The 72,089-nt window shown below is 39.8% G+C and overlaps 2 protein-coding genes and 1 pseudogene across 2 annotated transcripts; 2 read left to right on the top strand and 1 right to left on the bottom strand.

Annotated features, from left to right (window-relative positions):
* The first annotated feature begins 1,750 nt into the window (after window positions 1-1,750).
* On the top strand, window positions 1,751-4,888 carry LOC121776738 (putative late blight resistance protein homolog R1A-3). The gene has a single exon (XM_042173910.1). The coding sequence runs from the start codon at window positions 1,751-1,753 to the stop codon at window positions 4,886-4,888; it is 3,138 nt and encodes a 1,045-aa protein (XP_042029844.1).
* Window positions 4,889-37,481: 32,593 nt separating this feature from the next.
* On the top strand, window positions 37,482-44,560 carry LOC121776487 (annotated as a pseudogene).
* An 18,451-nt stretch (window positions 44,561-63,011) lies between these two features.
* Window positions 63,012-64,170, bottom strand: LOC121776502 (kirola-like). Its single transcript, XM_042173674.1, has 2 exons — window positions 63,947-64,170; window positions 63,012-63,475 (listed from the first exon to the last, which is right to left on the bottom strand). Exons 1-2 carry the CDS (start codon window positions 64,134-64,136, stop codon window positions 63,213-63,215), a joined length of 453 nt encoding a protein of 150 aa, XP_042029608.1. The 5' UTR covers window positions 64,137-64,170; the 3' UTR covers window positions 63,012-63,212.
* Window positions 64,171-72,089: the final 7,919 nt, after the last annotated feature.

Below are 72,089 nucleotides of genomic sequence, written 5' to 3'. Positions count from 1 at the left end.
TTTCATTTTATATATTAAATATATAAATGATATATTAAGTTTTTATTAATATAATAATAGATAAATGAATTAGAAACTTCAAATTCACTAAAAAATATATTTAAATTTCTAAACATGCTTTAAACTTTCTTGATGTTTATGTTTTATTTTGCATAAATCTCAAATATTAGTATTTGATCATGTTTATGTTTGAGTTTAAGCATCTATCTCAAATTTATCATAATTAAATATTTTACATTTTATAAATATAACTAATTTTCACCATTATTTATTGGATTGATCGCATGTTAATTTTATCGGTAACAACCCGATTAACCCGATGAGCTAGCCCGAAACCCGAGCTTTTAGGGTTAGGGTTGAACATTTATAACCCGAAAAAATCACAACCCGATTAGCCCGCACTCGATTGACCCGCAACCCGGATAGGGTTGGCCTGAAACTCGGTGGGCCGGCCCGATTGACATCCCTACTCATAATTGCATCTACACACAATTATAGTTTGTCCATATTACAAATGTGGCGTTAGGAATTGTATTTTTGACAATTTCACATAAAAGTTCCCTACATTTATCATAAGATGTTGTCGACCAAGCGTTATATCGTAGTATAACATCTAAGGTTGTCATAAATATACTATATTGTCCCTCCCATTTTTCTTCACGCCCTATCAACTAAACTCCGGCGGGCGAGGCAACGAGCATGGCCCCACCAGGGTCCGGGTATATATATCAACACTCATCAAGATGGACATGAGAGATTATATCAGAGCGGATCACCTACTCCGCAAATGGTACACCATTCCTACCCCACACTCACAACAAAATAAAATAATCGTATAAACACGCACTATTTTAATAAGTGATGATGTATCCATTTTATTTTGTTGTGAGTGTGGAATAGGAACATGGATGAATCCAACTACTAGTTAGCATGTGCAAATGCCCCACTTCAAATTTCATCACATATACATAAATTATACATTATAAAATATATTTGTTTTAATTTCTCACTTATTGCCCCACTTAAATCTCTTAAATATTGTCTTTGTATATTTTTGCCCTCTTCATATAAATTCCTAAATATGTCCCTGAGTAAGAATGATGCATCATTTATGGAGTAGGTGATCCGCTCCGAGATTATATAGGTCATTTCTATACACAACTGACAACTCGGCCTACATATACACACGACATGTACTGATGCATCTAGCCATCGAAAAAAAACAAAGCACGTTGAACAAAAATCACAATTCAACTGGAACATTCTCAAGGCATGCAATGATCATCATAATATGCATATCCATGTATACTAGTTGAGTGAGATATAGCCCTTTGGTATCGGACTCTAAAATGTTTGGGCTTGATGGGAGTCGATATCCTGGCCCAATGGTCATGGCATCAATATTACTAATTCTTATCAATATAATTATAGCTGTCTCATCAGTCATCACAATTATTAAAACAATTTGTGTCCAATATAATTGAGCCAATACTTGGTATTATTCCTTTAATAAAAAGTTCAAAATTCTCCTAACTTTTAAAAATTGGTATGGCAAATTTTCTGATAAACACTAGTATAACTTTAAGATGGAAATAGCTAGGCAATTACATTGCACCTTCCAAGATGCCAAGTTGCTAACTGTTTAAGCATTTCAACAACCAATGTTAAATAATTCATGAGAGCCAGTTGACTTGAAGTCTTTCCTTCCTACTCTCTCTGCATTTCAGACAAACGATTATACCAGTCTGAGATGGCGGCTTATGCTTCTCTGCTTTCTATTATGCAGATCATCCATCAGATCGAGCACCATCCTTCCCCTCCGATTTCTATGGACGAAAAACAAGTTGAATCTCTCACTCATATCGTTATGTTCTTGCAGGAATTTCTTGAAGGCTACAAGTCTCCTTATGCAGACAGCGACGAAGCAGATCCGTTGGAGATGCGCATCGCTGATGCAGTTTATGTGGCTGAAGATGTCATCGAATCTCACATTGTGGATCGAATCCGTCCACCTGTCTTAGACTCGTACGAGTCTCTGTGGGATAAGATGGGAGATATGGATGCAATCATTACATTTGGAGGTATGCTGCTAGGACAAGTCTTACGCGGTTCCTCAACATTCGCAGACTTGTACGAAATGCTGGTGGATTTGATAGAATCGATGGGTTTGATAGAAGACGAGGCGATAAAAGAGATGAATTTGATCATTGCAATCAATGGTCAGCTGCCTAGTCAAGTCACGGCTTCTACAGACTTGTATAAGACGGTGGTGAAGGCGATGGAACACATGAATCTGATCAAAAAAGAAGTGACTGAGATTGTTGCAGCCAAAGGTCAGCTGCAAACACAAGCCTCGGAATATGCAGACATTTGTAAGAGTCTGGTGAAGGTGATAGAAGACATGGATTTGATCAGGAAAGAAGTGATAGATATCTTTGCACTGAAAGCTCAGCTGCAGATACAAGTCGCAGCAGCATCACTTGGTTCGTTTACATCTGCAGACTTGCATGAGAGTCTGCAGAAGGCGATAGAAGACATGGATTTGATCAAGAAAGAAGTGATGGAGATTGTTCCACTCACATCTAGTGGTTCGTCAACTTCTTCTAACATGTTGAGGAACAATTCTTCGAGCTCTTCTCTCTCTAGGCTGAACAGCGCAACCATGGCGGGATTTGATGATGTCGTGCTTCAACTGATGGATAAGCTCACTGACGGACGAGTCGGTCGCCATGTCATCCCAATCGTAGGGATGGGAGGAATTGGTAAGACCACTCTTGCCATAAATGTTTATGAAAAACCTCTTATTACTCACCATTTTGACATATGTGCTTGGGTTACAATTTCTCAACAAATTAGCACGAAAAAACTTCTTTGTGAAATTTTAATTCAAGCCAATAAAGAAGAGAACTTTGAACGGTTGAGTGAAATGATAGAAGATGAAATAGGACTTTCTCTCCACCAATATTTATCATATAGAAGGTTTCTTATTGTGTTGGATGATATGTGGAGTATTGAACCATGGGAGAAGATACAACTCTATTTTCCTGACAATAGTAATGGTAGTCGGATAATGGTGACAACTAGGCTATCGAATTTGGGATTTCAGTTGGATAGCAATTATGGCTTTCAAATGAAATTTATGGATGAGGAAACTAGTTGGAATATGTTCTGCAAAATTGTGTTTGGGGAGGAAAGTTGCCCTTTGAATTTGGAGGAAATTGGAAAGAAGATTGTTGAGAGTTGTAGAGGACTTCCACTATCAATTGTTGTGATAGGAGGTCTTTTGGAGAAAATGGAACAAACAAAAGAATATTGGGAATCTATTAGGAGAAGCATAAATTCATTAGCAAATTTAGAGAATGATAAGCATTGCTTAAAAATACTAAAGCTGAGCTACAACCATTTGCCAATTTATCTTAAGCCATGCTTTCTGTACATGGGAATATATGCGGAGGATCGTGTAATTCAAGTCTCGAGACTCATCAAGCTATGGGTTTCTGAGGGATTTCTAAAACCAATAAGTGGGAAGAGTTTGGAAACAATTGCAAAAGAGTACTTAGTTGAACTAGTTGACAGAAATCTAATCTTGGTTCACAAGTTGGGGTCAACTGGAAACATTAAGTGCTGTAAAATCCATGATCTGTTGAGAGACCTTTGCTTAAGAGAAGCTCAAAAGGAGAGGTTTTATGATGTGGTTGAGCAACATAGTCCTCAAGGCACGTGTAGCCAACGGCGTGTTGTTATTATGCGAAGCACTCCAATGGAGAAAGTTGTTGATGCCTTGAAATCTAGACCATATGCCCGTACCTGTATAAGTGATTGTACAAGATATGAACGGTTGCCCGATCCAAAACTGTTGAGGACATTGAAAGCATGGGATGAAGATAATGTTCTAGGGATGTGTGAGTGTTGTGTGGAAGAATTGTTTGAGTTGGTTAATTTGAGGTTTCTTGATGTTAAATCTGATATGTACCTCCACCTTCCTTCTTCAATCAATCTCCTTTGGAGTCTGCAGACATTAATTGTTGATTATCCTATAATAAAGGTTATACATGCACCGGTCGAAATTTGGAACATGTCTCAACTTAGGCATGTTCATTTCTGGAGCGGAGAAATTCATCTCCCAGATCCTCCGAGTGATAGCATTGCCGTCATGGAGAATCTACAAACCCTCCAAGGAGTAAAAAATTTCAAGTTCGATGAAAGGATGGTTCGGAGAATGCCCAATGTCAAGAAATTGGGACTAAAGTATGATGGAATCGAGTCTAGTGATGATGATTGTTGTGTCCACAACATCAAACATCTGCAGAAGCTGGAATCTCTTCGATGTTTTTGCTATCCCGAGGCTAATTTTTTGCAAAAGCTTACCTTTCTACACTCTGCTAAAATCAAGAGTCTATTTTTTCAAATACCACATGGTCGTAGAATGGAAGACATATTGGAAAAGGTTAGTACATTACCTCTTCTTCAAAAACTCATTTTAATTGGTGGAGATTTCACAACAGACAAATGGGAAACAGTTGAAGGCCAGTTCCTCAGTCTCAAATATTTGAACTTAATATGTGGTGATCTGGAATGTTGGACGATGGAAAGCTCTCATTTCCCGTGTCTCGAGCAACTATATCTTTTAGTCTCAAGTGATATGAAGGAGATCCCTGCAGAACTGGGTGAAATTTCGACACTCAAATCAGTGACTTTGTACAATTGCAGTGAATCGGCACTTAAGAGTGCAAAGAGAATGGTAGAGGAACAAGAGGACTTGCAAGGAGAAGAACAACTCACCTTTCGAGTCACGGTTCATCTCCACAACGATGAGGACAACGATGAGCTGTTGAAGTTGGCTACTCCCAACTTTAACGTTGTTAAGAAGAAGCGACTCGTGAGATAAACTTTGTTTGTTACTAATTTTTTTGTTTTCCATGTTGCTCAAAGTGTGCATTGAGACACAATTCTATATCTTTATTGCTAATGTGTTTTTAGGATTTATTTATTTATTTAATTAGGTTGATTTTTTCAATTATTGAGATTTTATAGTTATTTAATTATTGCTATTAAGTATAATTTCATTAGAGTTTACGTCTACATAGTCGCTGCCCTCTGAATCCGTTGGACGTCATCAAAGATGAAGAGGGTTCATCGGAAGCGAGGAAGGGCGAAGACAGCATGAAGGATATGGAGATCATGGTAGGGATAGATAGGATGAAGAGGAACAAGAGCCTAGACAAGATGATCTGGCCACAAGAATCGTCATGTATTTGGGGTGGAAATAAGAATGCACGTAACTCTTTCAATCTAAATTATTGGGAAGACGCACATAACTCTTTCGATCTAAATTATTGGGAAGACGCACATAACTCGGATCTGGCTACAACCGTTATTAAATACACACATAACTTTTTTTAATGTTCTAAACAAATGGACTCTAACTCTAATTCTTTACTCCCTCGTTCCCACAATAAGTGATTGATTTCCCCTTATAACAAAAACAAAAAAAATTTCCTCCCTTACTTTATTCCATCTATTTTATTTTATTCTATCTTTTTTGTAGTTTATTCTCTCCTTATCTCTGCTGCCTTTTCTTCTCTCATGCTTTATTATTTTTAATTAACTCATAAATATCTTTTCTTTAAATCCCGAGCCCTAAAGAAATTTACACTCGTGGTGCGATGGAAGGAATATTAGGATATGTGCAATTCACTACAGAAGTATAAATAATACTCCATTCATCCCACAATAAGAGTCATATTTTGCCATTTCGGCCCGTCCCACAATAAAAGTCACATTTCACTTTTTATCATAAATAATAAGTAGGTCTACATTCCACTAACTTACTTCACTTACATTTTATTATAAAACCAATATAAAAAAAGTGGATCCGATATTCCACTAACTTTTCCACCTCAGTTTTTTTTACTTTTCTTAAAACCCGTCCCCACAACAAAAGTGAGTCCTATTATGAGACGGATGGAGTACTAGAATGCTGTTGATGATGCAAGTTTTTATTGTGTGGTCACTGTAGTCTTAATGTACATACGCTGATCGCCAAAAATTAAATTCTACTTCACCATTAAAAGAAGAGTGAACTACAAAAATGGTCCATAGACTTTAAAAACATCTCCAGTAGTCCCTGGACTAAGGGTTTATTTCGAAATTGGTCCTTTTGGCTATTTTCCACCAGAAAATGCCCTTCTGGGCTGCTGGTCAATTTTGTCTTTTCACATTTTTTAATTTTTCAATCTGATATTATTTCAACGATGTTCTAAATCTGATATTATTTCAAAATTATCTTCTTTTTCCATTTTTCATATTCACTTTGTTTCTTTATTTCATTTTTCATATTCACTTTATTTTTTTATTTCAATATTAGATTTATGTTTATAAAATTAAATTAAAATTTAGATTTTTAAAAATCAATAAATTATTTTTATTTAAAATTATTAATTTATATATTCTATTATAAAAGAGTTTTGTGTGAGCTAGTTGCATAGTTTTATTTATATAGTCTAATAAGATTGTTGGGAAGACACAGATAACTCGGATCCGGCTACAACCGTTATTAAATATGCACATAACTCTCATTTCCCCATATCAATCATAGATGGGATACATGGGAAATTGTACTTATTAAATTGTATAATAGAATAGTAGATCCATGAATGGCGAAGAGCATGGTCTTGGTTGTGGGTATTGTGTTTTAATTAAAAGCATGGAATAAAATGTGGGTAAAAGTGGGGCCAGTGCTGGGGTTTGTATACTAAAAGATGCTTCGAGCATACATGCCTTTGTATAGTCAACTTGCTTGGACTGAAAAGCTGCGAAGGACCTTAACACACCCATATATATATATATATATATATATATATATATATATATATATATATATTAGTTTTATAATAAAATGTGAGTGAAATAAGTTAGTGGAAGCATTTATGGTAAAAGTGAAATAAGACTTTTATTGCGGGATGGACCGAAATGGCAAAATAGGAGAGTATTTCTTAATTTTTGTGTCAAAATGAAATACTGTAACACTAATGGAAAAGGAAAGGAACACTCTCTCCGTTCCTTTATAAATGAATCAGTTCTTTCTGTACTCATTTTGAAAAATGATTTACTAAAAAATATGAAATATTGAATGACGAGAGGAAAGTAGAGAAAATAATTTAAACTCTCTCTCTTGAGCTTCATCTTCTACCCAAATCTCATCTTCTTTATCAATATTTTCATCATAGAGAGAAATAGCATCCATACCCATATTCACTACCTCTCTCATATCTCCCTACATCAACATTTGGAGAAATAGCATCCATACCATCATATTCACTACCTCTCATCTCTCCCTACATCAACATGTAGAGAAATAACATCCAAACCATCATTCAAATCATTGATATTGAAGCCACTTCCGTTTGCCTCCGGCGTCGCTCCGAATACCGAAAAAATAGCCACGTCCGCACTAAATCAAACTGATACCTATATATTCCGCCCCCTCCGTTTTCGAATCCTAGATCCGCCACTGCTAACCGGCAAGAGCACACGCGCCCAGCTCGCGTGCGCGTCGTGGGCTGAGCATGACGCCCACTCGCTCCCCTTCCCTCGCGAGTGGGCATTGTTTTTATCCGTTTGATTAATTTTTATTACAAAATATTCATAAAACTCTAAAAAGTCAGAAAAAATAAAAAAATAATTTCCTATTCCAAAATATTTTCATTTTTTGTAATTGTTTTTTTTCAATTTATTTTACTCCTCCCGTCCCTGAATAGTATGCACTCTTTCCTTTTTCGTCCGTCCCCAAAGAGTATGAACATTTCAATTTCGGAAACTCTCTTCTCTCTAATGAGGTGAGACTCATTCTCCGCTAACAATACTTAAAAAACTTTCTCTCTCTATCTCTCTCTTACTTTACTAATAATGCATTAAAACTCGTGCCGAACCCAAAGTTCATACACTTTAGGAACGGAGGGAGTATGTTTTTTTTCAATTTTTTTAATCCGCAATTTATCTAAATCATCTATAAATACCCTCATTCATCATCCAATTTTTTTAGGCCAAACCAAACTATCTCTAACTCAATTTTCCCAGTTCAAGTATGTCTGGAGGAAGAGGACGAAACAGACCAAAACCAAGTGATAAGAAGGGACGAGACGTTCCAAACCAAGCAACCCCTAAACTTCTACAATTGTTTTATTCGGAATTTTATTTAAGTAATTCTTAATTTTTTAGGAATTTATAATGGCTTTCGGGTTTTAAGTGAAGTTTAATTATTAATGAAATATTTTAGAAATCGTAGTTATTAAATTGTATAATAGAATAGTGGATTCATGAATAGTGAAGAGCATGGTGTTGGTTGTGGGTATTGTGTTTTAACTAAAAGCATGAATAAAATGTGGGTAAAAGTGGGTCAGTGCTGGGGTTTGTACACTAAAAGATGTTTCGAGGGTACATGCCTTTGTACAATCAGCTTGTGCATGTATACGAGAAACGCCCCGTCCACTTGTTTACCTAATTATGAGAATAAATATTACTCTTCCATCCCAACTAAGTTGAGACAAAATTTTTGGGCACAAAGATTTAAAAATTGTGTTGAAAAATAGGAGATATGAATAAAGTAGGAAAGATAAAGAGAGTAAATTAGATGGTGGAATAAAATAAGAGTGATTGAATGTTTTGTTTTTTTGTTAAAAAATGAAATGACTCAAATTAGTTAGGACATCCTAAAGAGGAATACAACTCAACTTAGTTGGGACGGAGGGAGTATAATATAATGGTTTATTTATGGATATATAAATAAACAAGTCTAAGGCTTCTTACTAAGAAGGTTAAAGTAGTCCAGAGCCTTTGTCCTAGCGGCAAGGAGCTTAGACATTATTGTATGAGGTGCCGAGTTCGAGCCCTCTTGACATTACTAAGAAAGGTTAAAGTAGGGAGTCTAATGAATTCTCATGGGTTCTTAGGGGACTCGATCAGATCTAGTAAGAAGAAAAACGAGTTCACAACCTAGATAGGCCTTGGCTACCAATTGGTATGGTTGTGGTGTTTGTGATGATTTTCTCTTATCGAAGAAGAGATTAGTAACACTGATATGGTAGGGCACTAAAAGGATCAACCTGAAATATATTCTTTATTGCCATCTAGTAAAAGAATATACTTAAGAAAATTTAGTATTTCTTAGTCTATGCAAATAATATTGATATTGATTATTTAATCAGACGCCACATTGACTTATCAATATGTGAGAGTTTTTCGCAACTCAATCATGGTATCTTGGGTGGTAGTAATTGAATAACATGATTATATTAGAATATTATTTCATAGAATTCATGTGCCCATTGTGGTACGATTTTATCCCCAAGAGGTGTTTGAAAAATGAATTTATTATTCAAAAAAGTGCGCAGTTGGACATTTATTCCATGAATAATAAATAAAGTTTCAAACTAAACTATTCGGAGAATTAATCTAATTCAAGTCACATAGCAGACAAAGAATTAAATTAATGAATTAAAATGGAATTTAAGTTCTTCGTAACTTGGTGATTTAGATGAGAGTTCAATATTATTCTATAGTGGATAAAATAATATTCCATTAATAATATATTAAATCATGGGTTAATTGATTTAATAAGTTTATTGTCTATTGCGCTAGACCAACATCTAATCACTCCATGTATCCTCATTCTAGCCCAACAAGTCCATCTTATAAATACTGAAGAGATGTGGGAAACCCTAGCACAAAGTACACAACTCACTCCTCTCTAAACCCTAGCTTCCATTCACATGGCTTCTCTCTCCCTCTTACATCGATTTTCATGCCTTGCTCTAGGGAGATTAGGGTTTTGGATTTTGTTCTTGTTCTTTCCTAAGATCTCACTTCACTGTATTGATTCTTCAAGATCCGTCCACCCGGATGAACAGTCATGGACGTGAGAATAGAATGGAAGATTCGTGGTCAAGAAATCAAGGATTATCGGGAGATGCAGTGTAACACCCCACTTTTTGAACCCTAATCTTTGAACCCTAATCTTTGAACCCTCAAACATTTGCTTTTAATTCTTTTAATGTCGTGAAGTCTATGAATTAAATGTTGAGTGAAATTGTTATTTGATATTTTTGTGACCTAGTTTTGAGTTCGAGTTATGAATGTGTATCGACTGAGTCAACTCGTTGAATGTGTGACGTGGCTATTTTGAATAATTGACGTGGGGTGAATTTAATTGTTTTCGAATAATTGATAGTTTGTTATGTGAGCTCGATATTTGTGATGGTAAAATCACAATGCGAATTTAAATAATTCCTTTCTGTAAGGAATATTTATTGGACTCAATTCCGTATTGGATCCGATAAATTAAATAAATAATACAAAATCCAATTTTGTGGAAAATAAATTGTGGGCTATACAATTAAAATAAAATACAAGGATTTGAACCCCCAAATCTGTTTTATTAAATCCCTTTTTCTTGTCTTGGTCACCAAGACTTTCCTTGGTTACGCTAAAAATAAATAAAATAAATATTCTGCAGAGATCTCCCTCTTCTTCCCTTTCGCGTTTTTCCACTTCTCCCTTTTAATCTGCAAATGAAATCCCAAAGAAATAAAATTAGTCAATCCCAATTAATTTGTGAAATCAATTACCCATTATACACCTCCTTTTTCACTCTCATAAACTCTTGAAATCACTTCCAAAATTAAACCACAATCAACTCTCAATTATACTCCCACATTATGCAGTATATTAATCTCCATATCCTAATCTCTCATTCTCACACAAATTCTACCGTCACTCTCATTTCACTTTTGGATCACAAAAATTTCTTCTCAAAGCGGCGGAGGGAGCAATAGAAAGGAGTTCATCATTCTCCCCACCAAATCCTAATTTCACCATAGTAATCATCCTCCCATGTTCTTCCTCATAAGATGAATTCATGTTTACATCTAAAACCCTTTTCTGACAGGAATTAGGATCAAATTCAGAAGGGGGAGAGAACTAGAAGCATCGATCTTTTTGCCTAAGCCGATTTGTTCAGTGAAGGTATACAAATCTACCAACCAATTCTAATGTCATACTGATAAGACTAATTTCATGCATTGATTAATGGGTTAAATTCATGCATTTACGGGGTCTAACACATCTTTTTAAGCCAGGTGTGTAGAGAATTCGCCAGGTCCAGGAAAAAGAGAAGGACGTTTGCATGGCGCAAGGAAATGGTGATAAAAGTGGGCATTGTGGAAAAATGACCAGACAAAGGAGATCAAGAAGCTGAAGGGCAGAACAGAGATTTCTGCGAAAACTTCTAGAAGATCAAACTCGCACCTATATAAGGAGGAGAGCATGCATTTTTAAAGAGATAGAGAGTTATCGAGGGAGGAGACTTTAGACAGGGAGCTCTCGTCTCTCGGCACTGTTCGCTCTCCATCTCACTCGTCATACTCTACACACTTGTTTTATCGGGAACTTGAGGGGTTTTCGGGTTTCAATTGCTGTTACGTAGATGGGTAACACCGTCCTTGAAGAGGGCGAAGATACAATTTATTACTTTCATTTTAGTTTGTTATCGTGAATTTCACCGAGCTTCGCCGTTCGAAGCTCGGCTCTGTTTTCTGTTGAATTTCCGTTATCTATGCAATTTTTTGTTTCTGAATTTACTTTGCTGATGTTGATTTCGATCATGGATGCATTTGGTTTTGAGTTTGCCGTAGTTACTGTGATTTTTGCGTTGGTTTACTGAGTTTGCGCAGAATTGTTGAAAGTATGTGCTGATCGGGATAGATCGGTTGAATCAGAAGTTATGGAGTTGATTTTGTTGGTTGTTGGGTTCGGAATGCTTGGATCCGGAGTGGATTACGCATCCGAAGTTTGGATCTGAAACAGAGTGATCGGAGTTGATGCCTAGATTTCGTGTTTTCATTTCATTCCGTCTAGTACATGTAGATCTGTTTTATTTCCGGCTAATAGCAAGTTTCCGACGTCCGCACTTTTACATTCTGTTTGAATCTGGAAATGTGCTCTGTTTTCTTCATGTTCGCGTGTGATTCAGGTAATGAAATGCAGGTAGTTATTAGTTAAATCCTTAGTTTGTTATTTGCAGCTTTTATTCCGTACTTGCTGTTTCTGGACGATGGTCCCCGCTGTTTACTCACTTTCTGTCTAGCTAGATTAGGAAGCTATTTGCTCGGTCTAAGAAGTTAGTTTAATATCTCGCAGTTATGAGGAAGTTCAATGTCAGCATGATGTTTTCAGTTTCCTAGGTCTAGTGTTTAATTCGTTCCTAGGTCCAGTAGTAGTTTTACCTCAACCCAAAATTGCATGGCAGCAGCCATTCACCATTTCCTAGGTCTTCTAAATGCTTTCTTATGCGTCCATCTTCATGGGATCGATCCCTGCTTCCCTGTACTAATTCATGGTATAGCGGGTCGAGGGTTTTGAACGCGGAATCAGTGTGTCCAACGACTGAGATTTCTGATATCCTCTGAGTTCCTAGACCTCGTGATCTAGCAGATTCTCTGGATCTGAGAAGATTGATCTAGCATTAAAAGCACACACGTTTCCAAACCGAGTTTCAAATGGCGCCGTTGCCAGGGATGGATAGCGTAATTTGTGATTGTGTTTAGAGATTTTGGCGTACATAGTTTTAATTTGTTCTTTTCTTTCTTTTCAGATTCGGTTTATGAACGACAGCTCACGATTTGGATACTGGGGTAACTCATCTGAGTGGAGGAATGATCAGTTTATTTGGTAAGTCAAGGACACAACTTCTACGGTCACCACCAGATCGGGATTATATACGGGAGATCCATTTCCATTTGGTTCAGGAAGCGACGAAAGTTGGAGTTCGTCGGGAAGGGAGGATCCCGAGTCATCTTCAGAAACAAGTACAGAGGAGGCAGAAATCAGGGACATGGCACACGTAGTCGATCCAGATCCGGAGATCGGTTCGCTCACTGCCCATCTAGATGGTGAGCCGACCCAGGCTATAGTGATGAACCCGCATCAGAGAGCCATAGATATCAAAACGAATGTGTTAGGCATTCTACCGACATTCTCTGGACGAAGGAATGAGTGTACGTATGGGTTCTTAAATGAGTTCAGCAAGCTGTGCAATATTCAGAAAAGGCCTAACGACACAACAGAGGAGGATTACTGCCTACGTGCGATTCCATTCGCCTTGAAGGGAGAAGCTAAACATGGCTACTGAGGCTACCTCCAGATTCGATTCATACATGGAGAGATTTCAAGCTGGAATTTCTGGATTACTTTTTCCCATCGAACAAGACGAACGCCCTCAAGAAGGAGATAGTGGAGTGTAAGCAGGAGTATGATGAGTCTCTGAGTCAATATTGGTCGCGATTCAAGGGGTTGCTGGACGCTTGCCCAAATCATAGAATGATCAAAGCAGAGATTTATTATCTATTCTATGAAGGAGCAAACCCCGAGTCGAAGGATTTGATGAACTCCTCAAGCGGGAGAAATTTTACGAAGAAGGGAAGTGAAGCGAGAGAGATCTTGGGGAAGTTGATAGAGGCTAAGAAGGCGTACGATAGTCCAAGGAATATTATGAGAAGAGGGACAGCAAACGTTGTGAGAGAGCAAGATGACGGGAGAGTCGAGGCAAGAATATATAGACTTGAGAAAACACTCTTGAGTGCAATCGAGAAAACCACTGCACCAATCTCACAAGAGAAAAAGAAATCTCCGAGTCAAGGAGAAATCCTACCCCAGCAGTACTATGGTCCTCAAGAAGGAGATTATCAGGCCCAGGTGAATGCAATGGGAAGATGGAATCCATATGGGAGTTGGAACCCCGGGAAACAGAGGGACGCACCCTGGAGGAACCATCCCAATTTTAGATGGTCTGAAACGATCCGAACCAGCCACCCCCGCAACAGAACACCCAGTTGACACATCAACCAGAAAGACAGACTAATTGGTCTGGGAGAAATCAGGAGGGGCAGAACAGCTGGAACAACCGGAACCAGGGAGATCACTCTAATTGGGGGTACAAGAATCAGAATCAGGGGAACTCTTATATGCCCCCACACCAAAGGAACTACACCGGAAATTATCAGAATCCCCAACCTACTTACCAGGGGAATCAAGGGCTGGGAAATCAGTATAACAACAGTTCAGGAGGTCAAGGAAACTTTCGCCAGAATCAAGGAAGTGGTCCATATCTGGGTCCATGACCAAGTTCTGGCCGGTCTAGTTCTAAACCACCAAGGAATCTAGATGATATGGTACATGATTTAATCAGTTCTCAACAGCATATGCAGAACAACTTGCAGTCCAACAATGACGTGGTGCATAAGCTCCAGGATGCTCAATTGAAGCAGAAGGCAGCAATGGATATGTTAGCAAAACAAATGTCCCAGATCGCAACATACTTGAGCGAGATGCGAGGAAACAAATAGAAGATTCGTGCTTCAGTAAGGCCGCCAGACAGAGCTAACATCAGTCAAATCACTTTAAGATCTAGGCGAGGTTATGAAGGTCCAGCGATAAGGAATGAGGAAGAAACGCCTTCCGTGAAAGGCAATGAAAAGAAGGATCTAATTCCTGAGTCCAAGAATTCGGAAGCAGAGGGTTCTAGGAATAGAGATGACCTTCATGCAGGTGATCTGGGGAGACCTTTACCAAGTATGGCTGAACCATTTTTCCTAGACCTAGAGCCGAAAGTAGAAAATGAAGTACTGGGAAAGGAATCATGCAAACTTCCAGCTGAAGATTGTACGGGTGCAGGGATACAAGTGAAACCGTTCCCGCACCGAGGAGAGGCTAAGAAACAGAGGGATGAGCCTGTGGATTTTATGGACATTTTTGGGAAATTGGAGATCAACTTACCATTTATGCAAGCTTTCAAATTGCCGGTATTCAGTATGTTCATCAAGGAATTCATAGCTGGGAAGACCAGACCCAGTGGGAAGATTCTGATTGGAGAGAATGTGTCGGTAGTGATCCAAAAGCGAAGAATGCCCTTGAAATGCACTGATCCAGGTATGTTTACCTTACCTATTTCCATTGGTGATGTAAAAATTGAGCATGCCATGTGTGATCTAGGGGCATCGATAAATATTTTATCGCTTTCCATTTACAAAAAGCTGGTAGGAGTAGGGATGGTAGACACAAAGGTGGTAATCCAACTGGCGAATAGGTCGTGCATTTGTCCGGAAGGAGTTTTAGAAAATGTTATCGTCAAAGTACATGATTTTCTATATCCGACCGATTTCCATGTTATTAAAATGAGTGATAATGAATCTGCTGAGTCTAGCGGTGTGCTTCTAGGAAGACCTTTCCTCCGTACCGCTAAAACCATAATTGATGTTTTTGATGGGACCATATGCCTGGACTATAATGGGAAGAAATATACGTTTAGCATAGATGAGGCACTAAGGAAACCGCTAGATGTTGAAAATTTGCATGCTATCGATGTTATTAACCCCCTAGTCCAGGAATATCTCGAGACTGAGCTGATGCAGGAGCAGGTGGTTAATTCAGAATTAAGTCACTCTATTGACAGAGAGGTAGCTGGATGGTGCGAGGCAATGCACACAAGGGAATTATCGGATGAAGAGCTGGCCGAAGCTATTTTGGAGTTCTCCACGAATCCGGAGTCAGCTAGGTCAAGAGGATTAGCTCATGTGGCTAGTATGGAAAATTCTCTCAGGTCTGGGAAGGGAATGAAAACTGATGAAGGACATGATCCCTTGCCCCAGGAAACAAGCACTCCCAAGAAAGAATTGAAGACGCTTCCACCAGGACTCAAGTATGCTTATCTGGAAGACTTTCCCGGTCATCGTCAATAGCAACTTGACCGAGGAACAGGAAAGCGAGTTGCTTGAGGTAATCAGAAGGAATAAAAAGGCAATAGTATGGACTCTCTCAGACCTAGTAGGAATCAGTCCTGATCTTTGCATGCACCACATTAGGCTGGAGGAAGGTGCAAAAGCCTGTAGAGACCCCCAACGTAAGTTGAATCCGAACATGAGGGAGGAAATTTTGAAGGAAGTTTTGAAACTTCTTTCGCTGGGTTTCATTTACTCTATCCCAGATAGTGAATGGGTCAGCCCGGTTCATATGGTACCTAAAAAGTCAGGGATACAGGTAGTTAATAATGATAATAATGAATTGGTGCCCATTCGACTTGTCACTAGGTGGAGGATGTGCATCGATTATAGGAAACTGAATGAAGCAACCAAGAAAGATAATTTTCCATTACCTTTCATTGATCAGATGCTAGAGAGGTTGGTTGGAAAACAATATTTTTGTTTCCTTGACGGATATAGTGGATACCTCCAGGGTTTAGGGGACACACTATAGTGGAATGTCACCCTACAAGTTTCTTAGGGCTAGCATTTTTAACAGATACGGAGTGCCGCGTGCGATTATTTCTGACGGACGCACTTCCGTAACAGAACAATAGAAGCTCTAATGAGGAAATACGGGGTCCACCATAGGCTTTCTACCCCGTATCATCCTCAGTCTAATGGACAGGCCGAGATCTCCAACAGGGAGATAAAGGCGATATTGGAGAAGACGGTGAATCCGTCAAGGAAGGACTGGAGTAAGAGACTTGGAGATGCATTGTGGGCCTACCGCACAGCATACAAAACGCCTATTGGAATGTCACCCTACAGGTTGGTTTTTGGCAAGATGTGCCATCTGCCCGTAGGAGTGGAGCACAGAGCATACTGGGCGGTCAAGGAGATTAATATGAGACCCCAGTCTTGTGAGGAAGAGAGGAAATTGCAACTTCAAGAGCTGGAAGAGTTGAGACTGGAGTCATATGAGTCCGCGATGTGGTACAAAGAGAAGACAAGGCTCTGGCACGACAAAAACCTCCGGGTCAAGGAATTCCAAGTAGGGCAGAGGGTGCTCCTTTTCCAATCCAGGCTCAAGCTGATGCCTGGGAAGCTAAAGTCCAAATGGGTCGGGCCATACACTGTTGTTAGCCTTCGAGAAAACGGAGCTGTGGAGATTCAGGGCAGTGCCTCAAACTCTACTGCTTTCCTTGTGAATGGCCATCGGGTGAAGGTTTTTAGGGATAATTCTGAGTTGTGCGTAGTGGAGGAAGTGCCACTACGCCCACTCTCTGTTATCGCCTAATCGGTCTGATAAGTAAGTGCCTTTGACGAAGTCCTGGGTCAGGTAAATGAAAATGCATTTTCAACCTATACACTGACCCAGGGGATCTCGAGAGCACTCGTTTGAAAGTGTAAATAGTTTAATTGCTTTCCTAAATGAAAAAATGTCAAACAAAGACCAAAAAATTCTAATCTTTCAAAAAATATTTTCGAAACACCAGACTTCTGAGGGAAATTGTTTTGTCACATTTTGAATCCTTGACCTGGGAGTCTGGCGCTTCATTTTCGTTGTTTTTATCTAAGTATGGTGTTGCAGAGAAGAGCGTTTACATGGGGCAGAGAGTTTTAGTTTGGGAGGGAAGTGGTACAATTCGAATTTCAAAATTACACTTTATGGGAAGGTGTACGGTTCCTGACCTCATGCCTGCAACCCGTTCCTATCCCTACCTAAAACACCCATTTTCCCTCTTTATTCTTTATTTCTCAAACCAAACTCTCTCTCACTCTTAAAATCCACAAAATTTTCTCTCGCAATATTCATATTTTTTCTAACCCTAATCGGAGATTTTCTCTCAAGTTCTTGACAAGATTTTACAGATTCAGGCCATGGAGAATAAATCTGACGCAGGGAAACCCACCACATCTGCCGATTCCGGTGCGGCGATGTTCATGTCGGATTTGGTGCAGAAATTCGGTAGTACAGAAGAAGCAATGAAGGCCTTCGCCTTGTTCACGACGATGATGAAAGCAATACCTACCGCGTCGACAACCACCACACAACCACCACCAGAAGATTCGACGGTCCAACTCGCTGTTGTACATGCAGTAGCCGAACCGTCCACCAGTGCTTCCGAGAAAGACGCCGCAGTAGGTGAAGAACAGAGACAAGAGGCGGATCTGGTTGCGGGGTTGGAACAAATGGCGGTTGGTGATCAAAGGATAGCAAGTGTCGTTGAGGGGGAAGCCCCTGTTATTTCTGCAAGTGTTTGTGAGGGGGAAGCCCCTGTTATTTCTGCAAGTGTTTGTGAGGGGGAAGCCCCTGTTTCTGTTGATGGTGTGATTGAGAGGGAAACCCCTAATTCTTCTGATGGTGTTTCGGAGGGGGAAACCCCTGTTATTTCTGAGAAGGTTGTTGAGGGGGAAACCCCTGAAAGGTTAGTGGGCGGTGAAGCCCTAATTTCTGACAGTTTGGTTATTGAGGGGGAAACCCTTGTTTACATTGAGGGGGCGACCCCTAGTTTGTCTGAGGGGGTACAGACCCCTGTTCTTGATGAAGTTTCGGAGCCTAAGGAGAGCAGGCTCGAGTTGGTGATCGACCTGGAAGAAAATCTTGTGGGCGCAGACTCATAGGTGGATAAGAGAGAGGTCAGGCGAAAGGCCCGACGAAACTTGCGGGACGAAATCGAGGATCTCACTATACCCGCGGAGGTGGGAAGCCTAACCCCGGGAACTGAGGGCTTACAAGCAGAGGATACCCCTAGGTCTGGAGGCGTAGAAGAAGAAGCAGAGGAGCGCCGCCTAGCGGCAGAGCGAAAAAGGAAGGGAAAACATGCTGCTACTTCCCGAGTCAAGAAGTACAAGCGGACTAAGGGGGACAAAGCTGTGGAAGCTCAACTCCCAGCCCCTACTAAAGTGCCATTCGCCAAGGAACCAGTCAGGTCTCCTTCGTCTAGTGAATCCGAGGAGGAAGAAGTGGATGAGCCTGGGGAAGAGTTGATTTTTGAGCCAGCGGAAGTTTGGATAACGAAAGGGTTGTTGGAAGCCATGAGAAGGTTCGAGGATCCCAAGAGAACGACACTTATAAGGAACGATGTAGTTCGGGAAAGCTAGCAAAGTCCGGAAAACGGTATGTTCGGGAGGAATTGGTGGAGATAGACTCCGACGAGGAGTTTCGTCAGTACATCGGCGCGATAGGGTTTGAGTGGCTGTTAAAGCATAGCGATGCGGAGGTGCCAATAGTCCTTGCTCGGGAGTTTTTCTCTACTTTCCGCCTGAAGCCCACCACTGATTTGGATGCAGATTCAATTACATTTCGCCTTTTTACTGAAGAACATGAAATGAGTCTTAGAGAATGGTCCCTCAGGATGGGCTTGTTCACGCGTGTAGAGGATGAGGACGGTATCTGGAATGAGATCGTGGTGGGACCACCAAAGTACACGCCTAGATTCTAGCCGCAATCTGCTTGGGAGTTTGTTACGCATCCGAAGGTGGGACAGTTCAAGACTAGCTACTTGAAAGCCTTCCATATCGACAACCGAATCCTGCGCTTCGCTCAGACGTTCATTAGCTACAACTTGATGGGGACCGCCAATTCTGCTTTGACCACAGTCGATCTTTATTTCACAAGGTGCATGGCCAAGGGCGTAAAGGTGAATCTGGGCTATTGGTTAGCCCAGGCCTGCCATCAGTTGGCCGCAAATCCTTCCCGTCACATGTACACGTGCCACCTTCTAGGTTCCTACTTCTAGCGAACCTCGATAATGAAGAATGCCAAATCTGCACCTAGGGTAGTGATGTGTGAGCCTCCGGAGCTTTTCAGTGTGGATTACTTTTTCAACAAAGGCTTGTTATACATGCATGGGAAATATGTCTGCTTCTATGAGGTCGGTAGAGCGGAACCCCTAGTTAAGCCGGAACAGGATGTTGTCGAAGCTGTTGCCAGTGTTGAGTATGAGGAGATGAAAACGGAAGTGGGTGCGATGCACAAGGAATTGGGTGGAGTTAGAAAGGAAATGGGTGTGATGCAAACGACGCTCAATGACATTCGAACGGAGATGACCGAGATGCAGAAAGAATTCGGAGGAGTCAGGGAGGAGACACAGACTCTCAAGGGGCGCATCACTGTCTTGGTGGTAAAGTCATCTACATAGAACGATCGTATGGCGGAAGCCGTCAACTTGATGATGATGATGACAAAGTGGCTGAAGGAGAAATTTCCCGAGCCCCAAATGAAATTGTCTGCTGGACCTACCAGTGTGCCCAAGCAGCCAGGGCAAGGAAGTTCTTCCATCCAGCAGCCCCCACCAGCGTCCAAGCCCTTGACAGCCCCATCTGCATTGAAGCCAGTATCAGTTAAAAAGCTAGTGTCTAGACTGAGTGAGAAGGAGGAGAATAAGCCGGAGTCGCCGGCGAGGAAGAAAGCAAAAGTGACCCGACCCTATGTTCCACCCCAGTTTGGCTCTCGAGGGGGCCAAACCCCAAATTGAGACCCCCTTGACCAAGTAACTTTACTTTCAGTATTTTTTTATTTTCTTTCTACTTTTATATGTTTATGTGTTTGCTGTTTTTTTATGTTTGCCGTGTTGTTTTGTGCCAGCATGCCTTGTGATGTATATATTTGTCTGCCTATATGTGTTTTCTCCCACTTAGCCCAATTTTTGGTCTAAGTGTGAGAAGTTTGTGTTTCTTTTGGGCATGTTGTGGTTTTTGTTCTATTGTCTTTTCTCCCACTTAGCCCGTTGCTGGGTCTAAGTGTGAGAAGTTAGTATCGTTTGTGCGTGTTTGTTGTTATGTGTTTTGTTGTGTTCTATTTGTACTTCCCTGTTTCCCCCTTCACTAGGATAGCTTGGGGACAAGCCTGAGTAAAGTGGGAGGGGGAGGGAGTCGTACAGTTCCTGTTTACTGTTAATAGTTGTCTTTAGGTCTAGGATTTTGCTTTTGTGTGTCGCATGAGCTAGTGAATACAATACGACAAGATTCCCTTAGTAAGGGCAATTGAAGATAGGATGCATGTCAACTTTGAGGCCTTTTTCCTTAATAAGCTGAATTCGGTTCGAATGAAGTAAGAACGATAGAGGATGCCTTAGATGAATTAGTTGTGAAGCCCCACTTTAAAAGTGATTTATAAGCCTATACACTTTGAGCTAACTTGTATAAAAAGGGGCCGCCACTTGATGCTTAGGGAGTAGAGTCAGAAGGAGAGAAAATAAAAATATGGGTTCTGGAGGTATAAGCTAGACGAAGTCCAGGGAATGGAGGTATAAGCTGGACGAAGTCCAGGGGAGGAATAATATATATATATATATATATATATATATATATATATATATATATATATATATATATATATATAGGGATGTATTCATTTCCTTTTCCTATATTTCCTTCTTAATATCATCCATTAGATTAGAGAAATGGACGGTCAAGATCAACATTGGGTAATTAATCCCGTGTTGCATTATTTGTCCTATTTTGTGCATTATGAGGGTACAATAGTAATCTAATAATGGCTGGAAACCGCTACGAATAATGCACCACATGGTCACGAGTAATGCATATAATTGCCTATATAATGCACAATATGTGAACTGCAATGCATACGAACAAGATGTGTTGTGTTATGATGTTTGACACACGTTTCTTGTTTCCCCTAAGGGTTTAATAAGCTTAGGGACTAGGGTATAGTACGTAGACATGTATGTAATCTTCACATGGTAACGAGTAATGGATATATTTGACTATATAATGCACAATTTGTGAACTGCAATGCATACGAACAAGATGTGCTGTGTTATGATGTTTGACACACGTTTCTTGTTTCCCTTAAGGGTTTAATAAGCTTAGGGGCTAGGGTATAGTACGTACGCATTAATAACAAATTATAAAACGATACAAATAATTCACCAAATTGTCACAAGTAATGGATGTTATTAACTATATAATGCACAATATGTGAACTGCAATGCATACGAATAAAATGTACCATGTTATGATGTTTGACACACGTTTCTTGTTTCCCCTAAGGGTTTAATAAGGTTAGGGGCTAGGGTATAGTACGTAGACATTACTAAATGCATGTATGTAATCTTCAATCAGTTGATTAACCCATATACACAATACCTCTAATAATGCATAATATACTGAGATAATGACAATTAACAGCTACATAATGCACTACCTAAACCAAATAATGCACATACGTATATTCCAATAACAACAATTTGTTAGTAATGTCTACGTACTATACCCTAGCCCCTAAGCTTATTAAACCCTTAGGGGAAACAAGAAACGTGTGTCAAACATCATAACATGGTGCATCTTATTCGTATGCATTGCAGTTCACATATTGTGCATTATATAGTTAATAACATCCATTACTCGTGACAATTTGGTGAATTATTCGTATCGTTTTATAATTTGTTATTAATGCGTACGTACTATACCCTAGCCCCTAATCTTATTAAACCCTTAGGGGAAACAAGAAACGTGTGTCAAACATCATAACACAGCACATCTTGTTCGTGTGCATTGCAGTTCACAAATTGTGCATTATATAGTCAATTATATCCATTACTCGTTACCATGTGAAGATTACATACGTGTCTACGTACTATACCCTAGCCACTAAGCTTATTAAACCCTTAGGGGAAACAAGAAACGTGTGTCCAAACATCATAACATGGTATAACTTATTAAACCCTATATATATATAGGGGAGTGATCAAGATATAACTAATCTTAAGTGTATAACTAGAGAACAAATCTCAGCCACACATCTTAATGGAAAAAATATTATTTATTTTAATAATATAAAATAGGGCAAGGGTATTTTTGGAAATTATATTATGAAATTTAAATATGCAGTTTCCTTTCTTTCTACTTCCTGCGATGAAATCTCCTTTGATCTTAAGTCGTTGCATTGTTTTGATTGAATGCGTTAGCTTTTTAGAATTTGATTGTTGCTGCTGCGAGGAATAATCCAATTTACGGCTGCCTCTCCATATGCGGCCCTCTCCATCTGCTTCGCCGACGATGTCTCGCTCCACGCCAAAGCCCTCGACAACAGAGTCCATGGTTGTTTCCTCCTCAGCAAGCCGCTCGAGAAATTAGCGGCCAAATTGACCAAATTGTCGTCTCTGAAGATCGAGATTCACCGGCGGAGCGCCTGAGGCTGTGGATTCGGCAGCGGCGGCAAGCTGCTTGGCTATGCGGTGGTGCACTTGGATTTGAGGGGTATCCTCGACGATATGGGCATATGCAAATCCTACCCATTCGGCATATGCATACCATTTCTTTTCTTCTTCTTTTTATTTCTTTTTCAATGTTACACAGATATTTATTTATTATTTTTTTGTACTCTATACTCATACAATATTACGATTTCAAATTAAAATGCCTTCATTAAGTTTTTTATTATTAATTTCATGACAAAATTAAAACTTAATAATGCACAATAAAAATAGGAACAAAGAAGTAAGAACCAATATATAATATCAATTGGATTTATTGATAATGTTACATCAAATCGTGTCATATGATAATATTTTGAAATTAATTTTAAGAGAAGCGGAAATAATGGTTCAATTAAAATTAAGGCAGTTATGACAAAATAAATCACTATTAGCATGATTTTACTTCACTCTTGTTTACAAAACACATCACTCTTATTATGATTTTACTTCACTCTTATTCACAAAACACATAACTCTTATTATGATTTTACTTCACTCTTATTATGATTTTACTTCACTCTTGATCATAAAACACATCACTCTTATTATGATTTTACTTCACTCTTGTTCACAAAACACATCACTCTTGTTCACAAAACACGTCACTCCTATTATGATTTTACTTCACTCTTGATCACAAAACACATCACTCTTATTATGATTTTACTTCACTCTTGTTCACAAAACACGTCACTCTTATTATGATTTTACTTCACTCTTGATCACAAAACACATCACTCTTATTATGATTTTACTTCACTCTTGTTCACAATACACGTCACTCTTATTATGATTTTACTTCACTCTTGTTCACAAAACACGTCACTCTTATTATGATTTTACTTCACTCTTGATCACAAAACACATCACTCTTATTATGATTTTAGTTCACTCTTATTCACAAAACACATCACTCTTATTATGATTTTACTTCACTCTTGTTCACAAAACACGTCACTCTTATTATGATTTTACTTCACTCTTGTTCACAAAACACATCACTCTTATTATGATTGTACTTCACTCTTGTTCACAAAACACGTCACTCTTATTATGATTTTACTTCACTCTTGTTCACAAAACACGTCACTCTTATTATGATTTTACTTCACTCTTGTTCACAAAACACATCACTCTTATTATGATTTTACATCACTCTTGTTCACAAAACACATCACTCTTATTATGATTTTACTTCACTCTTGATCACAAAACACATCACTCTTATTAAGAAAAACATATGAACACGTACATAAGTCACCAACCTCCTTACCAACTGAAATACAAGACAAGACGCAACATCAACCCCATCATAACAAAATTGACCATTATGAGTTAAAGGCTTACAAATATGACTATATAAATCATAGTAGCACAAATCCATCTTGTGTATATCAACCAAACTCAACATCAATTGCCACATTTCGCCATCATCAACAAAAAACGAAATACGAGAAACCATTACACAAGATACAACATCATCTTCCCCGATCACTGCAGGAAAGCATAGACGGCGGTAGAGATGTAAGCCAGAAGAGCACAAGTCACCAAAACAATCAACGCCGCCACAGCGTGCACCGCCGATTTGCTCCCACACAAAAGCATTCCGAGCCTGATCTGAATCACACTCACCATCGACAGCATCATGAACAAGCATCCCATCACCGATCCAATCGCCGACGCCATCATCCCAAATCTCAGCACCATATTTATATATTTAAGCTCCTCATTTCATTTATTCCAAACTTATTTTCTCAGATAATGACGATAGCCTCAAATTGGTATGCAATGACCATAATACCTCTGCATTTTTATTATAGAGTAAATTTGTGATTAAAGGAACTAATATCTCCTTAAATTTAAAAATTAATACTAGCCCTTGATTTTTTGATCTTGTGGCTATGGTTTGTTCTCTAGTTATTTGATTAAGGGGTGTTTGCCATAGATCACTACCCTATATATATATATATATATATATATATATATATATATATATATATATATAATCGGAGGTATAAGCTGGATGAAGTCCAGGGTAAAAAGAAATATCCTTAACGCCATCCACAATAGGAATAGCCCAGCAATAGCCCAGCCATAGCCTAGCCACAAACTACTCCTGCCACATCATCAACACTAAAAATCCTCCTGCCACATCATCAAAACAAACAAATAGCCCAGCCATAGCCTAGCCATAGCCTAGCCACTTCACTCAAAATTATATAAAATAAATAATTAACAATCACACAAAATACGGAATTAAATTTACCACACACATACGGGAAAATTCAATAATAATATTAAAATTTTAAAAAGTACATTAATTTAAAAAACACACTTCATTAAAATTAAAATAACATTACAACATCCTCATTAATGAGTTTGTCCCACATCGAAAGTGGAATATAAAACATTCAAGAATGTCTCTATAAAAGAGAAACAACCAAGAATGAGTTTGTCCCACATCGAAATTGGAACATAAAACATTCAAGGATATCTCTATAAAAGAGAAACAACCAAGAATGAGTTTGTCCCACATCGAAATTGGAACATAAAACATTCAAGGATGTCTCTATAAAAGAGAAACAACCAAGAATGAGTTTGTCCCACATCGAAAGTGGAACATAAAACATTCAATGGTGTCTCTATAAAAGAGAAACAACCAAGAATGAGTTTCACAAAAAAACATTAAATAAAAAAAAATTAAAAAATCCGCTGGGCGATGCGTTAGGCGATCCAGAGCGCTGCAATAGTTACCTGACCCAGGAACCGCCTAGCGCCACGGAACCGTCGAGCGCTAGGCGGTTTTTAAATCCAGAAATGGCTGGGCGGTTGCAATAGTTACCTGACCCAGGAAGTTAAAAAGGGAGATTGTAGGAAGGAGAAACTCTCACAACCAGACGCATCAGTGGTATAACATTTACTTAAGAGTGATTCGATCCTAACATCCCTGGTGAGGAATGAGTGATCGAGTGAATCCAACAATTAGGAAGTCAATAGGCTATCTGGACGAACTGACAGACCGATTAGGTAGAAGAGGGAAAAGGGAGGATTTGGAGCTTGTAGACGAATCGGATAGACCTTAAGCTTGTGGGGACGACTGCTTAAATGTTGAAGCTAGTTCATGTCTTTATGTTTTCTTTGTGTTTTTCTTTAAGTGTAGTTTTCTTTTTGTTAGTCTGTTAGTGTGACTAGGTCTAGGAGTTAGTGTTTTAGCTTTTGTAGAGTCGGTCATAGGATAATCATGCATTGAAATTCGCCTTATTTCTTTTTCTTGTCTTTATACTTGAGGACAAGTATGTTTTAAGTGTGAGCAGTTTGATAAGGCTAATTTCATGCATTGATTAAGGGGTTAAATTCATGCATTTACGGGGTCTAACACATCTTTTTAAGCCAGGTGTGTAGAGAATTCGCCAGGTCCAGGAAAAAGAGAAGGACGTTTGCATGGCGCAAGGAAATGGCGATAAAAGTGAGCATTGTGGAAAAATGACCAGACGGAGGAGATCAAGAAGCTGAAGGGCAGAACAGAGATTTCTGCGAAAGCTTCTAGAAGATCAAACCCGCACCTATATAAGGAGGAGAGCATGTATTTTTAAAGAGATAGAGAGTTATCGAGGGAGGAGACTTTAGAAAGGGAGCTCTCGTCTTTCAGCACTGTTGGCTCTCCAGCTCACTCGCCATACTCTACACACTTGTTTTATCGAGAACTTGAGGGGTTTTCGGGTTTCAATTGTTGTTACGTAGTTGGGTAACACCGTCCTTGAAGAGGGCAAAAATACAATTTATTGCTTTCGTTTTAGTTTGTTATCGTGAATTTCAGCGAGCTTCGCCGTTCGAAGCTCGGCTCTGTTTTCTGTTGAATTTCCGTTATCTATGCAATTTTCTGTTTCTGAATTTACTTTGATGATGTTGATTTCGATCATGGATGCATTTGGTTTTGAGTTTGCCGTAGTTACTGTGATTTTTGCGTTGGTTTACTGAGTTTGAGCAGAATTGTTGAAAGCGTATGCTGATCGGGATAGATCGGTTGAATCAGAAGTTATGGAGTTGATTTTGTTGGTTGTTGCGTTCGGAATGCTTGGATCCGGAGTGGATTAAGCATCCGATGTTTGGATCTGAAACAGAGTGATTGGAGTTGATGCCTAGTTTTCGTGTTTTCGTTTCATTCCGTCTAGTACATGTAGATCTGTTTTATTTCCGGCTAATAGCAAGTTTCCGACGTCCGCACTTTTACATTCTGTTTGAATCTGGAAATGTGCTCTGTTTTCTTCATGTTCGTATGTGATTCAGGTAATGAAATGCAGGTAGTTGTTAGTTAAATCCTTAGTTTGTTATTTGCAGCTTTTATTCCGTACTTGCTGTTTCTGGACGATGGTCCCCGCTGTTTACTCACTTTCTGTCTAGCTAGATTAGGAAGCTATTTGCTCGGTCTAAGAAGTTAGTTTAATATCTCGCAGTTATGATGAAGTTCGATCTTCGTAGGAATCGATCCATCTTCGTGGGATCGATCCCTGCTTCCCTGTACTAATTCATGGTATAGCGGGTTTAGGGTTTTGAACGAGGAATCAGTGTGTCCAACGACTGAGATTTCTGATATCCTCTAAGTTCCTAGACCTCGTGATCTAGCGGATTCTCTGGATCTGAGAAGCTTGATCTAGCATTAAAAGCACACATGTTTCCAAACCGAGTTTCACATACTACTACTTCCTGCATTGTTGTTTTCTAAATCCCTTCATCGTTTTAACCGAAGCATACTAAACTAAAGAATCAAACTTTATTTCATGAAATCAAAATTTTAAAATCCTTATTAAAAATAAGTAAACAAAACATAACACCCTCTTTCCTAAAAGTTGACCAAAGTTGACGACGCCGCTGATGTCGTGCGTCGCCGGTCAAGCGTGGTCGGAGTCAAGCAGTTGTTGTCCAACATATCCAACGGCTTAGCGGTTCCGATTGCTCACTCAGCAGCCCGGATTCCACCCTAGACAACACCGATTAATCCGCAGATAAGTTCTTAAATTTGATTTCATGAAATAAAATTTGATTCTTTAGTTTAATATGCTTTGGTTTAATCGATGAAGGGATTCAGAAAACAACAGTGCAAGAAGTAGTAGTATGGCATTAGAATTGGTTGGGAGAGTTGTATACCTTCACTGAACAAAATCGGCTTAGGCAAAAAGATGGAAGCTTCTGTTCTCCCCCTTCCGAATTTGTTCATAATTTCTGTCAGAAAAGGGTTTCGGGTGTAAACATGAATTCATCTTATGAGGAAGAACATGGGATGATGATTACCGTGGTGAAATTAGGATTTGGTGGGGAGAATGATGAACTCCTTTCTATTGCTCCCTCGCTTTGAGAGGAATTTTTTGTGATCCAAAAATGAAATGAGATTGACGGCAGAATTTGTGTGAGGATGAGAGATTAGGGTATGCTGATTAATATACCACATAATGTGGGAGTATAATGGAGAGTTGATTGTGATTTAATTTTGCAAGTGATTTCAAAGTGGGGAAACGGTTTATGAGCGTGAGAAAGGGGGTGTATAATGGGTAATTGATTTCACTAATTAATTTGTATTGACTAATATTATTTCTTTGGGATTTCATTTGCAGATTGGTGATCAGGACAAGGAAAAGGGATTTAATAAAATTGATTTGGGGGTTCAAATCCTTGTATTTTATTTAGATTTTGTATTATTTATTTAATTTATCGGATCCAACATGTAATTGAGTCTAATAAATATTTCTTATGGAAATGAATTATTTAAATTCGCATTGTGATTTTACCATCACAAATTTCGAGCTCACATAACAAACTATCAATTATTCAAAAATAATTAAATTCACCCACATCACTTATTTAAAACAGTCACGTCATGTATGACTCAGTCAACACACATTCATAACTCCAACTCAAACCTAGGTCACAAAAATATCAAATAACAATTCCACTCGACATTTAATTCACGGACTTCACGACATTAAAAGAATTAAAGCAAGTATATTAGGGTTCGAAGATTAGGGTTCAAAAGTGGGGCGTTACTTCCTACCAACATTAACAAAAAATTCATCCTAAAATTTGATACCCTCAAGTAAAGAGTTCAGGGTACAATTCCATCATCTTGTCCTCATTCTTCGTGCCCACGCAAGCAATAGATTTATTTCTCACATTCTGGATATTTCGGTCCAAAATAGATTGGGGTCTCGCCTCGTAGCTCAAGTCCGGGTTCAAAGCGACTTTTTCGTAGTGGATCACGTGCTTCGCATTGAACACCTATTTCCGCAACTGCGACACATGAAAAATGTGTTGCACATTTTCAAGGCTTGGTGGTAGCTCCAATCCATATGCAACGGGACCTACTCATTCGAGAATTTCATAAGGCCCAATAAATCGCGGTTTTAATTTTCGCTTGACACCAAATCGTGTTATCCCTTTCGACGAGGATACTTTTAGGAAAACTTTGTCGCCAGCTTGAAATTGTAAGTCGGTTCGTCGGACATCCGCGTATGACTTTTGTCGGTCTTGAGCTTCTTTTATCCTTTCACGAATTTGTCGAACAATTTAAACCATTTCTTCAATTGCATCGGGTCTAAGTACCCTTCTCTCCACAACTTCGTCCCAGTAGAGCAACAATCTACACTTTCTTCCATATAATGCCTCATACGGAGCCATGTTTATCGTTACCTGAAAACTGTTGTTGTAGGCGAACTCAATTAGCGGTAGTGTTGCTTCCCAATTTCCTCCTCGGTCGAGTACCACGGCTCTCAACATATTCTCGAGAGTTTGGATCGTGCACGACCGCACTTTCTAAGGATAGAAAGCTCGGTTGATCGCGACTAGGGGAGGATGAAAGAAGCGGGGAAGAAAGGGGAAAACTGTGGCACAACTGAAACTTGAACTGAAATAACTCGAATAATATATATCAGAGTGCATGATACAAAGAGTGTAAACTCGACTTTTACATTGCAGCGGAAGAGTCAAGAGCGTATGACATCATGTATGGAGACACGACGCATCCAAGTACTATTCTATCGAAAGATCTTCATCGTCTGTGCTCAACACCGCCCGCCGTCATCACTGCTCAACCTGCACATTTTTAAAACATATGCAGGGCTAAGTACTTGGTGTACTTAGTGGACATCTGCCGAAATATATTTTATTTTCGTAAAATAAAAGTTATGTCAATAACTCCTAAGTGGGCTCGGGGTTTTAAGTAAAAGATCCGAGAACACTAAATCATTCTTCCTTTCCTTTTTTTTTAAAAAAGCGAGCTGTCTATCTATTTTCCTCGAACATATGCCGTATCTGAACTAAATCCTGGTGAAAAGAATTCACAAAACTCCTGATGAGACAATTCACAACTCCTGGTGAACAGAATTCACGAAACTCCTGGTGAAACGATTTCACAAAAATCCTGATGAACATAATTCACGAGACTCCTGGTGAAACGAATTCACAAACTCCCAGTGAACATAATTCACGAAACTTCTGGTGAAATGAATTCACAAACTCCTGGTGAAACGAATTCACAAACTTCTGGTCTAGTAGGGAAGTCGCCCTCGCTAGACAAACATAGAGGCAAAGTTCAAAACGCCACATGACTTGACATAATTTTCAAAACTTCATTTCTATAGGTCAAAGCCGAACACAAATATCAACTTAAGCTACAGTTCATAAGCACCCGTAAGGCAACACATAACATCATAATATCACATCACTTTCACTTTATGTAAATAACTGTAAACATACTCAAAGATATTTTAACAATAGCACTTTTCATAAAAATTGTAATCTAACAGAAAGCTCACCTCGTTCGCTTAAAACTCCTTAACTTGGATTTTCCTGACTCCATCCTTAACTCGCGGAGATAGCCTTGATTGGTGAATCCTTCGGTCTATGGGGCTGCCCCCTTGCTGCCACTGCCTCTTCTTGCTCCCCCTCTCCACTTCTTGCTAACTTTCGAAACTATGAGGGTGGTGGAGTGTGGTGGGAGAAGAGGGGTGATGGTCCTTTATATAGCCACTAGTTTTGGCTTCTTGTGGCAGCCCCTTGGGGTTTTTTTTTTTTTTTTTTTTTTTTTTTTTTTTTTTTTTTTTTTTTTTTTTTTTTTTTTTTTTTTTTTTTTTTGGCAGCCCCTTGGGGTTCACACCTTAAATTTGAGCTAGAGCTTCTCCTTACTTTTGTGCATACTCATAAGGCTGCTTATGCCAAACTTGTGAAGATTTTTGGGGATGGTGCACTTGGCTGATACTGCATTCTGTTTGCAAAGTGAGCTCATCATCATACGCCACTTTCTTTCTATTTGGATTTGGAAGATTTATGAGGATTTATGTGGCAGGGCCTGCTGCCTCCCTGCTGCCTCCCTCTCTTTTCCGCACTACTAGATACTTTACTTTTTATTCTTGAATTTTGCTACACATTTTTCCTCACTAATTGTGGTAATTGCAAATCTTTTCTTTACAGGCTTATGAAGGATTCTTGGCAAGTGAGGCTGATCTCCTTTGGAAGTTGTGGTTGCTAGAATCGAGGAGGGGTTGAAGAGAAGAAAAGGAAGATCCTTATCAAACATCACTTTATCCTTTTCTACTTTTAGTGGACTCCTAAATCTTGAATCTTGGACTATTGTAAAGTTGGAGCAACACTTTCTTTTTCTATGTAAAAAGGATGGTGTAAGATTTGTTTGTGTGTGTAAGGCTTAGCTTGGAGTAGGCGTGTACTCCCAAGGTAGCATGTGTACTTTCCTTTTTTCCCAAAGTAGACTAGAGTGTATGTACTTACCAAAGTACGTATACACTATTTTTCTTGCATTTCCATTTCTCACAAATACCTTACTATAAAAGTACCTCCATTAGTTCTCCTCCTAATAATTAATCTTGCACTTTAATTCCAACACCAAGTACTTATATAATCAAAAGTCGAGATTACACAGTAGCTCAACGATTACAAAACAACACGACTTCTAATCGAGCTTAATTATACTAAATAAATTCCGATTTATCTCGAAAGAAGGAAACGAAAATTCGGGGCGTCACAGATCGTTCTCTCGGATTTTCCATCGGTCTGCGGGTGAAACGTTGTGCTAAAATTCAGTCGGGCTCCTAGCTCTCGTTGCATACTTGTCCAAAATCTTGAAGTGAATTTTGGAGCACGTCCGTTCGGTGTGCAAAGTCTTCCTTCGAAGGTGAGGGCATTATCCGATTCTTCACTGAAATTCCCAGATTCACCGGTTCTCACTTCAACACGAATTTCATCCAATTTCACATCTCTCCTTTATGCTTCCACAATTTTTGTTCTTAGATCAGGTTGAACCACCAAGATGGCAATTCAGCCTTCCACTGTTTCTGTTTCAGGTGCCCTTACCACTTCCAACTGCATCTTACTGAACTCTTGTATCAGACTTTCCTATTCGGTGAGAAAATTAGCTAGTTGGTAATGGTTCCTCCGTCTCAAAGCATCTGCCACTACATTTGCTTTGCTGGGGTGGTAGTTGATGCCACAGTCTTAGTCCTTCACTAATTCGAGTCATCTTCGTTGTCGCATGTTCAAATCTTTTTGCTCGAAAAAGTATTTCAGGCTTTTGTAATCCGTAAAGATTTCACATCGAACTCCATAGAGATGATGCCTCCAAATCTTTAGAGCGTGTACTACCGCTGTTAACTCCAAGTCGTGGGTTGGATAGTTAAACTCGTGTGGCCTCAATTGTCGTGATGCGTAGGCAATCACTTTGTTGTTTTGCATCAACACACATCCCAATCCCACCTTTAAAGTGTCAGTGTAGACCACGTAGTTCACTCCAGGCTCTGGTACAACTAAAATTGGTGCAGTGGTCAATTTCTCCTTCAAAAGTTAGAAACTTGCCTCACACTCCGGAGTCCAATTGACTTTTACTCCCTTCTTGAGTTGTTGGGTCATCGGTCTCGCTATTTTGGAGAATCCCTCCATGAACCTTCGGTAGTATCCCGCCAAATCCAGGAAACTTCGAATCTCGTTCGGTGTTGAAGGAGCCTTCCATTGTTGTTCCGCCCCAACCTTGGTGGGATCCACTCGGATTCCTTCTGCCGACACAATGTGACCAAGGAAGTTTACTTCCTTAAGCCAAAACTCACACTTGCTGAATTTGGCGTACATTTCTCCCTCCTCAACGCCTCCAAAGTGATTCGCAGGTGTTCCTCATGTTCCTTCTCATTCTTCGAGTAGACAAGTACATCGTCTATGAAGACCAAGACAAATTTATCCAAGTATGGGTGGAATACTCGGTTCATCAAATCCATGAATACTGCAGGTGTGTTCGTCAATCCAAACGACATTACAACGAACTCATAGTGACCATATCTTGTACGGAAAGCGGTCTTTGGTATATCTTCTCTTCGAACCCTCAATTGGTGATATCCGGACCTCAAGTCCATCTTTGAGAACACACCAGCTACTCGGAGTTGATCGAACAGGTCATCTATCCTTGGTAGTGGATACTTGTTCTTTAGGGTCATTTTGTTCAACTCTCTATAGTCGATACACATCCTCATCGACCCATTCTTCTTCTCGACAAAAAACAGAGGTTATATTTTTTATGGTTAATTAAATCTTTTTCTTTCTTTTGGTTGTAAAGAAATGGGGTTTGGTTAATTAAATTTTTGGGCCAACTTTTTAAGTATTTGGCAGTGGATCGAATCATTAAATTTCCTGGGCTGAGTGTGTTGATTCTTTTATTGGACTAAATGGTGTTTTAATCTTTGGATTGTTTTTAATTCGAGTGGGTTGTTTTAAAATAATTGTGGGAGCTGAAATGGGATTAATTAAACCCTCTATGTGTTGATTTATCTTTTCGCAAAATTTGTTGGGGCGTGAGCGGCCGGAATTAATTGATATACCTAAGCTTCTAATTCAGAAAATATGTAATCTTGATCGAGAAAATAATTGGAGACATGGATGCATGCATCTTATTTATTTATTTGAAAAGTTGTGTTGATTTATATGTTATTTAAATGCTAAAGGTGATTCCTTGCAAGAGAGACGTGATATCTAGGGAAAGAAAATAATTTCGGATTAAACACTTGAGGTGAGCTTTCTTTTAAATAAGGACAATGTCCTAAATATTTTATCGATGGAAATGAAACTATATTTATCATGTCGTGTTTTGATTTTAACGTGCCTATCTGATGTGGCTTTTGCCATCTATGGTTAAATCGAATTCGGGTCCCTGTAAAACTGCAAAACCTACTTGGATTAGTGTACACCTATGGTAGACCGTGTGCTAGCGCACAGGTTGGCCAGTCTAGTGACTTGGTTTGTGGCCACATTCCATGTCGTGTATGTGCAAATATGATTAACGTCTATGGCAAAATGACTGATCAGTCGACTTTTACAAAGGGTTAATTTTAGTGCCTCGGGCCTTTGTAAAGCTAAAACTAGGGGTGGCACGGTACGGTATACCGCACCGAGAATGTCATACCGCATACCGTACTGCAAATTGCGGTATGAGAAAATGTCATACCTATACCTTACTGAATTTTAGGTATACCGCAAAACCGAATTTTCGGTATACCGCATTGCGGTATACCTAAAATTCAGTATGATTATTTCCGATACCGTTACCATACCGTATTGCGGTATGCCTTACTTTTACGTTATACCGAACTAAGATATGGCATACCGAGTACGGTATACCTAAATAAGGTATTGCATACTGTTATATTACCAGTGTCTCATACCAAAAAATTCTATTATACCCAAATATTTAAAATAAAATTTCACCTATTTAACTAATGTCCAAAAGATTAAAACTACACCACAATCAAATCTATACAGTGGACGTGATTTGCATCTCTGCGTGAGTGTGATTGGGGTTGGGGGCAGTTGAACTAAAATATGAAAGTAGGGTTACGGATTTTAACATATTTACTATTTTTATATAAATTTTAAATACAACATATATATCGAATTTTTAGCAAATATCATAAATGCGGTATATTGTGGTATACCGCAGTGTAAGAAAATCTATACCTTTACCGTACCGAAATCTATCGGTAAGGTATCATACCGTACTGCAACTTGCGGTATACCACAAATCCGGTATTTCCGATATTTTTTTGGTACGATAAGTGCGGTATTTCGGCATATTTAGTCAGCCCTGGCTAAAACCCCGATGGTTACTTATTGATGACATGATAAATATTCTTTTGATAACTTGTTTTCGGCATAAGTCCACTAAGTATTTTTATAGTACTCAGCCCTGCATGTATTTTCGTTATGTGCAGGTTGAGCGGCCACAAGCATTGTGTGGTGTTGAGCAAATAAAATTGGAGTCTTGTTTGGTTGTCCTTGAACTTTGGGTGTCGTTGTGTCTTCATAAATGATGCCACTCTTTCTCTTGAACGCTTCCGTTAAAATATTGTTTTTCTTGTTATTTGATTGGCTTTGAACCTACTTACTTTTGAAGAATTTAAAACTTGATGTGTTGTGGATAATGTTAAACCCTTAGTCGTTATGAATAATAATTGTTGGTCAAACTCTTTAATGAAACCTTAGTTTTTCTTCGTCTGTTCTAAAGTTCTTTAAATTGCGACCACCCGTATTTAATGACCCTAGAGGGCGGTCGTGACATGCAGCTAGCAACGTCAATGCTTCAATGAATAAAAAAGGTAACAATCAAACCTACATCATATAGCATGTTTATGTATGTTTTGATGTGATTTTCTATAGATCTAGATTAAATTGCATGAAATTGGAATTGAGTACATAATTACCTAATTAGATTCGTAAAGACCTGTTTGTTTTCCGTATCTTCCGCTGCGATAACCCCAACAATCCATGAGTAGTGAAGAATATGCTCTCTGCCGAGGGCACGGTTGAACATGCTCTAAGAGTATTCACAATAAGGAGAGTCAATTTCAAAGTCTATCTCCATTTTCTTCCTGCTACATTAGCAGCCTATCTCTCAGCCCATCTTTAGCCTATCCTCAGCCTATCTCACTATATCTAATTCATTTTAACTGTTGGTGTTATAAAATAACAAAAACGTAACAAATTGGAGAAAAAAACATAGAAAAATAAACAAAAGAAATCGGAAATCAGTGCTATGATTGGCGTGCAATAGGTGCTGATCTCGTCACGGCGACGCCAGGGGGCGGCCGTCTGTCGTTCGCCGCCGCTCGGCGGCACTCATGCAATACGCGCCGATAGCATAGTGGCCGATTGGTGCCTCTATTGTGAATGCTCGGCTGATCGACGACTTCTATTGGGAATGCTCTAAGGAGAATTGTGAAAAAAATGGACTCTAGCTCCAATTCTTTACACCCTCCGTCCCACAACAAGTGATTGATTTCCTCTTTTAACAAAGAAACAAAATATTTTCTTTTTACTTTATTCGATCTCTTTTATTTTATTCCATCTTTTGTAGTTTATTTTCTCTTTATCTCTGCTATCTTTTCTTCTCTCATACTTTATTCTTTTTTATTTAACTCATAAATATCTTTTCTTTAAATCCTGAGCCCAAAAGAAATTTACACTTGTGGTGCGACGGAAGGAATATTAGAATATATGCAATTCACTACAGAAGTATAAATAATACTCCCTTCGTCCCACAATAAGAGTCACATTTCACTTTTTATCATAAATAATAAGTAGGTCTACATTCCACTAACTTCACTTACATTTTATTATAAACCAATATAAAAAAAGTGGATCCGGTATTCCACTAACTTTTTCAACTCAGTTTTTTTTTACCTTTCTTAAAACCCGTGCCCACAACAAAAGTGAGTCCTATTATGAGACGGATGGAGTACTAGAATGTTAATGCTGTAAGTTTTTATTGTGTGGTCACTGTAGTCTGAATGTACATCCGTTGATCGCCAAAAATTAAATTTTGCTTCACCATTAATAGAAGAGTGAACTACAAAAATGGTCCTTAGTCCATTTGGGCTGTTGGGCAATTTTTTCTCGTCCTTAGTCCCTGACTTTAAAAATATCACCAGAAAATGCCCTTTTGGGCTGCTGGGCAACTCTATCTTTTCACATTTAAAAATTTTTCAATCTGATATTTTTTAAAATTATCTTCTTTTTCCCTTTTTTCATTATTCACTCTATTTCTTTATTTCAATATTAGATTTAATTTTATAAAATAAAATTTAAAATCTAGATATTTAAATATCAATAAATTATTTTTAATTACAATTATTAATTTATGTATTCTATTATAAAAGAGCTTTGTGTGAACAAGCTACATAGTTTTTTTTATAGTCTAATAAGATTTTGAAAATAAAATATGGAGTTTTAATTTGTCATAAGTGTCTCATCTGTGTAAAAAACATGTGATGTTCAAATCGCCTAATGGCGGACGTCCACATCCGTCTCTCCCGCGCCTAATGGCGGACGTCCCGCGCAGACGCCCGACACACCGGTCGGACGGCCGCCGTTGTGGATGCCCGAATGAGCAGAGGCCCTTGCGTCTTCTTCTCCGAAGAAGAAGATGGTTGCCCCACTCCAACAATCCCATCACCAAAATTCAATCTTTGTCGCCCTCTACTGCTAGGAGGACGAGGAGCTCCAAGAGATTCAAAACACTCCTTTTGCTCACCACGACTTTTTCTGGGAGGCAGAAGAGCTTAATAACCTTTTAGTCAAGGAGAAAAACGAAACCCCTTTGATATTCAATGAAATTAACTCCGATTCCTCTCTGAATTCGGCGAAAAACGAGGCCATTAGCTGGATGTTGAAGTCGATTCGTTGCTACGCCTTCAGTGCCTCCACCGCCGCCTTAGCCGTGAGCTATTACGACAGATTTCTCGTCAGCCGTTGCTTTCAGAGGGAGAGGCCTTGGATGAGTCAATTGGCAGCTGTAGCTTGTCTATCTGTTGATGCTAAAGTAGAGGAAACTCAAGTATCGCTTTTGTTAGATTTGCAAGTATGTTTAGTTTAATCCAATGTTGTCCTTGCTGCAGCTTGTGAGAGTTACTCACTTGGTTTGGTTGGGTTTTAGGTTGAAGAATCTAAGTATGTGTTCGAGGCCAAGACGATTCAAAGGATGGAGCTTCTTGTGCTCTCCACGCTCGGATGGAGGATGAATCCGGTGACGCCAATGTCGTTCGTCGACCGCATTGGGAGGAGATGCGACACATGGGAATTCTCGAGGATAGAGTGTGATTCTTTCAGCCATTGCTGGTATATATGTGATACGAGTGGTGCCCCAATAACCCCAGTAACGGTGACTGACACTTCCGTGACCCAAACTACCAATTAGAACGGCGTGGCAAGGACAGAAGAGAGCGTCGAGGAGGGAATGCGGAGAAAGAAGGGACGGAGGGGTCAGACGGCGGTAGAGATGAGAGGAGGAGACGGAAGACCAAAGAGGCAATCCAAGAAGCCTGTGATGTTCGGAGACTTTGTGTCTCGATAGTTTAAGCATTTTTTATTTTTAAGAATATTTATTTTTTGAACTTATTTAATTATTTTTTTTGGGTCGAGCGTAATTATAAACTCCGTGCTGGGTTTTCTTGTTGGTTCTTTCCCGGTATGTTCGAGTAGAACCAAACCTAGGGTCCATAGATATATAAATAGGGATTCTGTGAGTGTTGATACGCAATCAATATATCAGAAATTTCCTAATTCTCTTGCGCTTTCTTTTCCGCCAAGTTTTATTGTCCACGGCCAAACCCTTGGCGTGGGAATTGCGGTTGCTCGACGGAGATTCATCTCTGCGAACGGACCTTTTATCCGGCTAATCTCTCGCCTTTGCTATCGTTACGGATTAATTCGTAACAAAATGTCAGTTGATTTTGGATGATTTCATTTGTTACGGATGGATTGATTTCACTCGGGTGCCCATTACCTATCTCTGTCCCAAACACTAGGCGGGATGCCTTCCCTGTCGGCGCTGTCAGCGGTGACTACTTCATATTGCCTACCACCGTTTACCCTGGGTTCGGGATAGGGTCTACCGGTCTGTACTACGCAACTACAGCAACAGTTCTCTCAACCTTGGCAGCATGCTCACACGGATTTCGGTGTTCCTAGCCAGGCACCCATCCAGCTGCCCCATCTGATCAGTCAATCCTCCTGTTAGGGCCCTCCGTAGTCCAGGCAGCAGTTCGCCTGTGGTGCTCAGACCGAGGATCAGAAGGCCACCAAAGTCAGAATGGAACCACCTCGTTTCGATGGTACGGAGGTGAATAATTGGATTCGGAGTATACAATACTACTTTGATCATGTGGGGACTCCGGAAGATCAGCGATTATACTACGTCATCATGCTCTTTGAACCTAATGTGGCGGATTGGATTTGGAGTTATGTGGCCAGCCACGAATATGCTACGTGGTTTGGATTTTTGGATGACGTGAGGCGTCGCTTTGACCCAAATTGCTACACGAGCCACGTTGGCCTCCTCAAGTAGCTAACACAGACGGGTACGGTCTTTGATTACCAGTTGGCTTTCGAGAAATTGCAAAATAGTGTTGTTGGTGTCCCTGACCATGTTCTTTTGGATTTATATGTGGTCGGGCTAAGGCAACCTATCTAGGATGAAGTCTTACTCCACCGTCCACACTCCCTAGCGGCGGCATTCGCCTTGGCTATTCGGATTGCTTCTTGTCGGCCGGAATACAACCAGCCATCTGGGGGGCAGCAGCGGACGGGGCAGACCCCGCTGCATCTAGGCGCCGGGATCCACCAGCCACAGACCGCGGGCAATCGCCCTGCAGGTGCTCCGGGAAGTCAGATCTATCCAAACTCCCTATCATTCGCCTGTCGGATGCCGAGAAGGCTGATCGGGCTCGGCGGGGGTTATGTTATTACTGTGATGAGAAGTGGGTTTCGGGTCACGTCTGCAAACACAGGTTTCTCGCATATATGGGCGCCGACGACGATGAGGAGGATGATTTTTATGAACCTTTAGAGGACAAGTTGAATGAAGAGGTGGTGGCCGTGGACCTCTCTCATTTGCACGCGATGGATGGAAAACAGACTTCGAAGTCTCTGACATTGTCCGGGTCGGTCGATGTTACGGTTCTAGTGGATATCGGCAGCTCACACGACTTCTTACATCATCGGGTGGCCGAGCGCCTGCATCTTCCCCTCACGGCAATCAAACCGTTTCGGGTATATGTTGGCAATGGAGCATCTATTGTTTGTTCTTACAAGTGTAAGGGGACTAAACTGGTGGTCCAAGGGACTTTGTTTGTCATCGATCTCCATGTTTTGCCCATTCACGGCCCAGACGTAGTCTTGGGTATGGACTGGCTGGAATCGTTGGGGCGTGTGACTACAGACTTTGTGACGAAATCAATGGAGTTTGTTAGAGGGGATAACTTAGTTGTTCTCCATGGTATGGCTCAGCCACCCCGCCGCATATCATTATCATCATTAACCTGCATCATGTCAACGGCATCGTTATTTGAATTGTACGAGATGGTCCCGCTGAACCCTCACACTCAGGCTGACCCGCCGTCGGCTGTCGAAGAGTTTCCAGTGTCGCTATCGCCGACAATCAGTTCCGTTCTTCGTGCCTTCGCCGGCGTATTTCTGATGCCGCAGGGTCGTCCCCCCGCGAGGCAGTTTGATCATCGCATTCACTTATTACCAAACTCCAAGCCTGTGAATGTACGGCCATATAGGTATCCATACTTTCAGAAGAATGAGATCGAGAAGCAGGTTAAGGAGATGCTCGATCAGGGGGTCATAGACCTTTTTCATCACCTGTTTTGCTGGTCCGCAAGAAAGATGGCACTTTCTGTTTCTGCATCGATTACAGAGCCATGAACAAGGCAACGGTTCCAGACCATTTTCCAATACCGACTGCAGATGAAAAATTTGATGAATTGGGGGCGGTTCGGTACTTCACTAAATTGGATCTTCGTTCAGGATACCACCAGATCAGGATGCATGAGGCAGATGCTTATAAAACAGCTTTTCGCACGCATGACGGACATTTCGAATTTTTGGTGATGTCGTTCGGTTTGACCAACGCCCTGTCAACATTTCAGGCGGCCATGAATTGCATTTTCCAGCCCTTCCTGCGCAAGTCAGTCATCGTCTTCTTCGACGATATCCTGTTCTACAGTCTATCTTTGGAGACTCACGCGGATCACCTTCGCATCGTGCTATCTATTTTAGAGGAGCATCAGTTTTTTTTGAAGTTATCTAAATGCTCGTTCTGCAGTCAGACAGTGGACTACTTGGGGCATTTGATTACCGATGGACAGCTCAAGGCGGACCCGTCTAAGATCGACACGATGGTGGCTTGGCCGACGCCTGTGACGGTAAAGCAGCTTAAGGGATTTTTGGGCCACATAGGATATTACCGCCGGTTCATTACTCATTATGCGGTTATAGCAACCCCATTGACGGACCTTTTAAAAAAAGATGCTTTTTGCTGGACGCATGGAGCATCAGACAGCTTTGAGGCTTTGAAACGAGCTATGACGGCAGCCCCTGTTCTTCGCCTACCGGATTTTTTTCGGACGTTTTATTTGGAAACGGATGCTTCGGATTTTGGTGTTGGCGCAGTACTGATGCAGGATGGCCATCCCTTGGCTTTCTTTAGCAAAAAATTGGGACCTCGTCGTCCGAGTGCTTCCACCTACCACAAAGAGTTGTACGCTATTGTGGAGGCAGTTTCAAAATGAAGACAATATCTGTTGGGCAGGGAATTTGTTATACGTAGCGACCAGAAGAGTCTTCGAGAATTACTGGAGCAAGTGATACAGACACCCGAGCAGCACCTTTACGTCCGTAAGTTGATGGGTTATAAGTTCAGTATTGAGTACAAATCCGGGGCGGCTAATCGGGTGGCAGATGCCTTGTCTAGGTGCGACGAAGAGATAGAGCCTAACGCGTCCATACTAAGCGCTATCGCGCATCCTATTCCCGACATTCTTCAGCTGCTGGTGGAGGAAACGGCAAAATCAGCCCCTCTGTGTGACTTGCGACGCCGAATCGAGAGTGGATATGCTGATCCGAAGTTCACTATTTGTGATGGGCTGATTTATTGCGGCCGTAGGATCTACGTCGGTGAGTTTTCACCACTCCGGGACGCACTGCTGTACGAGTATCACAACACTCCGCAGGCGGGACATCCTGGGTTTGACTGTACGCTGCGTCGTCTGTCGATGCAGTTCTATTGGCCGCGTATGCGGCGCGACGTGAAGCATTTCGTGGCCTCTTGTGTGGAGTGTCAAACCACCAAGTACTCAACTCAGAAGCCAGGGGGTTTATTACAGCCACTTCCTATCCCGATGCAAGTCTGGGACGACGTTTCTATAGATTTTGTGGTGGGTCTCCCGCTCTCAAAGGGATACACCACTATCATGGTCGCGGTGGACCGTTTATCCAAGTACGCGCACTTCGCGCCCTTGCCTGCACGTTTTGATGCGATGCGCATAGCTCGGCTTTTTATTGAAACGGTGGTTAAACATCACAGGTTCCCTAAAACATTGGTTTCAAACCGTGATCCTGTGCTCTTGAGCGAGGCGTGGAAGAATATTCTCACTCTCAGCGATACTAAATTACACTTCTCGACGGCATACCACCCTCAATCCGATGGACAGACTGAGGTTCGCAATAGAGGTCTCGAGCAATACTTGCGGGCCTTCGCGGCAGACCGCCCCACTAAGTGGGAAAATTTCCTTCCTTGGGCGGAATTAGCTCTTAACTGCTTCCATCATGAGGGGCTGAGCACGTCTCCCTTCCGTGCTCTGTATGGCCGAGAACTGCCGCCCTTGGTGACTGCCTAGCCGTCGGTCAAACGCCATGATCCGCCTACTATGGAGTTGATTCGTCAGAGGAGCGAGCTCTTAGTCGAGTTGTGGAAGAATCTGGAACATGCGCAACAGCGAATGCGAGCCTCGGCAAATAAACACCGTCGTGATGTCAGCTTTGCGGTGGGGGACAAGGTTCTGCTTAAGCTCCATCAGTATCGCCAACATTCGGTGGCCAAACTGCTGTCAGCCAAGCTCGCACGACGATTTTTTGGACCTTTTGAGGTGCTCGAGAGGATTGGTCCAGTAGCGTACCGTTTAAAGCTTCCGGAGGGCGCTCGTATACATGACGTGTTTCACGTCAGCTTGCTCAAACTGTTTGTTGAGGGGACCTCAGATGCGACAGCGGGCGAATTGCCTACTGAGATTTTGGGGACTAGGCCGATTCTCAGGCCAATCAAGGTCCTGGACCGCCGCGTTGCTCTACAGGATGGTCAGGTAGTCGATCAGGTGTTGGTGGAATGGGCAGGGACCTCGCAGAATCAGCCTACCTGGGAGCCAGTGTCGGCTGTGCGTCGGCGTTTTCCGCAACTCCTTGAGGACAAGGAGTCTCCTAACCGGGGGGAGTTGATACGAGTGGTGCCCCAATAACCCCAGTAACGGTGACTGACACTTCCGTGACCCAAACTACCAATGAGAACGGCGTGGCAAGGACAGAAGAGAGCGTCGCGGAGGGAGTGCGGAGAAAGAAGGGACGGAGGGGTCAGACGGCAGTAGAGATGAGAGGAGGAGACGGAAGACCGAAGAGGCAATCCAAGAAGCTTGTGATGTTCGGAGACTTTGTGTCTCGATAGTTTTAGCATTTTTTATTTTAAAGAATATTTATTTTTTTGAACTTATTTAATTATTTTTTTTGGGTCGAGCGTAATTATAAGCTCCGTGTCGGGTTTTCTTGTTGGTTCTTTCCCGGTATGTTAGAGTCGAACCAAACCTAGGGTCCATAGATATATAAATAGGGATTCTGTGAGTGTTGATACACAATTAATATATCAGAAATTTCCTAATTCTCTTGCGCTTTCTTTTCCGCCAAGTTTTATTTTCCACGGCCAAACCCTTGGCGTGGGAATTGCGGTTGCTCGACGGAGATTCATCTCTGCGAACGGTCCATTATCCGGCGAATCTCTCGCCTTTGCTATCGTTACGGATTAATTCGTAACAATATGTCAGTTGATTTTGGATGATTTCATTTGTTACGGATGGATTGATTTGTTGCCAAATGTTTTCTTTGAAATTTTAGATTGATTATTGATGGAAAAACTTATGCTAGTGCAGATTCTAGGTTGGTACGTTATCTGCCTTCTGTGATTGCTGCTGCGACGATAATTTATGCTATTAGAGAGATAGGAGAAAATGCTGCTGTGGAATATGAAGATCAGCTTATGTTTGTGTTGAGAGCTAGCAAGGTTTGATAGCATTGTTTGATCAAAACATTTTACCAAATGATGTAGTCAAGTTTCATTTGTTGATGGGATTCTTGTTTGCTAAATATTATTCATAGCGAGAGATTGGTGATTGCCTCACACTCATCTTGGAGGCAACGGGTGGTCTGACCCGTAAATCTTTCTGCAAGCAAAATTTTGATTCGATTCCAAGCAGCCCGAGTGGGGTTATTGAGGCCTACTTCAGCTCTGAGAGCTCTGTGGATTCATTGGCCGTTGCAATGTCAGCCTCATCTTCACCGGAGCCTTTGTTCAAGAGAAGCAAAGCTATATCCATTGGCCTGGCTAATAGTACTACTTGAACTCTCCTATTTCTTGATAATGGCAGTGGTACTTATTAATCACTCATCTGATGTTAATTTTTTTCACCTCATAATTTAGCAAAATCATGCAACATTACTTGCTTATTTCTTTCTGTATTTCTGACCTATTCATGGGATGATGGATCATGGATTAGACATCCAAACAAGACTGCACCTCCTCTTTGTTTGTAGATGAAGAGTGCGAAAGAAGAGAGAGAGGCTTTTAACCACCCCTAAAGATGCACGGTAGGACCTGTTTAAACGTATGAACTACGTTGCATCATGTCATTGCATATCATCAATAGATAATGGCCATAGCTAGGCTTGATGAGAATCACAGAGAGGGGTGGGTTTCCTGCGTGTTTGATTGTTTGCTTAATGAGGACTTTCTGAATAAATAAAAGGTTTTCGAGCTAGAGCATGTTGTGAAGAGGCTATGTGCTTCTTAGCTTGTATCCTCTCATCGTTTCATATAACGATTTAACGCATAATAGTACTTGATGATTAAGAGGTTTGCATTAGTTTCATATGTTGTATTCGTTTGTTATGTGGTTTGGTTGATTGCTGGGGGAGATCATGTGGGCAATACATAACTAGTGTTGTTAGTATCCTTAGGTAAGGAAAACTTCCGGATTGGTAATGTTGTATCATAATAGAAAGCTAAAGTCTATTTAGGTTGTGAAACTGTTATTCTTTCTTTTTTTACAAGGGATTGGCTAAGTCATCATTGTGATGACCAACCACTACTTATACTACAAAAGCCTTAAACTTGTTTGATTATTTATGTTTTTCCATAACATATATCAACAAGAAAAAACGCATTGCGACAAAATTATTCTCACATTGGGTGAAAGTGGATGTAGAGTAATCTATACGAGGTCAAAACTTATGCAACCACTATGCACTCTCGAAAAGTATACTAACCCTTACAAGTAAACTTATTACATATGATTCGATATCATGTGCTCATCTTTGGTATACTATATCTGCGTTATATATATATATCTATATAGAGTCCTATTATTTACATTTCAACTCTTAAAGACCGAACTAGAGACCAAATTATGGCCCTTAGATCTAGATTTGAATGGATGAGATTAAACCATGTCTCATGAATTTCGCTACTTCATTATGTAAGCAATATACTTCAAATCAGGGGTATTTCGGTCAAATTACATCTAGGCTAAAAAAAATTCCATGCTGCTTCTCCTCATTCACGCCGCTCATCTTCTTTCTCATCTCTCTCGTTCTCTTCTTCTCCAAATAGAAGAATACTTCTCCAAATCAAAGAATTCTTCTACAAATCGATGAATTTTCTTCCACAAAGCGACGAATCTTCTTCTTCAAAGCGACGCTCATCTTCTTCTCCAAATCAACTCTCACTTCTACTACAAATCGACGCTCAAACGCTGCTTCTCTACCAAAATCGATGACTCCACAACTTCCTCTTCTACAATCGACGACATCTAAAGCTGATTCAAGTCGATTAACCACAGATTCAAAATGGTTGACACACGAAAGTTGTCGATCGATAGTCGTAGATTAACCACGGATTCAGCATCTATATCCGTCGATCTCAGCATCTCTATCTCTCTATCAGCCGACGTCCACATCTCCACGTGATTTGAAATAGTTGACACCAGAAATTCATCAATGGAAGGTGAAGGTTTATATTATATTGTTTTTCTGAACTTCCTATTTTGAAGTCTATGGCTAAAATTGCTTCGATTTACTGTTTCAGATGGACGCCGATTGCGTTCCGAAAAAACGTTATGCCTCATGTAATACACTGTATTGAAGTTTTATATTTTTCAAAATTCTACTTTACTTCATACTTTCTTACTTTGGTTTCTGATTTTTGCGTAATTAGTTCATCAATCAGTGGGTAACAAGTTCAATTAGGGGTGAAATATAATCGTTTGCTGGTGGCTAATTCGCAACATCATTAGTATTACTTCAAGTCTGATTTATGTCTTCATCATGTTTCCTGTTACTTCATTTTTCAGATTGTTCATAGTACTTCATTCGTACACTTTATTACTTCATTCATGTTGCATGTTACTTCATTCGTACACTATATTACTTCAATCATGTCTCCTGTTACTTCATTTTTCAGATTGTTCATAGTACTTCATTCTTATACTTTATTACTTCATTCATGTTGCTTGTTACTTCATTCAATAGGTGTTCTTCCCCATATGTGCAAATCAACATTATTATGATGTTTGTTTTTGCTTCAAGAGAAACGCTATTGTTGTAATAGACAATTCTGCAAACGGGGATGACAATGACCTCACAATAAATTATGGTCACATTCCAGAAACATTGGTTCGTATTCTTCTCTTATGATTGAATTTTATAGCACATACATATGAATACACACAACTATAAATGACATGTATTTGTTTTGTACATACAGAGATCATACTTTTGTCACTTCCTCGCCAAGAATGGTCTCCACGCATATTGTAAGATCGTGTCCAACTCCGAAATGCAGAGATTGAATATGCCATGGAGGACAGTTGATAACGTTGAAGACTGTGGAGTATTTCGGATGCCGCATATGGAAACATACAAGGGTGAGCTGAAGGTTGCTGGAACTGTGGCTTGAAGAAATCAAGTTCGGGGGTGCTGCAGAGCTTGAGGGCCAAATATTGTTCGGCGCTGATGTTAGCCCAAAACAGCCACGAGAGCTTTAACAACAAAAATGTTACAGCGGCGTATTACGAAGAGGAAAGCAAACACATTGAAATTTGATGTTGAGAAAATAATTGCAGCGTATATAAAGAAGAAATGATGATTTTAGTAGATCAAGTTTTGTATTCGACATACATCTGTTATGAGCCATTCTGAAATAAAGTACCACGCTTTCTAATGTTCAGTCTATAATACTGCATTGGGTAACAGATTTAGTTCATTTCAGAAATCTTAGTTCATTTCAAAGATCTATTGAGAAATGGAAAATATAAAGTAAGATTAATAATCTACTCATACTATATATTTTGTCTATTCTCTTTAAGATTAATAAGACATTATAAAAATAATTCAGTATATTCTCTTTAAGCTCGCAAAAAGTCTAAACAAATTCAAATTCAAAATGTAAATGAAGTAAGACACTACATGATTGAAGTACAGAAGTGAGGGAATGAAGAACATAATTATCCGAATGAAGTAAATTTGGAACAGAAGTACTTGAACTAAATAGAACAACCAGCCTCAACATTGGATTTTCCTCTTTAAATGTTGTTCAGTATTAGCCTGTAATACTGCATTGGGTACCATATTTAGTTCATTTCAGAGATCTTAGTTCATTTTTGAGATCTATTGATTATTGATAAGTGAATGACAAATGGAAAATATATCAAAGTAAGACTAAGAAAAACATTATAATAAAGAAAAATTAAGTCATTATAAAAACACTTCAGTCTATTCTCTTTAAGCTTGCAAAAAGTTTTAATAAATTCAAATTCAAAATGTAAATGAAGTAAGAAACTACAAGACTGAAGTACAGAAGTAAGGGAATGAAGAACAAAAATATCCGAATGAAGTAATAAAACAACCAGCTTCAATATCATCATCAAACCCACAATGCACAACCTTGACAAATTTAGACTTCAACCAACGTCCTCCATGTAACTCATTAGGGATTAATTTCATTTTTTTGTTTCTCAAGACCCAAAAGATGTGACTGCATACAAGCCCAATCCTCCCAAACATCTTACAACTACATGCATATGAATCAAAAGATGTGGAGTATGACACAGTCAAGTTCTTCGAGAACTTGTCGTTGACTATATAAATCTCAACACAATAAAGTTCACGTTACTTCATTCGACCTGTGGATTACTTCATTCAGCCAAACTGTTACTTCATTATACATCTGTTTATACTACATGCATGAAAAACTTGAAAAAATATCCATCAACATCGGAATTCTCCATGAGATTCTGAAGGTAAGCTTAAGAAGTAATCGGAATTCTGATCTCACGAAGTAATCGAAATTCTTCACGTCCGGCTTCGTTGTGTAGATATCTCCAGCTTTTTATTCAGAGATGAATCACGATTAGATGATGATTGCAACACGATTTGAGGAAGATTGAGATAAGAAGATAGATATTAACAAGAGAAAAGATCGGCAGATCACATCGACGATTTGTTGTGTATGCCTCGTTCCACGTGTAATCGGAGAGCTTTTCCATCTCCACCAGATCGGAGATCCACTCCGCTGTGTGGTGCTTCTTCCTCAACTCCAATGCAGTGGGTTGGGGGAGGCTGCACGGTAGGTAGTTGGAGCCGGCCAGCCGGGGACCGGTGAGAGAGAAACGTAGAGAGAGAAGTGGATTGGATTTGGGAATGGAGGAAGAAGTGTATTCACCTAACTGCATCATATTTGGTCTTCCAAATCTACCCTTGTGTCAATTTAATTAAATAAAAAAATAAGATAATGTGTAATTATTAATAATCATTAGATGTGATTAATGGATGGATGAGATTTGGTCTCTAGTTCGGTCTTTAAAATTGGTTCGACATTGATCACAACTCTATATATATATATATATATATATATATATATATATATATATATATATATATATATATAGGGTGGTGATCAAAGTATAACTAATATTAAGTGTATAACTAGAGAACAAATCTCAGTCACTCATTATCTTAATCTAATGACTAAATTAAGTATTCAGTTTCTATTAATAAAAATTGCATAGGGGTATTTTGGGAAATACATTGTTCCATATTTTGACATACACACCACATACTCTCTTTCTCTCCGGTGAGGCGAGGGATTTTGTGGCGAAGTGCCTCGTGCGGGATCCCGAGGAGCGGTGGACGGCGGCGGAGCTGCTAGGGCACCCGTTCGTCGCGGAGACGAGCAATGGGGTTAGGAAGTCGACGAAGAGATCGCCTACGAGTGTGATGGATCAGTGCTTTGGGATGAATTGGAGGTTTCGGATTGTGTGTCGGATCTAACAGAGAGTCCTTCGACTTCGGACTCTCCGGCCGGGAGGATCGGGTGCTTGATCGGAGATGGATTGAATTTCAATTTCTCGGCGGCCGCGAGGGAGGAGGGTTGGATCACGGTGAGGGACAATGGGATGGGAATCGAAGGGGTTATTGAGTTGAATTATGAATTGATTAATGGAGGTTTAATTGAAGTTGAGGAATCATTGTTTCATTCAAATTGGGATGAAATTAGCAGTAGCAATATTAATGTTAGTAGTTTAGAATATATTCTTGGTGATAGTGATGTACATGATTCTGTACCAATAAGTGTTGCTTTGGAAAGAACGGTTATGAAGGATTTTTGCGATTCAAATCAGCTTTTCAATGTGTTATCATTTTCCTCTTATTATTCAGCAATCTTCTCGTGATTCATGTCAACTCTTTAATGCTATCTCTTTTTGTGTTTTCATTTTCCTTTCTCTACTATATTACTGCAATCTACTCATAATTCCGATGATAATTTTGGCGTGCAGCCAAAATTATTTGATTATGCCTCCCTTTGACTTTCCAGTATTGTTTGATTCTGGGTGTTTTTAAGCCTCTTTGTTTATAGTATAAATTATTAAAGTCGTTGTTTTGCTTTTTACATATTAACAAAATACATCACTATACCCATAATTTTACTTAACTCTTGTTAACAAAAACACATCACTATTAGCATGATTTATTTCACTCTTGTTTACAAAAACACATCACTATTAGCATGATTTTACTTCACTCTAGTTTACAAAACACATCACTCTTAGTATGATTTTACTTCACTCTTGTTTACAAAACACATCACTCTTAGCATGATTTTACTTCACTCTTGTTTACAAAACACATCACTCTTAGTATGATTTTACTTCACTCTTGTTTACGAAACACATCACTTTTAGCATGATTTTACTTCACTCTTGTTTACAAAACACATCACTCTTATTATGATTTTACTTCACTCTTGTTCACAAATCACATCACTCTTAGTATGATTTTACTTTACTCTTGTTTACAAAACACATCACTCTTATTCTGATTTTACTTCACTCTTGTTTACAAAACACATCACTCTTATTCTCATTTTACTCCACTCTTGTTTACAAAACACATCACTCTTATTATGATTTACTTCACTCTTGTACACAAAACACATCACTCTTAGTATGATTTTACTTCACTCTTGTTTACAAAACACATCACTCTTATTCTGATTTTACTTCACTCTTATTCTCATTTTACTTCACTCTTGATTACAAAACACATCACTCTTAGCATGATTTTACTTCACTCTTGTTTACAAAGCACATCACTCTTAGCATGATTTTACTTCAATGTTGTTTACAAAACACATCACTCTTAGCATGATTTTTACTTCACTCTTGTTTACAAAACACATCACTCTTAGTATGATTTAACTTCACTATTATTTAAAAAAACATCACTATTAGAATGATTCAGTTTTTTAAGTAATACTAAATGCTCAAGCTAAAAAATTAGTATAAATGCAGTTTATAGTATAAACAACAACAACAAAATAAGTAATGAAATCAATATAATAATAACATCAAAATTGGTAAGAACTTACAGGCAATATGATTTGGAGAAAATGGCAATTTTATACTACTTATCCTAATTAACATCAAATGCACAGTATGAATATCTAATAGTGTGATACACACTGTTAGAAGTCACACATAAAAATGTCGAATGAATATTACAAACCAAAAAAGAATTTCAAAAACCCCAAACACATCAATTCAACTGATCCAAACCCCCAAACACCGCAAATCAATATATATTACATACACACTCCGCCATAGCCTAGAAAGAAAAATAAAAACTCAGGTCCTGAGCGCCGCGCCTACGACGAACGAAGCTACAGCGACGGCGACGGCGAGCGACGGAAGCCAGCGCCGGTGCGGGACCTTCCTGCGTAGCTGAGCTACCGATGAGAGCGAAGACGATTTCGGCAACCGCCATTGTCGCAACCAAAACTCTCTTCTGCGACACCGCCAACTGCGAGGAGAAGATGAGAAGAGAGAAGAAGAGAAGAAGACGCAACGCGGTTTGAATTCAATTTTCGAAATTGGATCTAATTCGCTATGCAATGACCAAAATATCCCTGACTTGTTATTATGGAGTAAATTTGTGATTGGGGGAGCTAATATCTCATTAAATTTGAAAATTAATATTAGCCCTTGATTTTTTTGATCGTGTGGCTATGATTTGTTCTCTAGTTATTTGCTTAAGGAGTATTTGCCATAGATCACTACCCTATATATATATATACTTACAGTTAATTTTAATACCAGTAAATTGTTCATCAATTGTCAAATATAAAGGCTTAAGGCTCAAAATTGGCTAACAAAAGGTTTTGAGTATGGTTACTGTTTGGATAAAGATATGGCTAACAAAAATGGCCAAACGTCATCTCCTCTTTCTAAAATCACTTGTAGACTTAAGTAGACCAAGAGCAAGTTCTACAAACATATAGCACGATTGATGATACATCACACATGAAAAGATTAAGGCTCAATTCTCACTCAGGTAATAGCATGAATCAAGGCAAACAAGCAATTCGTTACTTATGCACATATTACTCAAACTCTCAAGTCAAAGACCATGATAGCTTAAAAGGTGGATGTTTATCATTAACAACTAGTCTTTACCCCAAGAAACCAAAATTCAAACCAGTTCAAATTCAATTCCACAACAACCCAAAACCAATACAACTCACGGATGTCTAAAGCAAAATAAATCTATCTTAAAACATAAATATAAGCAACAAAGGACAACTAATCAATCTGAAAAAAAAATAAAGTAGTAAAGTACCTCATAAGGCTCACTATCCACCATATCACCCCCAAACTTATTCAAGGTCAAAGAATAAGTTTGAAAAGTTGGTGGAGAAGGGAGTAGGGGTGTGCATTTGGGTTTCGGTTCAGTTTTTCGTCCAAACCGAACCGAACCAAAAAAACCGAATTTAGGCTAAAACTATAACCGAACCGAAACTGAAATCTGGAAAACTGAAAACCGAACTAAAAAAATCGAACTAAAACCGAAAAACCGAAATGATGAAAACTGAAAAACCAAACTGCAATTATACAATTTTACACAACATTTATCAAAGAAATCATCAATTTTACGCAACATTTGTGTAACTGAAATGATAAAATCATAGCATTTTACATTACAGTGAACAAACAATTCCTAATTTTCTATCAAACAACAATCATACAATTTTACATTACAATGAACATTCAATTTCATCAAATACAGAAACATAAATACATACAAAAAAATTATATCGGATAGAGTTCATCTTCTTCTCGAGGCGTTTCGTGGATGGGTGTAAGGCTGGAGACGATGGTGTGAATCTAGAGCTGAAGGCGTGGAGGAGCGACGGCATGGAGGGGCGACGGCGTGGGTGGAACGGTGGAGGAGTGACGGGCTGGAGCTGTCGTGGGTCTTCCGGAGGCGACGGCGACCGGCGTGGATGGCTGGATGCAGAAGGGCGGGTGGACAGCACAGCTGGTGGCGGCTTGGAGTGGAGGTGGAGAGATTCGGTTTAGAGAACAGAGAAGGAGGTGGAGAGATTAGGTTTAGAGAATAGAGAAGGAGGCGCAAGCGTGAGTGAATGTAGGGTTAGATTTTAGGATTTTATATTTAGTTACAATTATATAATATATGAAGTATAATATTATATTGGCGGGACTTGGAAAGAGGCGAAAACGTGATTAGAATGCGGATCAAGTTATATGGAATGATAACCGAACCGGTCGGATCAGTTAGCAAATTGTCGTTGCCACTTAATCACTGCAGTCTTGCTCTCGCTCTTTCTTCCTTGCCAAAGTAATTTATAAACTCCTAATTTTGCACAACTTCAATAGTAAAGCGGCAAGTTCGGGGTCGATCCCACAGAGAAGTTGGTGTGTCGAGTGTGTGAGTAGTGAACAGGGGGGTCGGCTGCTGCCACGCTTTAACTTGGGAGTTTTTAACTATTGTCTTTACTCTAGGCATAATTTAACTAGCTAGCTTGATCAATGAAACTTTAACTACTGGGTCAAGTGAATTGCAGTTAACAGCAGAAAAGTAAATGCGTGAATGTAAACGAAAATAACTTTGATTAAACTAAAAACTGAGTACAGCGTGAAATTTAAACTAAGCTAACACTTCGGAAGCTAAGAAAGCAGTAAAAACTGAGAAGAATCTTAGCGGGAAACTTAAGATAACGCTAACAGAAATGAGTATTCTGCTGCGCTCCCTTTGGTTGCCCTTTTAACTAAGCTATCTAAGCTAAGCTAACACTTCAGAAGCTAAGTAAAATTTAAACTAAGCTATCACTTTGGAAGCTAAGAAAGCAGTAAAAACTGAGAAGAATCTCAGCGGGAAACTTAAGATAACGCTAACAGAAATGAGTATTCTGCAGCGCTTCCTTCGGTCGCCCTTTTAACTAAGCTAGAGAACTGAACTAAACTAAGCTAGAGAGCTGAACTACGCTAGATAACTAAGCTAAGCTAAACTAGACGAAAAGTAAAGTGTTGGATCCACCTTCTTGTGGTGGCACATCATCTATTTATAAGCTCGATTCGACTCCCAGCTGGATAACGATCTTGACAAGGAATATTCGCTCATTCTGAGAGTGAGCGACTCATTGATTGCTACGTGCTGATATTCTAGAATGACGATGCTTTTTGGTAACAGATTCGTATAACAACTTCGTCCTTGCATTCTCATATTCCGGCACGTGTCCCCTTCTAGAACGTCGTCCTTGATAATAGAATGGTGCGCCATATCCAGCTCATTTCCTCACGTGTTCTTCTTCTAGCAGCCAGCGGTCCCCACCTAACTGCTTGATCGTTCCCCCTTGATCAACTCCCCCGATTCTTGGCCCTTTTTCACCTTTTGTACTTGCTTGATTACGCCTTGCTGCCTTGGTCAAGTAGCATTTCTGCACATTTTAACGCTTGTTTTGCGCGATAAACCGATCAAGTAGTATACATTTTACCCTTAAACCGATGCATGAAATGAGCCTTATCATATATTAAAATAAATTCGGTTTTTCACTTTTTTTTCCTCCGAACCGAACCGAACCGAAAAATTGAAATATTTGAATTTTCAAAACCAAACCGAACCGAACCGAATTTTGAAATCTTGGTTTGGTTCGGTTCGAATATTCGGTTTTCGGTTTTTTTGCTCACCCCTAGAAGGAGGCTTATATGATAGACAAACTAAAACGAAAACAATCTAAAAGTTACCTACTAGGGGTTACCTCCCCTATAGTGCATTTGGTTATCATCGTTGGCTCGACGTCTTTAAGCTCTCTCAATTAATTCTGAACCGGATGATGGAATCCGCATCATTAATCTTTGCCACTATCTGAATGAGCCAATTCATTTTCCTCATCCATCGGCTGATCACTAAGCTTTGAAAATGTGGAACTCCTTTCATATTGGTCAATTTATTCTTTTTCTGAGGCCTTTTCTTTTTCAGTCGGGCAGTCACTTCTTCCTTCATCTCTTTCTTTTCTCCATCATCCACGTCTTTTTCATCTTCGTCGTGATTCATTTTGGATTGCTCCTCGGGTACAGATGGAATTTCTTGACCGATAACACTCTTTAGAGTGATAGCATTGCACTCTTTCGGGTGCACGATTGTCTTCTCCGAAAATTGAACTGGCTGTTGTTAAATGGTAACGACATGAACAATTTGACTCGTCCGAGTCTCTATATTCTTCATATGTGAGCTCAACTCCTCCATGGTTTGCTCTAGCTTGTCTAGCCTCTGGGATGAGCTTTTTGTGTAAGCTTCAGTATTTCCAATGAAGGAAATCAACAACTCATCCATAGAATTCTTCTTAGGCTCATCAATTACTCCAGAAGAGATGGAGAAATCATGCGAGGGTTGCTGAGCATGGTCGGAATATCCAAATGATAAGTTATGAGTGGATCTAGTTTGACTGGAATCATTACCACCCATTTGATTGAGGTAGTACCTGTCAATAGTTCTATCTTGGTCCACTTGGTCCACTTGCTGAATATAATTAACGTACTCAACATTCCCTTGAGGTTCCTTTATCTGTTTACTTCTGAATAGTTGGGGCGATGGATTCATATATGCTTTAGGTTTTCGCATACATGCTTCGGTTTGCTCCATAAAGGTGGCGAAAGTCTCTTCTAGGTTGGCTTCATATTTCCATCTAACGGCTCGTCCAAGAAGATGGAATGGGAGTGGCCTTCGGTGTAGTAATTGTAACCCCCTTGACTAGGGAGGTAATCACTGTAGCTCCAGCCTTGGTCATTTGGATACACATAATTCATATCTTCATAAACATCGTCAGGTTCAGTAACTTGCATCCCACTGTGTTGGCCAATGAGTTTGAGAGTTCGAGCTAGCTGCTCCTTCAATAGATCTATCTTCTCTGGGGGTCAGCCTCTAGGTGCGGCGCGAACATGGACATAGCTTAGAACTCAAAGATTAGAGAACACAAAAAATAAAATAAAAATAAAGCAAATAAAATCTAGACTAGTAATCTCAATTATTATCACGATATTAAACTATAATGACACAAAATTGTCCCCGGCAACGGCGCCAAAAACTTGACTCAACTTATTTTAACACAAGAAATACCCCACAAGTGTATGTGGCTAGTGTACTAATTAGCAAGCAAGAGTATCGTATCCCACAGAGACAAGATTGTATCAACTCAAGTACCACGAACAAACGTTGACTACTATCTAGACAATCGAAAAGGAATTGATTTTGTTCTAACACTACTAAAAGCATATAACAAGTAAAAGTAAATAAAAGTAATAAAAGAGAATTAAACACAAGGAAAAGTATCACAAGGAGAAGAGTAGAGCTTTGGATCCAACTACAATGGAAATGTCATGCAATTACTTCAACAACTTTGATTACTCATTTTATGTCTCTAGGATTACTAGGAAAGTCGCTAGTATAGGTTGAGCCCCTCTCGAGTGTACTCACTCCGTTGATTAACCCTTAATATTGAAGTCTCCTTCTAATATGTTTAGATTAACTCCAAGGAACAAAAGACCCAAGCCCTCACAAAGGATTCCCTCTCTCGAGTGTAGATTATCAATGTGATGTTCACTCTTTTATCATCCCTAGTTAGGTATCTCTCGATTACTACCATCTTGGTAAACAAACCCAATTGGTAGCTAAGCAATTGAATTGAAAAAGCACAAGAGTGAACAAAGAAATCACAAGAGCTAAGCAATCTAAAGAAGTCCTTGAATTAATCACAAACATCCATTGTAGTCTTCACCAAAACTCCACAATAAATTTAGCTACTCATGTTCTTCATGAAAACCAAAACAAAGGATTCAATCAAATACATAATAAAGCAAATAGATACTCATGTGGAACGATTCTATGGAATGGAAAATTCAATCTCTCGATTTGTAGTCTTCAATCTTCAAATCTCTCTTCAAAGTGTTCTTGGGAGTGTTTGAGAGTGGTAGGCGGTAGGTCGAGAATAGATTGACCCCTAGCCTTTTTCTTTTTAATCCCCATCAAAAATCACATTTTTGGCAAAAGAATCCGCCAAAACTACATACTCGGCCGGTTGGATTAATACACTGTAAATTCACCCGGCCGGGTGGTCATTTTCGACCCCATTCTGATCCTCAAAAGCTGAATCTGCGACACCCGGCCGCGTGTAATTTTCTGGACAGCGCAGTGTTCTTATAACGGCCATAACTTCTTCTACCGAACTCCGATTGAGGCGTGTGAGATACCCAAGCGAAGCGCTTTCAAAGATGAAGAAATTGATATGCATTAGGGGCTGATTGGACTTCAAAATCTCCACTTAAATTGTCTCAAACCAAGGCTGTTGCACATCCACATATTTTGTACCTTTTTCTACACATTCTTAACAAAATGGTAAACATACCAATATAATAGAGAAGTAGATAGAGATCCAAGTATGTCAACATTCCAATAATAGACGAAATATGATCAAATTCATACAAAACCACCCTCTAAAACCATGTAAAATCCAAGTATGTCAACATTCCAAAGAAGAAAATGTGTCACTTAAGAGTAGGATGGAGGGAGTATGTTATATGCATGAACACTTTCACAACTTGAATGCACTGAATTTGTAGTGGTATAGTAAGTAAGAGAGAGATAGCTTTTAATTATTTGCATTATTTATTATTTGCATTTTAGGTAATTATGTGCCAAAGCAAAACTTTCCTCTGGACTATACCTCTTCTACTCATCCTCTGCTAGCTTTTTGCCCTTGCCCCTCATTATTTGTCATTGACGTTTGGAACGAGGTTTCACTGGACCTGTCTGTCTGGGGCCACAGCATATGCGTGCACCTCTCATTCAGTCGGCCTTTCAATGTTTCAGCAGCAACCTCGAACGAATGCTCCATCTCTTCTGTGCTGAACATGACAGTGTTGTTGGGATCCATCTTTATCAGAATGAAATTGAATTTGGAATGAAAATGAAATGAGGTTCTATTTATAGAGTTTGGGATTTGGAATAAAAAATAAAAAAGTTCGAACCACCCCTCCACCCTAGCCACATGCTTGCAATGGGCGGCCGTCGCCCACCAGGTGGCTCGACGGCTCCCCAATCCCCATTGTGAGTGCTTTTAGGCATTAAACACTAAACATCCTTATTCTAATATCTGACAAACAAACAGACATCCAATTTCTTCAAAAATAAAGTGCGATATGGATAATACTACATGACACCAAAAATGCCAATTCGAGCCTAGTTCGATTCCATGTCTAGACGCAACATTACTAAATCCTTGTACATCAACAAATCCATGTACATAATCTTTCTTTACAAAATAATAAAATGACAAATTTACCAGCAAATGCAGCCTAATCATGCATGAATAACATCTCAGACACAATAAATGTTTTGCATAAATGTGATCTATTTTCTCTTTAGAGTATCTTTAGCGGAATCAAGGGTAGGGACGACAGAGGCTGCCGCATTTGACAAAATGCCGCCGCTAGTTTTTGAGGCGGGAGCCGGTTGGTGGTGCACAACTTGCACACGTCTAACCGGATCTTGCCCTTGCCATGCGGATGCACAAAAATCCACCGTCTCCGCCTTTTTTATTTGCCTCTGTACACCACCATCCTCAGATTCCTAAAATTGAAAATAGAAATTCAAAATATCTAGGATTATGAGGTCATGAAATACAAAGAAAAAAGAATACCTTGTTTGCTGATGCATTCATAGTTGTTTTTGCTGGTAGTTTAATCTTGTTTGGATTATTTAGTAAATTAATATAGCTGTGTAATTTATATATATTTTTGAATATTTGTGTCCGATGTTTTTGGCAGAAGTGGCCGTGGCTCCGATTTAATCGCAAAAAAAGGCTTTTTAAACCTACATTCCCTCAGTCATTTTACAAATAAATAAATCTAAATGAATACATTCGTTGTTGTATTATCAACACAAGGTGTATCCCGAGCAATTTTAAACCTTCGTATTTCCGTATGCTAATAAAGAAATTGTATCCCAATTTTGGCAGATAACTAATAATCACCAAAAGGACAAAATTCCAGTATCAGAGTAAAATAAACTAATTTGATCAGAAGTCGCAGTGGAAAAAAATAATTATGCCATTTTATGTGGAATAAAGCTGCTAGGGTATAATATTTTAATAATATTACTACCTTTGCAGAGTTCCAGTTTGCTATTTTAGTTTGTACGACCGGTTCAATTCTGCTATAAATAGATTTCACAGTTTATTAACTCGTTCAACTCACATTTTATAGCATAAAACTAATGTATATAAATGGGTCTTACATTCCACTATATTTTTATACCAACTCTATTATACTCCTTCCGTCCACGAAAAATATGATATATTGTGAATGACATGGATTTTAATGTGGAATTGGTAAAGTAAGAGAGAAAGGAAAAAGTAAGAGAAGTAGTGTCAATGGAATGTGGAGTCCATATTATTAGTAAGAGAGAAGTTGAAAACTTTCCCTTTTTAGATGTACTCTATTTTTTGTGGATAACCAAAAATGACAAATGTGCTCTATTTTTTATGGACGGAGGGAGTATTTCTTAAAATTCGTGTCAAAACTTGATAAGGACTCCTAATACTAGATGGAGGGAGTAAAATTGTAACTACTACCCACTACTACTTTTTGTGATGAACCTCATAATTCAGTAACTCATGATCGCACTATTTATTTTATTTAGGACCCACAATCACAACTTTTTCTATATTCTTAAAATCCGAGCACGATCAACTAAATTATGTTACCTCCTCCATTCCATAATAGTGGATGCATTTCTTTTTGGCACGCAATTTAAGAAAAGTTGTGTAATATTCCCTCCATCCGCGAATAGGAGTCCCGGTTCACTTTTACTATAAATGGTAATAGGGTCTCATATTTCACTCACATTGCATTTAAAACTAATATATACAAGTGAGACTCGTATTCCACTAACTCTTTTCCACCCAATTTGCTTAACATTTCTTAAAACTATGCCGTCAATGAATGAGACTCTTAAAGGCGGACAGAGGGAATGTGAGTTAATTAAGTAAATGAAGAATAAAGTAAAAATTGCAAAAAGGTAGATAGATGGGGAGAGAATAAAGTAAGAGAGTAGAGTAAGAGAGAGTAAATGTGTTGACTTATGCTAGAAACGTAAATGACTATACTATTATGGAACGTACAAAAATTGCAAAATAGCTACACTACTATGGAACGGAGGGAGTACTTAATAGTGGACGGGAGGAGTATATAATGGTAAATGACTTTAGAAAATATATATAACACTCCCTATGTCCCAAGTTGGGTCAAAATTTTTAGGCACAGAGATTAAGAAACTGTGTTGAAAAGTAAGAGAGTGGAATACAATATGAAAGATAAAGAGAGTAAAGTTGGTGAACGAATAAAGTAAGAGTGATTGAATGTTTTGTTTATAGTAAAAAGGTAAATGACTCAACTTAGTTGGGACATCCCAACAAATGAATACGATTCAACTTAGTTGGGACGGAGGGAGTATTAAAATTAATAAAATATATTTTTACTTATGATAAAAAAACTCCTATTACTGTAAAATTTATAAAATATTTTTTACCTATAAAAAAATTAAATTGAATTAAAATTCATAATATTAAAAAATTTAGTTATTATTATAGGTAAAAAAAATATAGTAGATAAAATTTATTACCAATCTATATCAGATTTAATTTTTATAATAAAATATTTTATCAAATTAATGTAATTTAGTTTTATTATTGGTAAAACTATTTTATAAACGTATTCAATTAATTGTGTAAATTTGGCTGATTAGATTCATAATTAAGTCACTAATTAGGTCAAAATACGTGTGATAGTTAAATTTAATAGTTAAATTTAATATTAATTCTGGATAAAACATATAGTTTGAGACCAAATGATAGCATACTTAAGTTATAAGACCAATTATTTTTGGAGCAAATATATGTGACCAAATTTGGACTTAAGTTTTCTTTCCATCACGCTCCAACTTTATTAATTTCACTTAAAACTCGCGTCTTCCTAAAATTCCTATTTTTATGAGACGGTGGAGAGTATTGTGACAAAATTTTGTGGATGGCATAATAAAAGTGTACTTTATCCAAAAAATCCGTATGAACATTGTCTACTGAGAAGACATTTGGTAATAATGTCAGAGCAAGTTAAGAGCTTTTATATGGCCATAATCCTATGTATTAGTGAGTGAGTGACCCGTGCTATTTTTATGACCCCAAAAAATCCATCTTGAACCATATGTATTAGCCTAAGAAATTAATTCACCATTTTGGTAAATTAGACTAACAGCTTTGCAAGTTGAACCTAGGTAGTGAGATGAAAGTACTTATCTTTCTCACTCTTTATTTAAGAAGTTAGAAGTATTATTGAGGTTATTTAGGTCAACACAAAAATTATATTCTATCTTTTGCATCAAACACGAATTAAAGATAAATAAATTTTAAACTGAATTGCCAAACACACACAAATTTGTATTTTCATTATATTTCCTAACAAGATTGAAGGGTGAAATTAATAAATAGTCAATAGCCAATAGGATTTTTTCTTTTTAATTTTTTACAAAAAAAACCATATTACAAAGTCTTGGGGAGTAAAAAATGAAAAAAATATTTAATTAAAGATTATTTATTTGAAAGAAAGATAAATAAATATTTTATTAAATACATGCCATTGATACACTCAGATTTTGCACTATTTTAAGGCCATTATTTGGTCCGTCTTGAGTGTCAAAGTTAAATTACATGTCTATTATTTGCATATTTTGTCTATTTTGGTATTTTGACGCGTTTCGTGAAAAATGTACAAAATAGAGCCTAAAACCTAAAATGATAGTTAAAAGTCGAAGTTGGAAATCTGGAGCATTCTAGGAGTCCAGCGGTCAGCTGCAACACAGCCAGCGACCGTTCCCGGGGATCCAGAAGCTACGGGATGATTGCCAGCGATCGTTGAGACAAAGTGCAACGACCGTTGTTCAAGAGGCAGAAGCTACGGATCACTCGCCAGCGATCGCTGAACAAAGTGCAGCGGCCCGCTAGGAAAACGCTATGCACATATTTGACCTACTTTCTCTCCAAGATTTACCATATTGTGCTGCATATTTGCCATTATTATGGAACACGAAAAAATGGCTATATATACCCCCTCAAGCTTCATCAAAGAGATCTTCTCTTTGCTCCATAATTCCAAAGAATAATATTTGAGAGTTCTACAGTGTTCATCAAGTTGAAGGGTTTTTGAAGAAGGATTCAAGAGAAAATCAAGGCTACAAGGATTCAACCTTTGGGTTTTATTACTTTAGTTCTAATGGTTTCTTTGTTTTCCCTAAAAACTCTGTCTTTAGATTATTCAATTATATGTAACTAAATTCATAGAATTCTAGGGATGTGTTAGTAACGACTTTGGTTATATAATTCTTATTTATTTAATATCTATTTTGTTCATTACTTCTATTTTATCTAAGTGTTGGATAATTGTTTCACGTTTGAGTGACACATTCTGTGATGATCTATTGACTTGCTACATAATCGTGAGAGGAGGTTGGCAAGTTAGGAGAGCTTAGTTGACACTACAATTAACTTCCTTTAAAACGGCATTATTATATGAGATGAGGACATCTTGAGAGCTAAGGAGCTTTTAGGAGTTACAAATCTATGATTGACGCCCCTAGCATATGTAATCTACGTTCGTGCCGCATGGACAATAATTATGTGACTCGTTCTAGTGAAGTATGAACTGTGTTAAGGTGTTGTAGTTGGAATTTGTATAACCATAACTTTGAAAGCACATCCTTGGAATTCCCTTATCTCATCTGTTTTACCTTCGTCATTTATCTGCAATAGTTGTTTACTTCAGCTTTTACAAGATTTTATTTTCAAAAATCCAAAATCTTTTGTTTCCCTATGTTCGATATCCGGTACTAACCTTTAGTTATACTATATATATCATGTATACTTGCAGGATTATTTAGTGCTAATAAAAAGTGCATCAACCCCCAATAAAAATAGTATAAAAGAAAAACATGACAACATCAAGCACAACCATATTGCTTCACCAATGCTTATTCAGAACACACATTTTGTTTTAGCATCATCTAACATAGATACATGCTAAATTTACTTAACTTACATAGACAATAATTATGTTTATGGATTGATGAAGCCCCAACGAATAAAAGATGCAATTTATCCGAAAATATGAGCCTCGATTTCTTTAGTGAACTCAATGAACCAGTTCAAGACTGCAATTGGGTGTGGATTATCTGCATTGATCAGCTCATAATCTATAGTCCATGTTATGAAGTCGATGCCTCCTTTGTTCTCAACATGATAGGTTATCACCATATTTTTGTATAGCTCAAGCAAATCTCCTCCAATCATTTTGTATGTAACTTGCTTCTTTTCCTCATCAACCTCTACGACTTGCTTTGCAATTGCCTCCTTCCCATCTGCATGTGCATAAACTCATTTTCAAATTCTACAAATCAAAAATCACATTCACATTCGCACTTTTAGAGATTTGGGAAATCTTTAATTAAGAAAGCAAATTGGATTACATGATAATGATAATGGCGCACAACTTAATTGGTAAGACGGTTTCCTTCCAACCAAAAATTGAAGGTTCGAGTTACTATAGAGGTTAATGAGAAACTATATTGGTCATCATCTTCAAATTAAAAGAAGAAAAAACATTTAGTTTGTGTTCGGTTGCCAAGATAAAATAATACCAAGATATAATATAGGATTGAGTTGTGGGATTATTTTAGTCATATGGGTTAGCTATAACTAATTATCTCATAATTATCCATCTAGAATTGAGTTGTGAGAATGAATCTCATGAACCAAATACACTACAAATTTAATCTCGGATACAATCTTGCAAACCGAACGGCCCCTTAATAGTTAGAAAGCATAGTTACCGAGGACGTATTTCCATTGGATGACAGATCCAGTTGTTCCAAACTGCCCTTGTTGGAGTTCACAAGCTTGGACTTTGGAAGGACACACTTTGGTAAAGTGAATAGGGTTTTTAGCCATCAGATGATGAAACACATCTCCACCAGCCTTGAAAGCCACCTGTGCAACAAGCTTATCCGGTAAACCAGCCATTACTTATATTTCCAAGTAATTTAATACTATTGTATATTTGCTTCTTTTACTAAATTGCAAACTTTCTGGTCTTTATATACCTTCAAATTTTCTCAAGTTATGTTTCTTGTGATCTTTACTAAAGGATTTGCACACTTACTATATTTCTTGTGAACTTTACTAAAGGATTTGGACACTGACTCTTACCACATGTATCATACTATGAATTGGATGTTTTTTATACAACTGGTTTTGTTGGAATAGGCTTTGAAACACATATTGTTATCTTAATAGGAAATTATCTCGGAGATGATCGAAATAATAGAAACATATTCAATTTAAAGATAACTTCTCTTTTTGTTTTCCACAGAATCCAAATATACATTTTAATATTATACGAACTAGAAAATAAAAAATAAATTACGCTCTCTGGAATTCGAATCCACAAAAGTACACACTCATTAATCAATAAAGATGTGTGGACCTACCAATCACTGCGAAGAATAGTTACTAAGCCCGACTATGAATGTCACGCCTGCATTTCCTAAGGATAGGAAGCACGGTGGATCGCGACTAGGGGAGGAATAAAGAAGCGGGGAAGAAAGGGGGAGGACAAGAATACTTGACCCAAAACATTTAATAGAAGGAAGTTCACTTCAAAGCATTGTACTGTGACGACATTACTGTAATTAAAGTAATCAGAGTTAAATAAAATCATTGTATCGGATTACAAAGCAGCGGAAAGACCAAGAGGTAGATAATGTCGAGTATGACGACACGACACCATCCGGAAACCAAGTGAGACACCTTTTGACCTTAACTGCTCAACATCCGTCATCCCCATCGCCGCTCAACCTGCACATTAAGAAAACAACATGCAGGGCTGAGTACTTGATGCACTCAGTGGACACACGCCAAAATCCTAGTTTGTCATGCCATAACAGTGTAACCTTGGGGTTTTAAGTGTAAAGAAAATAACCCAAGTACACTAAAATATATTTCACAAATTCGACTGCGCAGTCATTTTCAGATATTGCCACCCTTATTTCCACCATCATACACTATCTGATCCAACGGGTGACAAGGGGCGTGGCCACACCCCAGGTCAACTAGACCGGCCAACTTGCTCTCAGATGGCTCCCGGTCTCGTGTACACTAGCCTGAGGGTTCGCAGCCCTACAGACCCGAATTCGATTAAACATATGTGGTAAACCACTTCAGATAGGTTTCAAAGTAAAACAGTTGGCAAGACAAACAGTTCACCTCCATAAAAACATTTCCGGAACCAAGTCCGTATTAAAGATATCCCATAGTATAGTAGGATAGGAAAGCCCACCTCAATTGCTTAGCTTTTAAACAGTTTCCTTCTTCAACCACAATTTCCTCGTAAAAGATCACCCTTTTTGAAAGATAAACAAATAACACGATTAGAGTCCAGGAAGACGAGGTTTAAACGACAATGCATGATTTCTACGTGGATGACTTCAATATCTAGCACGTTACACGTACACACACTTAACAACATCTTATAAGTCAATCACACAAAATCACATGTCCGAAACACACCACGCACGCACCCGACACGCATACCACGCACCCACGACGCGCACACGACACACACCCGAAACACTCGTACTCCCTGTATACCCTCCTTGTGCAAACGGCTCACTTGGCTCGGAAAAGGTTCGGAAAAGGCTCGTTGTCTCGGCCTGGCTCGGCACCTCGGCCGACCGTCTCGGCCTCCTGGCTCGGCACCTCGGCCGACCGTCTCGGCCGCCTGGCTCGGCACATGTCTCGGCGTCTGGCTCGGCACCTCGGCCAACCGTCTCGGCCGCCTGGCTCGGCACCTCGGCCGACCGTCTCGGCCGCCTGGCCCGATCAAGTGCACACCAGTTTTCCCCCAACCAACGATTCTCAAACCTTATACGACACTCACACCACACATTCTACATCCCAAAACACACCCGAAAACATGAGATCAAACCTCCAAAACTCTCCACTACACCACCCTAGGCCAAACCCTAAGTCTCTCGGCCAACACACACAAACCACCCGAACCAAACGCTAATTCCTCCGAGCCATCCCCTGGCCAATCACACCCACATACATCACAATATCAAAACACCCAGATTCACACCCATTGCACAAAAACACATCACCCAGAAACGTACATCTCGCAGAACTGCGCAGTTTACTTACAAAAATCATTATAAAATCATCCGACGTCCAATGAAGCTGAAATTTACACACCACATAGAAGACACACCCAAGTTTATACAGTTAAAATTTCGTACTAAAAGGAGATCGTTTGATCAGTCAAAAAGGGGTCGGAACCCACTGTCAGTCACCACCGAAAACATACCCCACACAAACACATGATCACAAAACCTATTCAGCATCTAAAACATTCAAAACGTCCTAAATGCATGTGGTTCGGGTATGGAAATAGGGTTTTGGACTACCTTCTCGAAGAGTTCAAATGTAGTTCGAAAGCCTTCCCTACTCCGACTCCAAATCGGTACGCGAGAGTGTGATACCTTGATGAATTCAAGAAATCAATGAGAGGGAGTGAGTGGGGGAAAGGTGAGAACCGAGAGGGAGAAAGAGAGAGAGAGACCTTACCGGTGTTGAGAACAAAAGCGAGAGGGAGATGAGAGAAACCGATGATTGTGATTGGAAAGGGGATAATGTATCGGTTATGTGGGAGTGGGGAGGTTGAGAAAATAGTGGGGTGAGGGGGAGGGGTTTCGAAAATAGGGAGAGAGAGGTTTAATTTGTTAATTAGGTTTTTAATTCATAGCTTAATTAATTATTTCAATTACATGTTGCTTAGGTAAATAAAATCATATCCCCAAAAATAATATAAATCAATTAAGACTTACCAAACCATATCTTAAACAAGATATTCACAAAATTCATTCCTTAAAAAAAACAATATTCGATATTTTTTTTCGGATATTACATTCCTCCCACCTTAAAAAAAATTTCGTCCCGAAATTTTCCTAGATCACTCAAACAGCTCTGGAAACTTCTCTCTCATCTTATCTTCTAATTCCCATGTTGCTTCTTCAACTCCATGATTCCTCCACCGTACCTTCACCGAAACAATTGACTTATTCCTCAATTCTTGCACCCTTCGATCCAAAATGGCCTCGGGCTTCTCCTCATAACTTAGATCGGGATTTAGGACCATCATCTCTTCTTGGTGAACTATGTGTGCGGGGTCAAACACGTACTTCCTCAATTGTGACACATGGAAGACGTTGTGCACATTCCCAAAACTTGGTGGTAGGGCCAATCTGTATGCTACCGCGCCGACTCTATCCAAAATCTCGTACGGACCGATAAATCGGGGTCTCAGCTTTCCTTTCGCTCCAAAACGAGTTATTCCTTTAGAAGGGGCAACTTTCAGAAAAACTTTCTCTCCAGATTTGAATTGTAGATCGGTCCTCCGAGCATCGGCGTATGATTTCTGTCGATCCTGCGCCTCCTTGATCCTCCCATGGATTTGTCGAACAATCTCTATCATTTATTCCACAGAGTCTGGTCCAAGCACTCTTCTCTCACCCACTTCATCCCAATAAAGTGGTGATCTACACCTCTTCCCATACAATGCCTCATATGGAGCCATGTTGATAGTCGCCTGATAACTATTGTTGTAAGCGAACTCTACCAATGGCAACACTTCTTCCCAACCTACGCCTCGATCTAGCACCACGGCTCGCAGCATATCTTCTAAGGTCTGTATCGTTCTCTCTGACTGCCCATCGGTTTGTGGGTGGAAGGCAGTACTAAAATTCAACTTAGTCCCCAACTCGCGCTGCAGGCTCGTCCAAAATCTAGAAGTAAATTTAGCATCGCGATCGGATGTAATTGTCGCTGGTACTCCATGCAGACGTATAACCTCCCGCACATATATCTTAGCCAACTGGTTGGATCCATAGGTAGCACGAACCGGTACAAAATGAGCAGATTTGGTGAGACGATCTATAATCACCCAAATCACAGTGTTTCCTCTCTGGGATTTTGGCAGTCCTGACACAAAGTCCATTGCAATATGTTCCCACTTCCATTCTGGAATCTCGAGGGGTTGCAATCTCCCATAGGGCCGTTGGTGTAGCGCCTTTACTTGTTGACATGCTAGGCATCTCTCCACAAATGCTGCAACATGTTTTTTCATACCGTTCCACCAAAATTGCCTCTTCATGTCTTGATACATCTTGGTGCTTCCTGGGTGGTGAGCAGCGTATGGGGTTTCATGTGCTTCTCTCATGATTTCGATCCTCAGGCCTTCATCCTTAGGCACACACAACCTTCCCTTGTATGTGAGACCATTATCCGCTGCCTCACGAAAGTTTCCGGGTTCACCCGTCCTCACTTCTGAGCGAATCTTCTCTAATAACGTATCTCGCCGTTGAGTTTCCACAATTCTGGCTCTTAAATCGGGTTCCATCACCAACGTGGCTACTATTCCTTCCACAGTCTCGGGCATTCTCACTACTTCCAACCGCATCTTACTGAACTCCTGGATTAAACTCTCCTCGATAGTAAGAAAGGTGGCCAGCTGAGATTGAGACTTCCTACTAAGAGCATCGGCCACTACGTTTGCTTTTCCCGGATGGTAATTTATACCACAATCGTAGTCCTTCACCAACTCGAGCCACCTACGCTGGCGCATGTTCAACTCCTTTTGCTCAAAGAAGTACTTTAGACTCTTATGGTCCGTGTATATCTCACAACGGACTCCATAGAGATGATGTCTCCAGATCTTCAATGCATGTACCACGGCTGCCAGTTCTAAGTCATGTGTCGGATAATTCAGCTCATGGGGCTTCAATTGTCTCGATGCATATGCAATCACTTTCCCCTTCTGCATAAGCACACATCCAAGTCCCACCTTCGACGCATCCGTATACACCGCATAGTCAGTCCCTGACTCCGGCACAGCTAGAATTGGTGCGGTGGTCAATTTCTCCTTCAACAACTGAAAGCTCGCCTCACATTCTGGTGTCCAATTCATCTTGACTCCCTTTTTCAGTTGTTGTGTCATTGGCCTTGCTATCTTCGAGAATCCCTCAATGAACCTTCGATAATAGCCCGCCAGTCCTAAAAAGCTTCGAATTTCATTTTGTGTAGAAGGTGACTTCCATTCCTGCACAGCTTCCACCTTGGCCGGGTCTACACGAATTCCATCTGAGGTTACTATATGTCCAAGAAAGTTCACTTCGTTGAGCCAAAACTCGCATTTACTGAACTTGGCATATAGTTTCTCGTCCCTTAGAGTTGCTAGGACGGTTCTCAAGTGCTCTTTGTGCTCCTCCACGTTCTTTGAGTAAATGAGCACATCGTCGATGAAAACTAGGACAAACCGATCCAAAAATGGATGGAACACACGGTTCATAAGGTCCATGAACACTGCCGGGGCGTTCGTCAGTCCAAAAGGCATCACAACGAACTCATAGTGACCATATCTTGTTCGAAAAGCCGTCTTGGGTACATCTTCTCGCCGAACCCTCAGCTGATGGTACCCAGACCTCAAATCCATCTTAGAGAAGACTCCTGCCCCTCGAAGTTGGTCAAACAAGTCGTCTATCCTTGGTAGTGGATACTTGTTCTTCAGCGTCAGTTTGTTTAGCTCTCGATAGTCGATGCACATCCTCATCGATCCATCCTTCTTCTTTACAAACAAAACTGGTGCTCCCCATGGCGACACGCTAGGTCTAATAAATCCCAACTCCAGTAGCTCTTGCAGTTGTACCTTAAGCTCCTCCAACTCTTTTGGCGCCATCCTATAAGGTGCTTTGGATATTGGTGCCGATCCGGGCTCCAGATCGATCGTGAATTCTACTTGCCTGTCGAGTGGGGGTCCCGGCAATGCATCGGGGAAGACATCGGGATATTCACCCACTATCGCCACATCTTCTATCTTCCTGTCTTTCTTCTCCTCCCCATTCAAATAAACAAGGTACGCTGGACAACCCTTCCTCATCATTGTAGTGGCTTGCAGCGCGGAGACAATGGACTTGCGTCGGTTCATTGAGATTCCGTAAAACCTCGTCGGCTCTTTTCCTGGGGTTTCAAACGAAATTTCCCTTTCTCTACAATGAAGGGTAACGTGGTTCTCCACTAACCAATCCATACCCAAGATTATGTCTACACTCCCCATCGTCATTACTTGCAAATTAAGAGCCAATAAACTGAGTTCACCTATTCCAAAGTTCACACTCGCACAAGATCGGGATATAACTATAGTCCCGCCTACAGGTGAGGTCACGCTCATTGTGGGTTCGATCTTAACAGTAGATAATCTTAAAGTATCCACACAAGCAGTTGATATAAAGGAATGCGATGCACCCGTATCAAACAAGACAACTATAGGCATGTTGAGAAGTGTGCCCATACCTGCCAAATTTCCTTGTCCAAAGGTTTCTTGCCCGCTTGCCGGCTGTTTCCCCTTCAAGGCGTAGGCCCTTGCTTGCGACGGCAGTCCTTGGCGGCGTTGTTGCGGTTGAGGTGCAGGTAGTGCCTGGGATTGTGGACGGAAGCCTAACTGGTTCTGTCTCGTTCCCGTTCCCATGTTCTTATTTGGGCAACTTCGGAAGTAATGGCCACTTCCACCACAGCTGAAACACCTGGGGTCTCGACACTCTCCGGTGTGGTACTTGAAGCACCTTCCACATTGAGGGTTCCTCGGCGGAAAGTTTGCCCTCGGGTGATAGGTATTCTGTCTCCCGCCATTGTAGGGTGGGTTCCTCATGAGTTGTGGCCTCTTGCCACCATACTGAGTTTGATCACCATCCCACCTCCTCTTCCCTTGATGACTTGGCTGAGCTTGTAGGGGTGTCGCGTTTGTTGTCGCCACTACTCTTGGTTTAGGGAGTGCATCTTCCACGTCCAGTGCACAAGTCAAGATCTCCGAGTAGGAGAGTTCTCCTCGGCTAGCCAAAGCGGCCTTTATCTCATCTTTGAGCCCGGCCCGGAACTTCACCGCCCACTTCTCGTCGGTATCCATCAACTCGGGCGCATATCGTGCCATCTGCGCGAGGGCTCGGTCGTACTCAGTTACAGTCATTCGGCCTTGGCTCAGCGTGTGGAATTCTACCACCTTGGCCCGTCTGTACGTCTTTGGGACATATTTGTTATCAATCTCCACTTTAAACTCCTCCCATGATAGCGCTTCGAGGCGTGCAGGATTCATAGTTCTTTGCCGAGTCTCCCACCAGTAATCGGCAGCACCTGATAGTTGAAAGGTGGCGCCAGCAATGCGCTCCTTATCCGTGCACTCCATGACCCTGAAAATACGCTCGAGGCTGCGTATCCACTCTTCAGCTTTTGAGGGATCTCCCTGTCCATCGAATTTAGGGGGATTCTGCCTGGAGAACGTAACTATGAATCTTTCTTGATGAGGCGGGGGTGGAGGTGGTGGTGGAGGCGGTGGTGGAGGTGGTGCCTCAGCGTTGGGTCCTTGTCGTGGGTGGCGTCCACGTCTTAGCGGCATTCTGATTCAATATACATAAAGTGTTACTACAAATATCATCCACAACTACCACCTTCTCAAAAAAAATCTCAAAAAAAAAACTTCGTGTGGTTCAAGATACAACACATAGGATATAAATCAAATCCAAATCCTCATTAAAAGAAAGAAGGTTAAACGTTGTTTCACAAGAGCAGATCGTACTAAAAAGCAAAAACTAAAGAGACATCGAACTATTCTTATCTCTAAACTATGACTCGATCATTCTCATCCATAGGCCCTTCCTCCGGGTCTTCGTCATCGTCCTCCTCGGGGTTCCCTTGCGGAGCCACCTCGGGTTCCTCCTCGGGATCCTCTCCGGTTTCCTCCTCATAGTTATCTTCAAACCCTTGCTCACCCTCGTACATACTCACGTACTTGTCCTGATACACGATCCTCTCTTGCACATCCTGTGGGGGCTGTTCCTCGCGAGAGTCTACCAGTGCACAATACACGGCCTT

Source organism: Salvia splendens, chromosome 18 (assembly GCF_004379255.2).
Source record: "Salvia splendens isolate huo1 chromosome 18, SspV2, whole genome shotgun sequence".
NCBI lineage: Eukaryota > Viridiplantae > Streptophyta > Magnoliopsida > Lamiales > Lamiaceae > Salvia > Salvia splendens.
The sequence above is the reverse complement of the archived record's forward strand: the minus strand, read 5'-3'. Positions and strand labels throughout refer to the sequence as shown.

Coding starts and splice junctions, on each gene's coding strand:
- LOC121776738 (XM_042173910.1), top strand. CDS start 1,751: ATGGCGGCTTATGCTTCTCTGCTTTCTATTATGCAGATCATCCATCAG.
- LOC121776502 (XM_042173674.1), bottom strand. CDS start 64,136: ATGGCTGGTTTACCGGATAAGCTTGTTGCACAGGTGGCTTTCAAGGCT. Junction 63,476..63,946: donor CCAATGGAAATACGTCCTCG/GTAACTATGCTT, acceptor ATGCACATGCAG/ATGGGAAGGAGGCAATTGCA.